Raw genomic sequence first — 72,089 nt, 5'->3', positions numbered from 1 at the left:
GGCCAAAAAGGGCCCATATCATGAGAATAGCTCATGAATATTTCTCAGTGGGTCGTTTCCGATGAACCTACCAAATTTTGAGTAAATCGGAGTTCGTCAAAAATCAGAATTCCGAAACCATGACCAATTCAGATTAAAAAAACTTTTTTTTCCAGCCAAAATAGAATTTAAAAAACATATACATTTGTTCAGTATTTCTTATCACATATCATTATTAGCGTACTAATATACATGAATCAAGAACAACGAACAAAATTTTAAAATATGTTTACATAATCTCAGTGTTGCTTTCTGGAAATTAGCATGTTTATGTAATCATTGAGTATAAAAGGCAAAAGACATAAATTGACCCTTAAACTTGTACCCAAAAGTCATTTTCACACTTAAACTATCCTGGCGACCCATTACACACCTAATATATTTCAAAGTGATATTTTTTACCCCTGATGCACATATAACCAGGTGCACTAGGGGAGAGTGTACCCACTCTCTCGCCACATCAATGCCACGTCGGAAATACTCTAATTTTTAATTTTTGTTTATCCTTTTAGGTTTTTTTTCTTTTTCTTTTCTCTTTCTTCTTCTGTCTCCCTTTCTCTCTTTTCTCTTTCCTGCTACTTGATGTAACTCCCATGCCGACCATCTCCACTATCTTTTCCCTCTCCAACGCTATTTTTTTTATAAATACGTTTAATTAATGGGTTGTTTATAATACATAACAAACGAAACGTCAAATTGTGTCTTATACAAATTAAATTATACAAACCATCATTGTTTCCTACGAGCTTCGATATTTTCCTGCGAGCTCCAATTTTTTCCGATCTTCTTCATTTTTCGGTCACCAAATTTAGATCCGGCCTCGGATTAGAAAAATATAAATACTGTCTCTTTAAAAAGATGGAATCTATTTGAATTTGTGGGACAAATGAATTTGAACGGAGGGAGTATTAGTAATTTTACTACTACTGCTGCTATCAACGGTAGATGGCAACAGATTTGCTATCAACGTTACATCAATGGAAATTTCACAAGTATACCAATGCAGGGTTGTTGCTTTGGTTGGTTGGAGAAATCATTGAACAAGCAGAGAGGGTTTCGGATGGAATGAGGTGGTGCCGGTGAACGTGGTGGTTTTCGAGCGCTTGGTGGTGGAGGTTGACCGAGGAGGGGGAGGAGAATGGCGGTGGGGTGGAGGGGGGGGGGGAGGGTGGTGTTAGTGAAATGAAAAAGAAAGGTTTGGGGGTGGGGTAGGGTGGCGTGAAGGTGGAGGAGAAGGGAGGGCGGGGTGGCGATTAGCGGTGGTTTAAAGCTGGAAGAGAAGGGGGTGGGGTGGGGTTGTGGGCGGGGGGGGGGGGCAGTGATGGTGGAGGAATTAGTTTTTCTATTATTTAAAAATTATTTTTTATTTTAATTTTGACTTCACTTGCCTATTTTTGTTTTTGCCACATTAGCTTCTAGGGGTAAAAAACATCACTTTGAAATATATTAGGTGTGTAATGGTTCGCCAGGATAGTTTAAGTGTGAAAATAACTTTTGAGGACAAGTTTAAGGGTCAATTTATGTCTTTTGCCAATATAAAATGCAAAACATACCACATAGATATCCATGCATCTTGAACAACAAATTTCAATATAAAAGAACAATTCATGGAACATATATATGTGATGCCAGATATTCACTCTATAAATTTGTCACGACCCAACCCGCCATGACTGGCACCTAACTAAATCCTAGTGGGCGAACCAACACACAAGATCTCTATTAATTCAAGTCTGATTTTATATTAAACAAGTCAAACGATTATACTCATTCACACATCAAATAAACTGAGTAAGTCATGCCATAAAATACTGAAACAAGTGCGGAAGTCTAACTATTACAAATTCCCCAAAATTCGAAAGTCATCGTACAGGACTCTAAGCCAAAAACACGTCTAAGAACTGAAATCTGTCTAATAAATATCCATTATGTCCAAAATAAGAAAATACATCATAAGTAGAAAATCTTTGGGCGGCCTGGCATGAGAAGGAGCTCACCCTAATATCTGTCAGCAATTATCCTCCAAGCTAGATGTGAGGACGAGTAGCGGTCTCTATATCAAAATCTGCACTCAAAGAATGCAACAAGGTAGTATCAGTACAAACACTATGTACCGGTAAGCATCATAGGCCGTCTAAGATTAGTATGATGCATATCTTATGAAATCACTAAAATAAACAAGCCAGTCAATCATACACGAATATCAATGCATCACAACAAGTCAACCACAGACAAACACAACAATCACCGAATTGCCAAGAATCACAAACACGTTAACTACAACGGAGATAAAAGTACATTATACCCCCACTCGCTGTACACACATGCTATCTAATGTCATAGCTCAGTAGTTATGACCTGCAGGGGACCCATGGTGTCCATGTACCACTCGTTCCGGAATACTTCTCAGACCCGAGCACAACCTCCGCTCAGGAACGAACCTCGGACGCGGGATATAACAATAAACCTCTCATTTTCGGAACTATCCTTGGACTACGAGCCGATCATCTAGGCCACATATGTGCTTTGTCATACCTTTTACAGAACATTGTTTCTTACCTTCTCAATATCCATATTCACCTCATCATTTCATGTCACAATTACCCTCGAGAAGACTATATTAACTTCTCATCACAATACAACCACTGCAGATTAAATGACACAGGAATAATGGCATGAAGCCTACACAACATTCAATCACAAACACATAGGAGCTTAACCACACAATATCATGTAATGAATACTAGACATGATTTCTCTTAATGAAATCACAAACATACATTCAACTAACCAAAGTCTAACTCAAGTAAACTGTAACCTACCTCAAAGTAGAGCTAGAACAATGTCTGTCACTCCGCTATAGCCTTTCCTTTCCTCAAGGCCTCAATACGTCCGTGGTCTAAAAATAGAAGGCTTAATGAGACACATTGCTTAAATTGCAAATACCAAGGCAAAAATTACCTTTCCATCTCCCCATTCTAAGGGGGGATGATTTTCTAGGTGATAAACAACCTATCAAAGCTCCTAACATTCATACATCATCAATTCATACCACATTCTATCAAACATTCCCATTACAACCAGTTTTCCATGGAAAAGACACCATTTTTATAGAACCCTAGGTCTCCAATCACTTAGTTTATGTCTCTAAATGTTCAATTTATGACAATAGCAACTAACCAACACATTTAGATGATAACTAAATGATAATAACCATAACCCATCAAGTTTAGAAGGTTCATTAATATTCTACGGTTTCTATTTCAATTTCACCATTAAAGACCCATGCGGATGATTACAATAATGAAGGGGAAAGGAATGATAGAATGAAAAGCAATAGAACTTACCTCACAAGATTGTCTTGCCATAGCTGGAAAATTCTCTCTAAGTGTTTGTTGGGAAGTGTGATGGGGTGTTATAAATGAGAAAATAAAACTAAGGCATTTAAAACCTAGCTACTGCCTCCCGTTGACCGCTGCGGTGGTCGTTCCGCCGCTGCAGCAGTCCGACTATAGCAGTCCCCAACTTTCCCACCTGACCGCTATGGCGGTCGGTTCACCGCTATAGCGGTACCGCCATAGCAGTCCACCTTCCGCCACAGCGGCCACCAAAGAAATGGTTGGCCGCTTGCAGCGGTCGAGGCATCGCTATAGCGGTACCGCCGCAGCGGTAATCCCTCTGCTGCAGCGGTCCATTTTAGGCAGTGAAGTCGGTTTTCTGTCCAGTTTTTCCCCCTATTACCCCACATTTAATGTAAGGCCTTAAAACACAATACGAAACATGCACACATACAAAAAGACGCCCTACGAATCCACCCGCGGCCTCAGAATTCCCTATGGAGTCCTAAATTCCCATAACGACCGGAAGGGTCGTTACAAAATTTAAAACCAGAGCTAACTCAGATGAAAAGTATGCTGCTAATTTAAGCCAAGTGAAAATCATTATCATTATTTCTAGTTTCATAGACCCAACATGTAACTCAGATGGAGAGTTAATACAAGTTATCAATAACTAGTGATTATACCTATTGACAACCCATAATAAATCTATCCAATGGGGAGGAAGACCTAAAGTCAACACATAAATTTATTATTTCACTAGTATTTAGTCATGAAAACCATAGAAAATAATTTCTATCACTACCGAGTCATTTTCCCTTAAAATAAAATTTTCTGAAAACGAAAATTGCCCAAAACATCATCTAAACAACCCCCAATTACCGAAAAACAACATGATTCTCTGCATTGAGTATTGCTTACTGGTTCATTTTCGATGAACCTATAAAATTTTGAGTCAATCGGAGTTCATAAAATTCTTGATCTCCAAAACTATGACCAAATCGGAAAAATAACCGATTCAGGCGATTTAAGGAAAACATAATCTGATCTATATCCTTATCATATATCAATTTCATGTTGAATCATCATGTGTAATCATGTTCCAGATTTAACATAAATAAAACTGATTTAAAGAGTATCCTCTTCTTACTTAAAACAAATTTTTAATCCGACAAAGTACCTAAAACTCATCTAGACGATCTCAGAATGCCGAAAAACGACATCAATCATTGCAAATGCATCTTCACAAGGAAAAACATATAAGTCTAGAACTAAATTAACATATAATTCATCTCCAAAGGTATGACCAAATTCTGAAGAAAGCCGTTTTAGGTATATTTAGAATTAAACAACCTGATTCAGATTTCCATTCTCCTTTTATAATTATCCATGAGCACAAGGCATACATTGTGTCCCTTCTTCTGGGTAAGACACACAACACCTACTTTCAACAAATTATCCTCTCGATTAATACACCTGAGAATCCAAGATATTAGCTTCTCCCTTTCAGGTGAAAACGTCGATATCTTTTCTCATGAATTAATTAAGTGTCACTAGTAACTAAAGATATTCTATTAGTAGATAAAACACCACCACTAATATATATTATTCAAGGACAATTTTCCCAACAAAATTGAGAATATTCAATGACTCAAATAAATAAATCATATTAACGGATCGTATTTATTAAGCATTACTCTCAATCCATGTATTGTAATCTCACGTGTATAAAGTATTAAGAATTTCTAATAATTCCAAATAAACAAACCACTTTAATGATAACCATTTATTAATTAGAAAATTCTTAATTTATACAAATTAGTATACTGTGAGAAGGAAAGGAAGGTAGCGCCCATATAATCAAACTATACCACTGGTTTCATTAATCGAAACCAAGAAGATCCTCTTTATAATAAAATATTCCAATTAGGGTTTAATTAGTACAAAATAAAGGAATTTTCTTTCATAGAAAAAGATTCCAAGGCTCACTGCCGCCTCCCATCCTCATGCGAACCTATAGTATTCCACAACTTTTTCTTTTCTTTTTAATAATAATAAAATATGCATGAAATTTGCTGAAACCATTCATATATAAAATTATCAAACCACAGTTGAATACTTAAAGGATCAACATGCTAACACGGTACCGGCGGCAGCGGAAGACCTAATCTCTCTATTGTCCCAGACGTATCTTTATGATATTTTCATGTTCCTATCGGATAACAGTTCATCAAGAACAAAAAATCATATTTAATGATGTTTTCCATTTTTAAACGGATTCAAAGAAACAAATCATATACACAACTTACACATCATATGTTTTTTAGGCTATCTAATTAGATGCAAGTAGGCTCTTAATGTCAATTGATGGAATACAGGCATAAATAACGGAAGCAAATAGCCAGCATCGAACTTGCATGTAATATATACAACACATAATTAAGATATTAAGCGAACACAAAATTGATACTTATCTCTTGAAGCGCGAATGCAACCTTGAATCTAGCCTTCAAGCATGAGCAAAAGCCATCCACACGTTCTTCCTCCAGATCCACGTCTTCTACTGTATAACCCGAATAATACCAGAATCTGCGAAATTCGTGTGGGCAAATTTCTATGGAAAAAGTGTAGAAACTTGTAAAACCCTTGTCCTCCTTATGGAATAATACCCCTATTTTATAACTACAGGTTTTAGGGTTTTCACCCTTATTTCAAAACCTGCTGGGTGGTTATTTTCTACTAAGAAATAATATTTCATTTAATTCTTTATTATTCGGGCACAACAGGAACCACATAATTTAATTAACGAGGCTTCCTATTAAAGAATTAATTCGAAATATCTGAATTAATCCTACCATAATAAATTACGAATTATTCCACTAAAAAAACGTAACTACACTCCTCAGTTCAATTTCGAAATCTTTGATTAAATCTTATTTAAATCCCCATGTTAAGATTACAGATACCAATCAATTAAATTAAATTACTGACAATTTAATTCATTGACTAATTGAAACCTTTATATTTCAGTTTAACTTATATCATTAATTCATTGACTAATTGAATCCTTTATATTTCCGTTTAACTTATATCATGTGACGGATACAAAATCCACCTACAGGGTTTTCACATGAGGCTTATAAGCATCCATAAAGGGGTATCATCAATCTTAAAGTCGAGCCATGGATTCTATCAACTAATTATTATTTCACAAATATATTTTTCCATTATCCAATTTATCAGGAATACATAGACTCGCAATTGAGTCGTATCTTTTAATAAATCAAAATAATGAACAAATCACATTGAACATAATAATTATATCAAGATTAAGAGTATAAGTACATTTAATGAACTAGAGAATTTATTTTATATATTCAGTACAAAACGCTTATCTTTACTTGGTCCGTTCAATACATACAAAATGTACTAGCACAAGAAGACAGAACTATACCGTTCCCATAATAAAGATACATTATATTAATCTTGTGCTACAACCATACCGATGGCTTTGTCCAAATTCCATCTTAGATTGTGAACATAAACTTTATACTTATAAGAACCGGTGATTTAGTCTTCTGTGTATAAGCTAAACTCTATACACTAAATCATCTACTATATAAGTAAATGACACACATACTAGTACATGATCTATTTAACTCTTTATTAAAAATTGAACAAATAATTTTTCTATAATAAATATTATATCCAAACACATCGTTAATAGTATATATCCCAACAATCTCCCACTTAGACTTTTAACCATGACAATTGTTAGAATATACCATGTCTAAACGCATGGTTAATGGTATATACCCCAACACTTTTGGAGTACTATAAATGGGGTGTTGTTCATTGAAAACAAAATTAAAAAGAAGAAATAAAACAAAAAACTATTTCACCAGGGGCGGACTTGCGGAGGGAGAGTATTAATTACGTGTTCGAAGAACCCAGTAACTTTCTAGACCCTCTATTTGTATTATAAATATGTAGTTCGAGACTCAGTAACTCTGATAACTATGAATTCGGTGGAAATTTCTGCACCCATAACCTCTAAATTCTCGCTCCGCCACTGCATTTCACAGTCAAACGCATAACAATCAATTAAAAGTCAGTTTTGATAAGCATTATTATCACTTAACAATCATCTTGAATGTTATATATACAAAGGGAATGGTATGTTCCAGGTCTACCTTGTGCTCATAACTGTCACGTAAAACGTAGCATGACATAGATGTCGTTGGTCTCGATCTTACAATATTATCCGCACCTGCTACTTCCATTGGACGAGTCTCGCAGCCACCTCCGCATTCCGCCGCTCCCACTGGCATCTCAATGACAGAGATTTCGCCGATATTTTTGGGTCACTTTCTTAAGAATTTTGTGCCAACAAATACATTGATTAAGAACAAATACATTGATTAAGAATTTTGTGCCAACAAATACATTGATTAAGAATAGGTTTTATTTGACAGAAAAGAATTTGTAAGAAATATTCTAGGTTGAATATCAAAACACCAATTTAATTCGTATAAGTAAATTTCTCAGAGTGTCTCATGAGCAATAACGTTGCTTTTCAACCTCCTCTGATCCATGGTAGGTGCCTTCTGAATCACGAAAAGAAACATCATAATGTTGGTATTGTTGCGATATCTATGTAAGGGATAAAAAACAAATACTCCCTCTCTTTTAATTTATGTGAACCTATTATTATTTGAGAGTCTACAAGGTGGTTCTTTGACCACGTCTTTCTTATATTTTTTTCGAAATTATTTGTATTGCAAATTATCATGACTTATAATACTTTTTATATAGTTTCTGAATATACAAATTTTATTTTTACAAACTTCAAAAATTTATGTCAAAATTTACGATCAAAGTTATAATGGTTGACCCTCATACTCCGAAAAGATTCACATAAATTGAAACGGAGGGAGTACTACTTAAGAGTCGTGAACATAAAACGCACTACAAGAAAGTATAGAAATGACAACAAAAAATTTAATATTTGGCAGCAACTTAGTTTTATTATTGGCAAATGAACTTTTTTGTTGCCAAACAATTTAATTTTGTTTCCATAGTATTGATTATTGTTGCAAAAAATACTTTTGGCAAAAAAAAAAAAGTTGTTGCACGCCGTTGGGAAAAGTTTATGCAACAATTTTTTTTGTTGCTAAAAGTATTTTTTGCAACAATAATCAATCTATGGCAACAAAAAAATTTTTGTTGCCAAATATCGTTTTTCTTGTAGTGACGGTATCATGGTTACCCATTAATTAAGTTGCTAAAAAGCCACCTTAAAGCTCGATTTCAACCTTATGCAATGATTCTTTTGTCACTTTCTCTGCAAGCCCCGTTAGAATATATGATAGCCCCTTTGCATCTAGCATAGAAATGAAGAGTTCCTTTTGACAGTCATATTTGCCTAATGAAGGCCGATGCTTTAATAGCGTTAACAGAGCAACAACTTATGAACATTCTTTTTGATAGAATACAGTCATACATAGCGGAAGCAAATAACCAGGATCGAACTTACATGTAATAGAGACAACACATAATCAAGATATTAATCAAACATAAAATTCATATTGATGTCTTGAAGCGTGAATGCAACCTCGAATCTAGCTTTCAAGCGCAAGCAAAAGCCATCCACACGTTCTTCCTCCAGCTCCATGGTCTTCTATTGTGTAGTCCGAATAATACTAGAATTTGCGAATTTCCAAAACCCGTTGGGTCTTTATTTTCCACCTAGAAATAATATTCCATTTAATTCTTTATTATTCGGGCACAACAGGGACCACATAATTTAATTAACGAGGCTTCCTATTATGGAATTAATTCGAAATATCTGAATTCATCCTACCATAATAAATAACGAATTATTTCACTAAAATAACGTAACTGTACTCCTCAGTTCAATTTCGAAATCTTTCATTAAATCTTATTTAACTCCCCATGTTAAGATTACAGCTACCAATCAATTAAATTAAATTACTGACAATTTAATTCATTGACTAATTGAATCCTTTATATTTCCGCTTAACTTATATCATGTGACAGATACAAAATCCACCTGCAGGGTTTTCACATGAGACTTATAAGCATCCATAAAGGGGTATCATCAATCTCAAAGTCTAGACATGGATTCTATCAACTGATTATTATTTCACAAATGTATTTTGTCATTATCCAATTTACCAGGAATACATAGACGCGCAATTGAGTCGCACCTTTTAATAAATCAAAATAATGAACAAATTCCATTGATCATAATAATTATATCACGATTAAGAGTACAAGTACACTTAATGAACTAGAGAATTTGTTTTATATATTCAGTGCAAAAACATGTATCTCTACTTGGTCCGTTCAATACATACAAAATGTACTAGCACAAGAAGATGAAACTATACCATTCGCATAATGAAGATACATTATATTAATCTTGTGCTACAATCATACCAATGGCTTTGTCCAAATTTCATCTTAGATTGTGAACATAAATTTTAAACTTATAAGAACCAATGATTTAATCTTCCGTGTATAAGCTAAACTCTATACACTAAATCATCTACTATATAAGTAAAGGACACACATACTAGAACATGATCTATTTAACTCTTTATTAAAATTTGAACAAATAATTATTCTATAATAAATACTATATCCAAACACATGGTTAATAGTATATATCCCAACAATCTCCCACTTAGACTTTTAACCATGACAATTGTTAAAAATACCATGTCTAAACGCATGGTTAATGGTATATACCCCAACAATCTCCACTTAGACTTTTAACCATGCATTTACAACTTTCACATGTATTCCTTTTGCACAACTACCAAAAGTCTTAGCCAATAAGCTCTTTGGAAAAAATACTTGCGAAGTTGTTTCGTGATGCAACTTCGTCTAGTAGTGCTTCGTCATAACTGACCGGTTCTGTACTAAGATCTTCAGGGATCCTATTATGAAACTCTCCCAAAAGTGTATTTCTTTTGAGGATCCTATCATGAAACTATCCCAAGAGTATACACGGAACTGATCTTGATTGTTGCTCTCCTACTACGACTAAGTACTACTACTATTATTATAGTCACACTATCATATTCCTGAGTCTTAATATTATTTTCATTGTCTTTCGGTATTGAAATATTAATGACTTCATATAGTGTTATTTGCCTAACATCACTCCCACTACTTAAAAGTAGTGAAGTTCCTTACACCTATTAACGTTTTTCCCACTACTTAAATGCAATGGAACGACAACCCTGACTTGTTGGTTAGATGTTCTTGAACTTCTGAATTTTTAGATGACTCATTTGCTATTTCTTTGCCCAATTCCTATAAAACTAGTTTACTTCTAGGAACTTGGTTTATTAAATAGTCCTTTTCTAAAAATCTGGCATTTGTATTAACAATTACCTTACTTTCTTTTAGGACTGTAAATAAACCTCCTTTCGTTCCATTTGAATATATAATGAACATGCGTACATCCATTCTTGATTCCCACTTATCTGTTTTCCCTTTGAACACATGTGCTAGACAACCTCATATCCAAACATGTTGCAGATTTGGATTACATCCAATCTACTGTTCTATGGGTATCAAAGGTACTAACTTAGAAGGAATTAAATTAAGAATGTAGCTCACAGTTTCTAAGACATTTCCCAAAACGAAAAAGCAACTATAAATAAGTCAATCATTAATCTTATCACCTTCATAAGAGTCATATTTCTTTTCTCTTCCACACCAATCTATTGTAGAATACTTGGTGTAGACAATTGAAATGCAATCCCTCTATCTGATAAGAAACTAATGAACTCTACAAAGAGGTACTCGCCACTACGATCATGTCGCAGTGACTTAATATATTTTTCCTGACGCTTTTCATTTTCGCCTTAAATACCTTGAAATATTCAAAGCTTTCGGACCTACAGAGCATCAAATAAATATATTCATATCATGAGTAATCTTTTGTGAATGTCACAAAATGCTCAAAATCACCTCTTGCCTTGAAGTTCATTATACCAAATAATCAGAATGGATTGGCTTAACTTATCATTAACATTATTTCCTTTTGAGAGAAAAGGTCTCTTAGTCATTTTTCCTTCTAAATAGGACTCACAAGTTGGTAGTGCCTCCACTTTCAATGAACACTAAAAGTTCATTCTTTGACCAACTTCAGAATCCTATCCAGATTAAAATGACCTAGACACAAGTGCCACAGATAAGCTCATTCATTTTCCCGAAAACAAAAATCTCTTATGGGACAGATTAATGTTATTCAGTTCCGAAAACAATATTATCCGCACCTGCTACTTCCATTGGACGAGTCTCGCAGCCACCTCCGCATTCCGCCGCTCCCACTGGCATCTCAATGACAGAGATTTCGCCGATATTTTTGTGTCACTTTCTTAAGAATTTTGTGCCAACAAATACATTGATTAAGAATAGGTTCTTTCATTTGGGGATAGAAGAGGCTATCAGTTCACTATATTTGCAGAAGATCAAACATAACTTTTAACTACATTTATGGGTTCGTGTAAATAAAAGGAAGATGGGAAAAACGTTTTGAAGAGTTTCTTTCCAACTTTTATTTTATCGGGTAACTGCTGTAATTATGATAGTTAATATTGAGTAATTGCAAAATGTGAGTAAAGTCGGTTAAGAGTTGTTTTCAGAGATGACTTTGCATTTATTTTAATAGCATGAAAAATAGGAGAAATGTCAAAAAAAAAAAAAAGAGAAAAAAGATAAATGGGAATGATGGTCATAGAGAGGTGCCACATCACCTTATCTATGCTTAGCTTTATATTATATATAGATATAGATTTTCTCCCAAAAATTTCATTTTCAAGACTCATTTATAGGATTTGTTCGAACATGTTACCCATATACTCCAATATATATATATATATATATATATATATATATATATATATATTGGGATTACTTCTTGGTGGACGAATCTCACTTTTTCACTTTTGATCGATTCTTGGGAGATTTGAATAATCTAGACAAATCACATGTTTTGAGTTAGGGTTAGTCTCCTTGGAATATAATTACTCCATAACATCACAATTATACTTAGTTGGGTGATTGGAGTTGATGTTGAGGTGAAAATGCTCCCAAAATCAACCCCTAGCCTTCTTGTTCTTGTTTGGGGCTAAGAATGTCTAGATTGTTGTATAGAGGCTGAATTCACCCAAATCGAGTTATTTTGCTAGTGCAGGTCAATTTCACACTTTCAGATTCTGTGTTCCCGATTGCATTTCTCTTTTAGCAATCCGTTTCGCTTTTAGCGATTCTATTTCATGTTTCACGATTTAGGTTATGTGGTTCCAGGTTCTCATGATGTCAGACACTCTTCAATAAAACACCCATAACTTTTTTCAGGAATGTTCAAATGTCAAACGTTTTGCGAATTTGAAAACTAGACTGAAAGAGATTTAATATAATATATTATTCATATCCTAACTCAATCCATATTGCGACTAGTGATCGTTTGAAGTTTGCTTTTGCGGGCAGATGCGGATCTAGGATTTGAAGGTGGTGGGTGTCACAATTTTTTTCAATGTACATCTTGTTAAAAACGTGTATTTGGGTCGGGTCCATCTCTTTTTAGTTTATTTGGTTCAACTTAATAGGTTTTTTTTTTTTAATTTGCAAATATGAAAATTACATCTCAAAAATCAAGAAACAAAAATAATTTGCATCTTAAACAAGGAATCATCCCTTAAGTAAATGTAGAATTAGATAAACTACAAGTTCTCAAAAATAAATCATAAATTTCATGTTTTTTCTAAGCAGTGCTTACGAAATTTCCATCACAATTTAAGTAGTAAAGTGATTTAAATCAAATTTAACAATTATAGAATAGCATAATTTTTTGTAATACACTCCCTCCGTCCATTTTTATTTGTCCATTATACTAAAAATATCTGTCCACTTTTACTTGTAACTTATATAGTTTGAAAAACCAAGACATAATTTACCATTTTATACCTATTTTACCCTTATTATTAAGTACTCCAATTCATTTCTCATTTTATTTATTGCTTATTAAGAGCGTCTCAAGTCAAATATAGACAAGTAAATATAGATGGAGGGAGTAATAAACAAAAGAAATTATAAAAAGAAAAAAATTGAATTTTAATCTCAATCCAAAATTCCCATTGAGACCCAAGTTTTTTTTATTTAAATACTCACAGATTTGAGATTAAGAGAAATGCTTAATTTAAGGAATTTTGAAGTTTCTATTTGTGTGTTCTCGTTAGAGATCACAAATAAAATAATAGAAAAGAGGACAGACAATATAAATAATAAAAAGATAAATAGAAAATTGGGAGGGTCGAAAAGGGAATTAATGGTACAAAGGAAGTAAAAAGTGCAAGGAAAAACGGGAGTCGGAAAATATTCAGGATAGATTCAAACTTGTGTCTACCAGCCATGTCAGCTTTGTCTAATTTACGACTCGGGGTGATAGGATCAAATATTTAACCTAATTTAAGAAAATTACAACATAAATATATAAAAAAATTATTAATCGAGAGACTGTCATGCCACCCCCACGTGGATCCGCCCCTGTTTGCCTGTTCTCGTTTGAAACTTTAGACCGAGTGTAGTGAGTTGGCTTTGCCATAAGGCCCTCTTTAGACCCTAATTTTTTTTTTTTTTAATTTAAAACCACCTAGCTGATTGCTAGTGGTGTTTTATTCCCTAATTTACTTCAGACACACCTCGTATACTTTTCATCTCCTCCAACCGGTATTGCACTGGTCCATAGCTATTATTGGCACCCAAACGCAATATTTTAAATATTGCTAGCGCGCTTTAAAGTATTCAAACTTAGCGAATTTTTCAGGAGTGCTACAGAATATTTCAGCCATGTATGTGATTGATCAGATTAATTAAATAATGATTCTATTTATGAACAATGTTTTTCGTACACTTTCATTTTGTGGGAAATGGGTGGATGTATGTGTAATTGTTGAGAAGGTAAGACAAAATCTGGTGATAAAAAGATCGGATTGAATCAAAATTAGTTTGATTCGCTTTTGGTTATCAAATCAACAAACTGAAAATTGAGTTTATTCACTCAAAGTTTTTGTCATAAAAAAAAGACTAAATCCCACTTAACCCCTTTAACCTTTTTCGTTCAAGAACAATACCCCTTCACCATTTGAATGGGACAATATACCCCTTTGATCTTAGATCTAACGGTCCAGATGAATTGACAAATTTTATATATTTTTAAAATGTGATATATTATTGTACATATTTCTAAAATATGAAAAAATTACCAAAGATACTCAATAATAATGCATAAAAATTAGTAAATTCGTCTAACTGCTCTAACATTTTTTTATGCGAACATATTACCTCCTGCTCCTTCGACGTAAAATAAAACTTCCTTTGCTTTAACAATTTACTGAATTTTAAAATTATAAAATATCTGATTTTTAAGATTCAAAACGTAGATTTTTAGTTATTATGCTTACGAGTGAAATATTTTAAAAACTATAAACCATTTAATACGTTAGAATGACATAAAATATTATGATATACCTAGCTAGTTATAATACCAGCGATAATACAAGTAATGAAGTAACATAATGGATTAAGACATATTTAGAATTTCAAATTAAACTACATAAAAATATTCTAAATAAATTTGGATACTGAAAATCAAAAGAAGAAAAGTAAATAGATTAAAGAGATAGTTAATATATTAATTTTTTTAGCTCTGGACCTTTAATTTATAAGTACAACTATAGATTCATTTTCTTAAATAAATTGTAAAAATGCATGTTAGAATCCTACTAATTAAGGGTCATTTGTGACCTTTTAAAAATACATAAAATTTGTCAATTCACCTTGACCGTTAGATTTAAGATCAAGAGGGTTTACTGTCTCATTCAAAAGGTAAAAGGGGTATTGTTTCTCAAACCAAAAAGTTTAAGGGGGTTTAGTGAGATTTATCCTATTTTTTTATGACAAATGTGGTCGAGTGACTTTATAAGAGAAAAGTTCAAAATTGAATAATTTTTTATTGATACATAAATCCTCATAGTTGAGTGACCTTTTTATTATTTAGTTTAAGTTACTAGGTTAATTTAATTTCTAAATTCTTTTTCCAAATAAGTAATAAACGCATACAGATTTTGTTTTTCTCAAAACGTAAAACCAAAAAAATAATTTTAAAGGTGAGCAGCCTATTCTGTCTAGGAAAAGGTTTCGTCTAGTTCTCTCCTTGTTGGATTGTGATTTGTTACAAGTTTCGTATTCTATAAATTCATTCCTCTACACAGGATTTGTATCATAACAATTCCCAAGCCACGATCATGGACACATTGCCTGATTGCCTCATTCACAAAAGATGGTCGTACCTTAGTGTTGAAGAAGCAGCCAAGACGAGAATTCTGTCCAAAACTATTGCGGTATAATATCTTTATATTATTTGGTAGCATATTTGTAGGGAGATAATTACCATATATTAGTTAGTTTCCTTGTTTCACTAGGATCTTAGTTTTCTTGTTTCACTAGGGTTCAAGATTGTATCCTATATATATTCTCTCTTGGTGAATGAATGGAACAAGTCAAGATTGTATAGTTTCTACATGGTATCAGGCCACACGTTTTTTTTCTTCTCTTCATCGTAAATTTCCATGGCCGGTGACGCCGTACCTCCTCCACCACCACCCAAAATTGAGTCTAATTCTCCCTATTTTCTCGGTCCTCAAGACTGACCCGGGGACTATATCACGCCTACTCGTTTCAAGGGCGCATCAAATAACGCTGCCGTCGGTCAGCACTTTACTTCCGATCAATGGAAGGCTATTACGGGATTTTTTGGTAATGCTACAATTCCCGAAAATCGCTTGAATGGTAAGTTTGATGTTTTTTCTTGGATTATTAGCACTGGTGCTACTCATCATGTTACCGGTGAGAAATCTTGGTTGTTTGATGTCCATACTATTGATTGTCCTATTGGTTTGCCTAATGGTGAAAAGGTGCTTGCTTCTTTGGAAGGTTCTGTTCAACTGTCAGATAAAATCACCTTACATCATGTCCTTTATGTGCCTTATTTACGTTGCAACTTACTCTCCGTCCCCCAACTTACTGATAATTTACATACTATTGTCTCTTTTAATTCTTATATGTGTGCTATTCATGACCCACTGAAGGAGCTGATTGGAACGGGAGTTAGGAGGGACGGACTATACTATTTTAGCAAACTGGACGGACTATACTATTTTAGCAAACCGGACGTGGTGCAACATGTGTCTACTGTCGTGGCAACGTCCGCATTGGAATTGTGGCATCGACGATTGGGGCATCCTTCCGAGAGAGTAGTTAAGTTGCTTCCTCATGTCAGTAGTGATAAGAGTAGTTTAGCAAAGGATTGTGAAGTGTGTTTATGTGCTAAGCATCCTAGAGACAAATTTCCTTTAAGTGATAATAATGCATCTAGAATATTTGAGAAAATACATTGTGATTTGTGGGGCCCATATCGCCATGTTTCGTCGTGTGGAGCTCGTTATTTTTTAACAATTGTTGATGATTTTTCCCGAGTTGTTTGGATTTACTTGTTGGTTGATAAAACATAAGTGTTTCCGATGTTTATGGCTTTTGTTGCTATGGTTGATCGACAATTTAATCAAACAATTAAAGTTGTACAAAGTGATAATGGTACAAAATTTAATTGTTTGATCGATTATTTTTCCGCCACTGGTATTTTGTTTCAAACCTCTTGTGTGGGTACTCCGCAACAGAATGGGAGGGTAGAGAGGAAGCATAAACATGTGTTGAATGTTGCGAGGGCTCTCAGATTTCAGGCCAATTTGCCTATTTTTTTCTGGGGTGAATGTGTTCTTGCTGCATCTCATCTCATAAATCGTACCCCCACACCCAAATTGGAAAATAAAACACCTTTTGAAATTTTATTAAATAAACCTCCTTCTTTTGATGTTATTCGTACTTTTGGGTGTTTGTGCTTTGCTCATAATAAAAAAACTCAGGGTGACAAATTTGCTAGTCGGAGCAGAAAGTGTTTGTTTGTGGGATATCCATATGGTAAGAAGGGGTGGCGGTTGTTTGATCTTGATACGAAGGAATTTTTTGTCTCTCGTGATGTAAAGTTTGTGGAGGATGTGTTTCCTTTTGCTTGTCCGGAAGATGTTAATATTTCGTCTAGTTTTTTTGATGAGGGTGCTGAAATTGATCGTGATTTTATGGTGTACGAGGATGAATTAGGAGGCGAAGTTAATAGTTCGGAGGCTGCCGAGCAGCAGCCGCAAACCATTGCCCAACCAGCGCCTGCTGGCAGCCAGGCCGAGCTGCAGCCAGCGGCCACTGTCCAGCCTGCTGGGAACCCAGCGCCAGCTGGCAGCGAGGCTGAGCGGCTGCCAACAGCCACTGCATAGCCCGCTGGGAACCCAGCGCCCGCTGGCAGCGAGGGGGGGGGGCAGCAATATCATACCCCAGTCACGAATGTGGAAGGTGGCTTGGGGCGTGGTTTTCGGGAGAAATTTCCCTCTGTTGTGCTTCGTGATTATGTGACACACTCAGTTTTTGCTAATAGTCCGTCCCCTACAACTCCTGTTAACAATCAATCCTCAGGTACTCCCTATCCTTTGGCACACTATATTAATTGTGACAATTTTTCTGTAAATTATCGTAAGTTTCTTGCAGCTATTATTTCGGGTAAGGATCCTAAGACCTTCAAAGAAGCCATGAAACACGAAGGTTTGAGACATTCAATGAAAGAAGAGATACGTGCATTGGAAGACAATGGTACATGGACTTTGGAACATCTTCCTCCGGGTAAGAAAGCACTTGGTAATCAGTGGGTGTACAAGACCAAGTTTTTGTCAAATGGAGATGTGGAATGGCTCAAATCGCGCTTGGTTGTGTTGGGAAATCATTAACAAGCGAGGATTGACTCCAATGAAACTTTTTCTCCGGTCGCCAAGATGACTACTGTTCGAGCCTTCCTAGCCATTGCAGCATCCAAAAATTGGGAACTTCACCAAATGGATGTTCATAATGCCTTTTTACATGGTGACCTTGATGAGGAGGTGTATATGAAGCTCCCTCCTGGGTTTGAAAGTCCAGATCCTACGTTGGTGTGTCGTTTGCGCAAATCGCTGTATGGGTTGAAACAGGCCCCTAGATGTTGGTTTGCAAAATTGGTGACTGCTTTGAAAGGGTACGGTTTCCTTCAATCTTATTCTGATTATTCTCTTTTTACATTTACTAGAGGGAATATTCAGATTAATATCTTGGTTTATGTTGATGATCTTATTATTTCTGGGAATGATTCTGCTGCACTTGCAACTTTCAAAGCGTATTTGAGTGATTGTTTCAAAATGAAAGACCTTGGGTCTCTCAAATATTTTTTGGGTATTGAAGTAGCTTGTAGTTCATCAGGGTTGTTTTTGTGTCAACGCAAGTATACTCTTGATATTATCTCTGAAACAGGATTGTTAGGTGCAAAGCCAAGTGGGTTCCCTATTGAGCAAAATCATAAACTTGGCCATGCAAATGGAGATTTGTTGTCGGATCCAGAGGTCTACCGTAGATTAGTCGGGCGTTTGATTTATTTGGGGGTCACTCGACCGGACTTGGCATATTCTGTTCATATTTTGTCTCAATTCATGCAAGAATACCGGATTGAACATTGGGAAGCAGCCTTACGAGTGGTCCGTTATTTGAAAGGCACACCAGGACAGGGTATTTTGTTACGTGCCGACAGTGAGTTGACTTTGCAGGGATGGTGTGATTCTGATTGGGCGGCTTGTCCGCTTACTCGTCGTTCGTTGACAGGTTGGCTAGTATTTCTAGGTCAATCTCCCATCTCTTGGAAGACAAAGAAGCAGCACACAGTTTCTAGATCTTCTGCAGAGGCTGAATATAGGTCCATGGCTGCGGTCACTTGTGAGTTGAAGTGACTGAGAGGTTTGTTGTTGAGTTTAGGTATACAACATCCCAAGGCGATCAAATTGTTTTGTGATAGTCAGTCCGCTTTGCACATCGCAAAAAATCCGATTTTCCATGAACGAACAAAGCACATTGAGGTAGATTGTCACTTTGTTCGTGATGCAATTAATGAAGGTTTGATTTCTCCGTCACACGATTCAACATCTTCACAATTGGCAGACATTTTTACCAAAGCTCTCGGCAAAACTCAGTTTGACTTCTTGCTTTCCAAGTTGGACATTTTTTATTCCCATGCTCCAACTTGAGGGGGGGTATTGCGGTATAATATCTTTATATTATTTGATATTATTTGGTAGCATATTTGTAGGGAGATAATTACCATATATTAGTTAGTTTCCTTGTTTCATTAGGATCTTAGTTTCCTTGTTTCATTAGGATCTTAGTTTCCTTGTTTCACTAGGGTTCAAGATTGTATCCTATATATATTCTCTCTTGGTGAATGAATGGAACAAGTCAAGATTGTATAGTTTCTACAATGGCTACAAGCATGGTAACTTGAAGTTCAAAGTATGGCAAAGGCAATAATAATAGCAAAATAGTGGATAAAGTCATGGAGAGGTATAGGGACAGAAATATCCCTATAGAAAGGTTTGCGCTTTCAATTTCAACTTCTGCTTATCATCATCATCTTGCTTTCCCTAGGATTGCTAAGCGGCTTGGCATTGCTCTTCAGAATGGTGTAAAAGATGTGGTATGTGAGGTTTCTATCCCCTTATACCCCTTCCCTATTTCCACATTCTTGGCATCAAAATCTTTAAGAGAATTGTATCTGACGGGTTGTGATCTGATGGGTCTTTCATTATCTACTATTCAAGCGGCGAACTGTCATTCTTTGAGAAAGCTTTCTCTAACTAATGTTCGTTTAGACGACAACTTGCGTCAGACTCTGCTTAATTATTGTCCCTTGATTATCGATCTCATCATTGTGGGCTGTCGTTTATTGACAAAGATCGAGCTGCGGAATCTTCAAAATATCAAGTCAATTTCTATTTCAATAGGTTATAATGATCAGAACCAGAGTGTTAAAATCCAAGCACCAACTCTTGAACACTTTTTTTATTCTATGCGTTGTTGTGGAGAGCCCCCTGTATTAGATATAACTGAATGTCATAATCTGAAATCCTTAAAGTTATCCGATATGAAGATATCTCAAGGATTTCTCCGGCACCTTATTTCAACATACCAATTCCTTGAGAGTTTGATATTAGATGGCATTTGTGGAGATTTGGAATGGCTTAACATTTGCGGGAGTCAATCCCTAAAGTTCTTGAGGATTCATCATTATGAGGGCATATGGGAGGTTGATGCTTCAAATTTGGTATCACTTGAGTATGAGGGAGATAAAATTCCTGAGTTTAAAATTGCAAAAGAGTCGGGTCAAATGCAGAACTCAAAGGCAGGTCTTTATTGCTCCAATGATATAAATGCGGCATGGTTTTGTGAGTTAAGGAAATTCCTATCAAACTTGACTTCTTGGTATAAGGTTTTCCTTCGTTTTAACGAATGCAATGAGATCAACATGAAAGATTTGCAAGTGCATCATAGTGTTGCTACCCCCCAAGTTGATAAGAAACTAATGAACTATGCAAAGAGGTACTCGCCACTACGATCATGTCGCAGTTACTTAATATATTTTTCCTGACGCTTTTCATTTTCGCCTTAAATACCTTGAAATATTCAAAGCTTTCGGACCTACAGAGCATCAAATAAATATATTCATATCATGAGTAATCTTTTGTGAATGTCACAAAATGCTCAAAATCACCTCTTGCCTTGAAGTTCATTATACCACATAATCAGAATGAATTGGCTTAACTTATCATTAACATTATTTCCTTTTAAGAGAAAAGGTATCTTAGTCATTTTTCCTTCTAAATAGGACTCACAAGTTGGTAGTGCCTCCACTTTCAATGAACACTAAAAGTTCATTCTTTGACCAACTTCAGAATCCTATCCAGATTAAAATGACCTAGACACAAGTGCCACAGATAAGCTCATTCAATTTCCCGAAAACAAAAATCTCTTATGGGATAGATTAACGTTATTCAGTTCAGAAGAGATATTAATTTAAAGTTTCCACACATCAATGTACCACAAGAGATAAAAGGTTCGTCAAACCCAATAAAACAAGAGTTATAAGAAAAATAAACTAACTGTCCATCTCTTGTTTGGTTAGAAACTGAAAATAAATTCTTTCTAACATCAGTTACATATAATGCATTCTTTAATTAATGTCTTATCTTTATCAGAAGAAATTCCTGACTAGTAGTAAGTGGGCTAGATAAATTCTATTGAGAATTTGAGATATAATAATTAAATAGAGGCATTAGTTAGTAAGAATAATAAAATTCAAAACACACATCACACATACAACCATGCATACTGAATAGCTAGATTCGATAGGGAAACTTAACTATTCATGCAAATTATATGATTCATGTCAGATAATTCACCCCATAAATTAAAAAGAGACCAACTCAGATGGAGAGAAAACTGTTAATTTAAGTTAGGTAAATATCACTTTTAATACCCCTAGCTCCATTGAACCAACGTGTAACTCAGATGGAGAGTCAAGACAAGCTATCAATTAACTAGGGATTGAAGCACAGTAATTTACCATAATGAATCTATCCGATGAAGAAGAAGACTTATGTCAACATAGAAACTCATTATATAACTGTTATATACAATGGAGACCATAGAGAATGAACCCTACCATCACTATTTGAAGAAATAAAATTTTATTGAACAAAGAATTTCCAGAAAACAGAAAAACTATTAGAAAACCCATCTAAACGACCCCGGGTGGCCAAAAAGGGCCCATATCATGAGAATAGCTCATGAATATTTCTCAGTGGGTCGTTTCCGATGAACCTACCAAATTTTGAGTAAATCGGGGTTCGTCAAAAATCAGAATTCCGAAACCATGACCAATTCAGATTAAAAAACTTTTTTTTCCAGCCAAAATAGAATTTAAAAAACATATACATTTGTTCAGTATTTCTTATCACATATCATTATTAGCGTACTAATATACATGAATCAAGAACAACGAACAAAATTTTAAAATATGTTTACATAATCTCAGTGTTGCTTTCTGGAAATTAGCATGTTTATGTAATCATTGAGTATAAAAGGCAAAAGACATAAATTGACCCTTAAACTTGTACCCAAAAGTCATTTTCACACTTAAACTATCCTGGCTACCCATTACACACCTAATATATTTCAAAGTGATATTTTTTACCCCTGATGCACATATAACCAGGTGCACTAGGGGAGAGTTTACCCACTCTCTCGCCACATCAATGCCACGTCGGAAATACTCTAATTTTTAATTTTTTTTTATCCTTTTAGGTTTTTTTTCTTTTTCTTTTCTCTTTCTTCTTCTGTCTCCCTTTCTCTCTTTTCTCTTTCCTGCTACTTGATGTAACTCCCATGCCGACCATCTCCGCTATCTTTTCCCTCTCCAACGCTATTTTTTTTATAAATACGTTTAATTAATGGGTTGTTTATAATACATAACAAACGAAAGGTCAAATTGTGTCTTACACAAATTAAATTATACAAACTATCATTGTTTCCTACGAGCTTCGATATTTTCCGGCGAGCTCCAATTTTTTCCGATCTTCTTCATTTTTCGGTCACCAAATTTAGATCCGGCCTCGGATTAGAAAAATATAAATACTGTCTCTTTAAAAAGATGGAATCTATTTGCATTTGTGGGACAAATGAATTTGAACGGAGGGAGTATTAGTAATTTTACTACTACTGCTGCTATCTACGGTAGATGGCAACAGATTTGCTATCAACGTTACATCAATGGAAATTTCACAAGTATACCAATGCAGGGTTGTTGCTTTGGTTGGTTGGAGAAATCATTGAACAAGCAGAGAGGGTTTCGGATGGAATGAGGTGGTGCCGGTGAACTTCTTGGTATAAGGTTTTCCTTCATTTTAACGAATGCAATGAGATCAACATGAAAGATTTGCAAGTGCATCATAGTGTTGCTACCCCCCAAGTTGACGTTTTAGATGTATTTATAGAAGATATGTCATCTGAGTGTTGGGTGTGCGAACAAAGTACCACATTGGTAGCTGGAAAGAAAAATGAGCTGCTTATAAGGAGTTGGATACTCTTAATGATGTGAGGCCTTTTGGAGAAAACCGTGCGGGCTTGGCCCAAAGCGGACAATATCACATCATGCTAAGAGTATCTTTGGGTCGTTTTAGCCCAACAACTGGTATCAGAGCCAATGGTTTGGCGGGACGGGTATGAAGATGGCGGAGTGTGGCGTGGGGCCCGGCTTAGTGCCTTTGGCCCTCTATGGGCCGGTTTACGACCTTTACCCATAACTCTGAAGACGCATTCACAGCCTTTGGGCTTTGGTGACCGTAAATACTCTGACAGTTTGGGTGGCACACAGACATGTTGAATCTCTGACTCGTGGTATGATAATGAGCCACGTGGAACTTAGTTCGAGAGGGAGATTGTTAGGTGTGCGAACAAAGTACCACATTGGTAGCTGGAAAGAAAAATGAGCTACTTATAAGGAGTTGGATACTCTTAATGATGTGAGGCCTTTTGGAGAAAACCGTGCGGGCTTGGCCCAAAGCGGACAATATCACATCATGCTAAGAGTATCTTTGGGCCGTTTTAGCCCAACACTGAGGAGTGCCCAAGTTTTGTGGATGCTTTGCTATGGAGTTGTCATCCTAGGAGACTCAATCTATGCTCAAGTAGTAAAATGGTTACATGCTTCATGAATCGTTTAATGTATATGAAGAATTCGAGTCATTCTACTTCTCATGGAAGTAAGCCTTGGCATACTCAATTAAAAGAAGTAAAAGCCTACAAATTTGACTCGGAATATCAGCCTGTGGAACTCAGTAGTGGAGAACTTGCAGTGAGGACCCTAATGGAGGTGGAGGAAGTTTATTTTCTATTAGATTGGTGATATAGTTCATTCTAATTTAAATTGAATGAACTTATTCATTTATAAAGTTTATTATAATTTTAAAAACAGATTCCTGATAATTCAGAGTTAAAGTTCTCCCCTAATCCTATTGAATTTTTCTTAAGAATAGTTTGATACTCAACTTGCTTTTTCATACTGGTACAGTGGTACTGCTCACGTAAGCATTTCTTTTCTGTTTTTCCCTGCATTGGCGCTAAATATTTGTTGAGTACTTTGTTTAGGGATGGCATCCTCTTGGTGCTAATTAAATTGTTATGATAAGGGATCATTTATTTGATATGAAACCTTTCTTCCGCATATTTACTGAAGAAGGGGGAAATGAAAAAAGTTTTACAATGGACAACTTTACTGGATTTAAAGTTACAATCTGTGTGAAATTTTGGCTGCTTTGTGTTAAAAAATCTTCACAAGACTTAGATTAAGATTAGTTGCAGGTCGTCCTAAAAACAATTTTTTATTGACGACCTTACTTGAACAGGATCGATCTGTCTCTAGGCTCATACCACTGTATTGCTCTAAGAACACTGATTCCTAGCAATGAACCAATTGTAAAGGGAAAATTCCAAGGAAGGTTGTTGTTCCGAAATGAAGGTGTTCTAAGCCATTAACTTAGCAAACCAACTGGGGACTTTAATTTTACAGATAAGAAGCAAAGTATGTCAAGACATCTATATAATAATTGCACAAGGAAATTAACCTGCAGTAAAAACATTCAGATTCAATGTTGAAACCTAACCGCAAGTTCCTGGCATGATGTCCTCAATGTGAGTGATTCTAATAAAACAGATGTATAGGATTCTAATACATATGATCTGAAATGTATATAGGTCATATCTATTAATTGTAAAGGGTACGTCCTCGATGTATTTAGCTTCCTTTGAACAGAGAATAGGCTGAATCCCTCTCTGATTTTTTGTAATTTTTTGGTAATCTAATAGAAGGATCGTGCCTCTTTATGGCGTAAACTATAAAGCATCGTGCCTCTTTATGGCGTAAACTATAAAAAAGAAAAACTCATTAATTAGTTTACTAGAGATATATTGTCTAATATTGCAATCCTCTTCCAATCCCTCTTCTTTTACGTCCCCTCCTATTTAACTTACCAAATAATATGTGAATCCGCAACACTTTTTTTTAATGCCTTCCAGAACCAAAATCGAATTGGGAAAGAGAGAGTATATACTTTTATTTAAAAGTCGAATCTAATCAAAATCGTACATGAGAAAAATCGAATCTAATCAAAATTAGTTTGATTCGATTTTGGTTATAAAAATCAACAAACCGAAAATTGAACCTGTTCATTTTTTCTCCACTTGTTCTAGACAATACACGTCCAAGATAGGTGGTGCCTAATGATCAGAAGTAAGCAAATCCAAAACAAAAGATAGAGTTGCATCAAAAAGTGTGACAGATCTGGAGGTAGGCCTGCATGGTACATCCGTGCTTTGCAAGTCTGCCACCATATTTTGCTTCCTGTATATATGTAGAGTCTTGGTATCACCAAGCTAGGGTTTTTTTCACCACAAGTTTTCAAATTTTTATAAACAAATAAATATTAAGTCAAATTAAGACAAGTAAAATTCTTCTTTTTCTTTCTTAACCCGTGACTACTCAAACTACATAACATAAATCAAAACTGAGGAATATTAAGCTACGAACAGAGACCAGCTACACACAATTCAGTGCAGGCCCAAGGCACAAAAATATCAACCAGGTATCAGATTATTGCGTCAAGCTAAGTACTTGTACAGGTCAGGATTCTCTTTGTCTCGTTCCAAGTGCTTCAACCCGTCGTTTGATTGCTTCAGTATAAATCTTGAACATTCCTCTCAACTGCTCAACGCACTGCAAAATTAGTTGTTGATGAGGAAGAACTTTCTGCCTCTTCATAACACGCACGATACAGGCATCAATTGCATAACGTCCATCTTTGTCAACATCTTGAACCACCTTTTTTCCTTTCATCCACGGGAAGCAAACAGATCCTTATCCTCCCCATATTGTCAGTGAACTTGGAGTTGTACTCAAAATGATCAGTTGACGAAACATTTGTATTGCTGGGGTGCTTAATCAGAATATGATACTGATGTATATATATAACAAGAATCACGACTACAATAATCACATAGACCAAAAACACCTATAGAATAATAAAACACTCGAAAGTAAGGTGCGTACCTTTTTCCGCCATAGCAACGCGAAATTGAAGACGAACTAAGCTGAGTCTTCCTCTCCTTAAGCTTACAACGGCTGGCACTTTTAATGGGAATACATTTTTGGGTAAGCTAGGAGAGGGGACCTAGCCTCATATTTATAGGCTTAAAAGCCTTAACCTAGTGGGCCTCCCCATTACAGGCTCACCAGTCTACAATAGGCCTACACTATTGCCAGACCACACCTATTGCATGAAACGGCAAGGGCCCGTCATGGAATTCACATAAATAAACGACCTCTGTCTTATCCACCAACTATTAACATTCAGCCCGTTTTGCCAAAACGTAATAATAAGTTAATGTTAAGTCCACATATACTAAATAATTCTAACATTCTCCCACTTGGACAACATTAACTTAATTAAAAAAAAAATTGGATTTTTTTTTTAATAAAAAATGACTCTTAGGCTAAATAGACAGTGGCCATAAACATATAGTGGTGGAACGTCGTTTCCATCATGGTCTAGTCAAACAAAACTATCAATGCCGAAATGCAGCAGTACTTGCATCACTTAATGACACAAGACCAGTCCACAATCACTAACAATGAAGTTCTGCAGACACAAACCCAAAGGTGTGGTAGTGTAGCAAGAAATAGCCAACATGGACTCCAAATCAAGGTTATTTCATTGTCAGTCCTTCAAACGATTTTTCATATCATGTACGCTTTAAATGAACATGAGCACCATAAAAAAAAATCGTCACCGCGATTTTCTGTTACAACATGTGAGCACTAAAACAACATGTGCTCCACCAGAAAATCTTATTTTCAAGGCTCAAAATGTGCAACATATTATATCGTGCAACAACCAAGAAAACTCACAAAGCATGAATGATATACTATGTATGTCTCCAAAAAGATCCAGCAAAACAACAACATGATCTTATCAACATGAGACATAACCAATACATAAGACAAATTAAGATAATAAATCAACATTAAAATGAGCATAATAATCAATAACATGAATGATAACAAAATTCACCATAGCATAAATGTCTCAAAGAGATAATATCATCATAAGCCCCGGAAAAATAGGATAAAGAGTCTAATAAGGAATAAAAAATAACAATATTGAATACTCCCACTAACCTAACAAATCAAATGACTCAACAACGCCCATGTTATCCACATGCTGCTTAAAAACTACAGGTCTCAATCCCTTGGTTAGTGGATCAGCAAGCATTAAATCAGTAGATATATGTTCAATCACAATATCCTCCCCTTTAACCAGCCAGATATTTTATTTCTATGTGCTTAGAAGCTGAAGATGATTTGTTATTCTTCGAGTAAAACACAGCTGCCCTGTTGTCACAATAAATCTTTAAGGGTCTAGAGATGGAATCAACTATCACAAGTCCTCAAATAACAATTTTAAGCCAAATGGCTTGCGTAGCTGCTCCATAACAAGCTACAAACTCTGCTTGCATAGTCGAAGATGATGTAAGGGTCTGCTTCACACTCTTCCAAGATATTGCACCCCCTACTAACAACAACAACAACAATAACCCAGTGAAATCCCACATCGTGGGGTCTGGGGAGGGTAGAGTGTACGCAGACCTTACTCCTACCAAGGTAGGGCGGCTGTTTCCGAAAGACCCTCGGCTTAATAAAAGCATAAAAAGAAGTCAGATAAGGTTAAGAGAATCAAAGCGATATGAAATGAAATAATGCAAGCGACACAGATAACACAGGATAATCAAAGCACAGGAAATAACAGATAATAGCAGAAATCTGAGCAGAAGAAATTATATTGCGATAATGCGACTACTAATAAGAACGGAAAACGAGACTATCTACTAGCCTTCTACCCTAATTTGGGTCCTCCAAACCCTCCTATCTAAGGTCATGTCCTCGGTAAGCTGTAGTTGCGCCATGTCGTGTCTAATTACCTCTCCCCAATACTTCTTCGGTCTACCCCTACCTCGTCTGAAACCATCCATGGACAACCTCTCACACCTCCGCACTGGGGCATCTGTGTCTCTCCTCTTCACATGCCCAAACCATCTCAATCTCGCTTCTCGCATCTTATCTTCCACCGAGGCCACCCCCACCTTATCCCGAATATGCTCATTCCTAATCCTGTCACTCCTGGTGTGTGGCCACACATCCATCTTAACATTCTCATCTCGGCAACTTTCATCTTTTGAACGTATGAGATCTTAACCGGCCAACACTCCGCCCCATACAATATAGTCGGTCTAACCACCACTTTGTAGAACTTGCCCTTAAGTTTTGGTGGCGCCTTCTTGTCACATAGCACTCCGGAAGCAAGCCTCCATTTCATCCACCCTGCCCCAATACGATGTGTGACATCATCGTCAATCTCCCCGCAGCTTTGCAGAATAGACCCAAGGTACTTGAAACTACTTTTCTTCTGGATGGCCTGGGTACCAAGTCTCACTTCCAAGCCAGCCTCCTGAGGAGTTTCACTGAACTTACACTCCAAGTACTCTGTCTTGATCCTACTCAGCTTAAACCCTTTAGACTCCAGAGTATGTCTCCAACTCTCCAGCTTAGCGTTAACTCCGCTACGAGTCTCGTCGATCAGGACTATGTCGTCCGCGAACAACATACACCATGGCACCTCACCTTGAATTTGCCGTGTCAATTCATCCATCACCAAGGCAAATAAAAACGGACTAAGAGCTGATCCTTGATGCAACCCCATCACAACTGGAAAGTGCTCTGAGTCTCCTCCTACTGTCCTTACCCTGGTTTTGGCTCCCTCATACATGTCCTTGATCACCCTAATGTACGCCACAGGTACACTTTTAGCCTATAAGCATTTCCATAGGATCTGTCTTGGAACTTTGTCATAAGCCTTTTCTAGGTCGATGAATACCATGTGTAAGTCCTTCTTCCTCTCCCTAAACTGATCCACCAACCTTCTCACAAGATGAATGACTTCTGTAGTTGCACCCCCTGCTAACATGAAGATAAAACCAGAAGTAGACCTTAAATCGTCAGGGCATCCACCAAAGTCTGAGTCTGAGTAACCAATCACCTCAAGATCATCAACTTTTCTGTACACTAACATATAATCTCTTGCCTTCTTCAAATACCTCATTACTTTCTTAGCAGCAACCCAATGGCTTCTCCCTGGATTAGACTGATAACGCCCAAGAGCATTGACAATGAAGGCAATGTCAGGATGAATGCAAACCTGTGCATACATAAGGCTCCCTACAACACTTGAATAAGACACATCTTTCATATACTCTTTCTCTAGATCATTTTTGGGGCATAAGTCTAGACTTAATTTGTCACCTTTTACAACAGGGACATCTCCAGCCTTACAGTTTTCCATATGAAATTTGCCCAAAATACGATCAATATAGGCCTTTTGTGAAAGTCCCAATAACTTACGTGACCTGTCTCGCCGAATTTCAATACCCAGAACAAAATATGCCTCTCCCAGGTCTTTCATATCAAATACTTTATTCAATGACTGCTTAGTTTCATGAAGCAGTCCTAAATTATTACTTGCAAGTAAAATATCATCAACATAAAGAGTGAGAATGATGAACTTACTCCCACTGATCTTGAGGTAGATGCAATGATCAATCTTGTTTTCCACAAAGCCCATAGAAGTGACAATTTCCTCGAACTTCAAATACCACTGCCGAGAAGCTTGCTTCAGTCCATAAATAAACTTCTTCAACTTACACACTAGATGCTCATCACTTATACCAACAAAACCTTGAGGTTGTTCCATGTAAACCTCTTCATTAAGATCACCATTCAGAAAAGTTATTTTTATATCCATCTGATGCAATTCTAGATCGAAATGGGCAACCAGTGCCATAATGATCCTAAAAGAATCCTTAGATGACACAGGTGAAAAGGTTTCATTGTAATTAACCCCTTCTCACTGTGTAAACCCCTTAGCAACCAATCTTGCCTTGAAGCGTTCAATATTTCCTTTTGAATCCTTCTTGGTCTTAAAGACCCATTTGCAACCGACAACCTTATGACCTTTAGGGAGTTCAACAAGCTCCTACACTTCATTCTTACTCATGGAGTTCATCTCTTCAGTCATAGCATCAAACCACATCTTTGATTGAGCACATGATACTGCATCAGAATACGTCACGGGATCCACAACATCACCTTCAGCAAGGTATGCCAAATAGTCATCAGGTAGTGCTGATCTTCTAGGTCTACTTGATCTCCTCAAATTTTGAACTTCTTGTTCAACAATAGCAGGTGCCTGAACAACTTGTTCAATAACAGCAGGTGCCTGAACTTCTGCGGGTATAGGATCCTCAGCTTGCACAGGCATAGATTCATTATACTCAATGTGTGCAGGTGCAGACACAAGTTTCCGTGGCAATGGGGAGAGCGATTCTTATAGCTTCAACATTCTCAGCAGGCTCACTAGCAACATTCTGCGAACAATCCTTATCTGCAACATCAAATTCAAGAAATTTTGCATTTTGTGATTCAACTATTCTTGTTCCCTTTGTAGGATAATAGAACCTGTATCCCTTAGAATGAGCTGGATAACCAATGAAAAAACAACGCGAGGTTCTAGGTTCAGTTTTCTTCTCAGAAGGGTTATAAATTCTCACCTCAGCAGGGCAACCCCAAACTCGAAAATGGTTTAGGCTAGGTTTTCTATTTGTCCACAACTCAAAAGGTGTTTTAGGAACTGACTTGGAAGGAACACGGTTAAGAATGTACACGGCTGTTTTAATGGCCTATAGGAAACCAGGTAAGTTATATCTACTCATCATACTTCTCATCATGTCATTTAAAGTACGGTTTCACCTTTCAGCTACACCATTTTGTTCAGGACTACGAGGCATGGTATACTGAGCAACTGTGTCACAATCTTGCAGATATTTGGCAAAGGGTCCCATATTTTGCCCAGCCTCGGTGTGTCTACCATAGTACTCACCCCCACGATCAGACCTCACTATCTTAATGACCTTTCCCAGTTGTTTCTCTACTTCAGTTTTAAACACTTTGAATTTTTCAAGAGAATCAGATTTTTCTTTAATAAGAAAGACATAACCATACCGAGAAAAGTCATCAATGAAGGTGATGAAATAACTAGAACCACAGATTGTTGTAGAATATAGACCACTTATGTCTGTGTGAATAATTTCCAGCAAATCAGAACTACGAGTAACACCTTTTTTTCTTGTTTTAGTCAACTTTCCTATAATACAATCAATACATGTTCCTATGTCCCCGAAATCAAGAGAAGGTAAAATATTGGACTTGACTAATCTATCATATGACCCAAACGCCTATGCCACAACATACCTGACTTTTCATTTAAAAAGGGACGTTTAGATCCAACAATCTCAGAATTAAAAGAGTTGTATTCAACATCAGAAGCCAAGGAAATTTTAAATAAACCATCAGATAGCATTCCATGACCAACAACTTCAGAGATCAGAAGCAAATTAACTTTTCCATTGAGAGAACTAAAACCAAAACCAACTCTATCTAAAAGAGGAAGAGAAATCAAATTCCGTCTGAAAGACGATACATAAAAAGTGTTTTCCAGAACAAGTTTAAAACCAGTTTCTAAGTCTAAAACTACTGTTCCTATGAACTCTACTTCAACTTGGACATCTGTGGTGACTCTAATTTTTGACTCCGTTTCCTTTGGCTTCCTTTTGTTTGTGAACCCGTGCAAGGAAATGGCAACATGGGCAGTAGCCGTACTGTCAAAGCACCAAGAATTAATGGGGACATCTACTAAGTGTGACTCAAAACAAACAAGAGCAAGATGATTACCTTCTTTTGACTCCTTCTTTTTTATCCAGGCATGGAATTTGACACAATCTCTTTGCTTGTGACCAGGTTTCTTACAAAAAAAAGCAATTATTATTTTTCTTAAAAACCGCGTTATTAACCCCAGGATATTCGGTCTGATCTTTACCATGTCTTTTGGTGTCCTGACCCTTCTTAAAAGTATGATTATTAGATCTTTGAAACTTCCTAGGCCCCTTACTAGAGCTAGCTTTGGAATTATGGGAAACAAACAAGGCTATCTGACCCTTCTCTCTTCTAATTTTCTCCTCTTCAACAACACATTTAGAGATAAGGTCATTGATTGACCAAGCTTCATTTTGAGTATTATAGGCAGTTTTTGTTATGTCCCGTATTTTTATACTTTGAGACAACCCGGATTAACTATAATAAGTTAGGGCTAAGACCATTCCGGGACATAAATTCGGGACTTTTGACTTTTGATTTTGTCTTAAGATATAATTTGTTCATGAAATTGATGGCATGGAACACCTAGGAAAATTTGGGACCAAATGAAATATTGTTGAAATAAAATTCATGCAAAATGAGGCCCTTGGCCGTGTGGTCCTTAAATTGGTCCCACACATTTTGTGGCCAATTTTAATTGGTCCACTCCATGTGGGGGCCAAGGACACTTGGACAACAACTATATGAGCCTAAAAGATGACCAAGTAGTCATCTTTTCCCCATTTGAAGACTTAGAAAAATCAAGAAAGTTGAAGGCCACACCAAGCACCTCTCTCGGCCAAGAACATGGGAAAACCAAATCCAAAACTAGCCAACCCAAAATTATTTCCTTAGTATAAACCCTCTATTTTGAGGTCCCTAAGTAGCGTGGAAGTGTTGTTCGGGTCATCCGCCCTTTCGTTGTGTCATTTGCAAACCCTAGCCCATTTGTGGAGTTGAAGGAAAGAGGTAAGATTTGATCTTGTTTTATGTGTTATAAGTGTTGTATGCATGTTGTAGTATGCTAAAATGGAGGAAATTTGTGAAATATTGTAAGTTGGAGGTGGTCGTGTAAATGGGTGTTGTGATTGAGTTGATGAATAAATTCTATGTAGCATGTTTGATTGTTGTAGGGTGAAGAAATAAATGAAAACCATCTAAATGTGTATGTGGGTGTGTGGCCGTATATATCCTATAATGTGTGGAAAAGGATGAATTAATATCGCTTAGTGTTTTAGTAGTTGTCGTCATGAATTCTAGTTTGGAAATGAGCGTTTAATGACTCAAGATGGATGTTGCAATTGTAGGGGCTGGTTTGAGGGTTATTGTGCGTTTGATGTAAATTGTATGTTTATGAGAATGCTATCGTTATAGTGTGGATTGTTGACACAAATCATGATTTGAAAATGAGGAGTGTGTTATAGTGAGGTTCTCGGGTTTGGGGGCTGTTTTCGGGTAATTTGGAGAAATTGTTGGATTGTTGGAAATATTATGTAAATTGTTTAAATTGTCCTTGAATATTGTTGGTAAAGATTCGGGTTGGTAAGTGAATGTATGAGCGATAATATGGCTTGAATGTAAGCCGTCCATTGAATATTATAAATGTTGTTGAATGTTGTGAAAGGGAGTTATTAATGTTATATTGCGTTTCGGATTGGTCATTGGAGTTGCTAGGTTGGTTATTGTTGTTGTTGTTGTTGATTTTGGCCGAGTTAAATTCTCAGGGTGGCCTATTTACAGGGGAAATGCTGCCCAAATTTCTGTAGAATTTAGTGTTAGTTTGGAATAAATTGCTTAAGTGCCCATGGCTAATGATTGATATTCGTTGGCGTACTTGTAGACCTTGGGGAGCCCGAGGCGTAGATTGGGATTAACTTTAGTTGGGCTAGCTTGGAGTGCGTATGAGGTGTGTAAAGCTCAAACCTTCCTTTTTTTTTTGGCATGTCTTAGTTATAAATAGGCTTTGTCATTATCTTCGAGGAAAATCTAAATCCGAAATCCGAGTATGCGATGACTCTTATATAAGTATATATATATTTCTTGGCATTCGTGAGTTTGATGTGATGAAATAGGAACCCTTATGTTTACGGAATAATTGATTCTCAAATGTTGCATAAAAGTTTGGTTTTAAAGAATTTGGTATGCCTACTATGTCAACTTTCAAGTATGGTCATTTTGCTCATAATAGAGTCCATGGTATTAATTTTTATGCATATGGTTACTCACGACTCTGCTCGTGCATTTTGTTATATCTTTCGCCGAGTCCTGGGCCGGTTCTGTTGTCGTGCGCACTTTGATATACTCCGGTGTTATGCTGTGTTTCCGCTTATATTTGGTGTTATACTGGGTATGGCGTTATGCTGTGTTGTGATATGTGACGGGGATACGGAGATTTGAAACCTTCTGGTGTTATGCTGTGTTATGGCGCCATCGACGGGCGGGCGACCATATTCTTCTGTACCCTATGCATGACTTATATTTTGAAAGTAAACATTTTGATATTTTGGGCTTGCACTTATTTTCTGTACTTCTATTTCGTTTATGTCTCAGATTTGTTTTCTGTATCTTCTGCTTTGCATACTCAGTACATATTTCGTACTGACCCCCTTCCTTCGGGGGCTGCGTTTCATGCCCGCAGGTACAGACGCACAGTTTGGTGATCCACCAGTTTAGGACACCCTCTTCTGCTGTTTGGAGTGCTCCTCTTATTCCGGAGCCTATATTTTGGTATATATTCGTTCTTTGCATATGTATATATTTGTTCAGGGGTACGGCGGGGCCCTGTCCCGCCATATGATTCGGTTGGTCTGTTTAGAGGTCTGTAGACATATATGTGGGTCGTGCCTACTTCTGTACAGGTGTGTTTGTATGATCCCATTTGCCATGGCAGCCTTGTCGGCATGCATTTGTATATGTTTTGGGCCGTTGCGCCATTTGATAGCCTTGTCGGCTTTTTGATATAAACGTACATATTTGGTTGCGTTTGAAATGTGTCTGAGACAATTTGATATAATGTGAGGCAGCGTGTGATATTTGTGCCCGTATACATTATCTGTATGTGATTCAGATTGGATGAGTGTGTTCGGGTGCCCAGCTCGGGCACTAGTCACGGCCTACGGGGTTGGGCCGTGACAGTTTTCATTTGGCTAAACTCAGCAGGTAAGGAGTTAAGTGCAGAGTGAACAATATAAGGATCAGGAAGAGTTATGTCAAGAGTTTTTAGTTTCGACTAGATGTGGACCATCTTAAGTATATGATCTCTAACCCCCCCAGAATTATCATACTTTATCCCCGCGAGTTTACTCATTAGATCTCCGGTCTCAGCCTTATTGGATACAAGGTACCTTTCTTCAACTTGGGCAAGAAATTTCTTAGCATTGGTAGTTTCAGGCAAGCCACTCTTAAGGTGCTCAACAATTGACCTCTTAAAGGCAAGGATGCATAGCCCATTAGATCTCTCCCACCTGGCATAATGTTCTTTTTGAGCAGCAGTGCTAGAGTCAGTAAGAGCTGGTGGTTCATTTTCACGCAAAGCTTGATCTATGTCAGCCATGCCTAAAGCAAATTCAAGATCATCCTTCCATCTCTTAAAGTTAGAGCCCAACAAGACCACAACTTCAGCATTATTATTGTTCAAAGAAATGGTAACTGTACACAACACAACATGAATGGGTTTATTAGAATAGCAAGGCATAATATCAATAATTTATCACAACGATGAGTCCCGCAGCATCAACAAGAAGCCCCCCTTTGGGCAGGGCAAGAAAATATTTCAATATTAGAAACCTATCCCCTTTGGGCAGACAAATTCACTAAATTAAAATATTTTCACATAATGGGCCTCATCACAACACCAAATTAAAACACACAATAAACCCCCTTTGGGCAGGCCATTGTATGTTCTAACTCAGTGATATCCCTCAAAATAGATTAAACAAGTCTCATAAACTGATGCAAATAGGTCACTTTGGTGTACACTACCTATCTCAATTCACAAAACAAATTCAATCTCAGGGATTACACATGCCATTGCTTAGCACATATGACACAACAGGTATGCACACAATTAAATAATATGAGGTGTTTCAACATGTACCCATCCTGATCAGATTTATGAATTGATCCGACCCTAGTGGAACGAAACAATATGACTAATTTATTAATCACTGTTGATAAGCGGCCTTTCCTATTCTATTACAGCGACTCTTTTACCAAAGATTTAAGTAGCAAATAAAGAATCAATAGTTGGACGAAATAAGGATAAGAATTCTAATCAGTTGTAAAAATAAAATACTACTCAACATGTGATCAATAATAAACCAACTGATTGACAAATCAAATTCATGTTAGAAAATAGTGGAAACTCTAATCAGTTTTATAATGGAGGGATATTACAATAAGACAAAACTGATCACAGAATGCTAAGCGTGATTTTAACTGAGACACCAATAATATTAAAATATATACTAAATTAATTGAACTCCATATAAGGAACGGTGGTATGTCTACTGTCTACTCAATTACCATTAGAAAGTTGTTCTTATCCTTCTGTTTATAGATCTCGTTCTCGACATCAATTAAGGATCCACCAAAGCACAGTTCTTACGGAAACTTTGTATCATACTATAACTGTCAAGAACTAAAGAATTCCAAAACCAAAATAAACTTTGACTTTTATTCATTGAAGATTGTTATATATATAACGACATGCTCATACGTAGCGGAAATAAAACAGAATAACAGGTGCAATACGGTCTCTGTCTAGGGTTTAGGATGTAAACTCAGAGGTGATCCAATTTACAGTAAAATTAATATTTTAATCAGTTCGTCTCATAAAATACTAATAGGGTTCTAAATCTATGTGATAAGGCTCTGATGCCAAGTGATATATATATATATATATATATATATATATATATAACAAGAATCACGACTACAATAATCACATAGACCAAGAATACCTATAGAATAATAAAACACTCGAAAGTAAGGTGCGTACCTTTTTCCGCCATAGCAACGCGAAATTGAAGACGAACTAAGCTCAGTCTTCCTCTCCTTAAGCTTACAACGGCTAACACTTTTAATGTGAATACGTTTTTGGGTAAGCTAGGAGAGGGGACCTAGCCTCATATTTATAGGCTTAAAATCCTTAACCTAGTGGGTCTCCCCATTACAGGCTCACCAGTCTACAACAGGCTTACACTATTGCCAGACCACACCTATTGCATGAAACGACAAGGGCCCGTCATGGAATTCACATAAATAAACGACCTCTGTCTTATCCACCAACTATTAACATTCAGCCCGTTTTGCCAAAACGTAATAATAAGTTAATGTTAAGTCCACATATACTAAATAATTCTAACAGATACTTGTCACATGTGAGGGATTGAAGCAATCTGATCAGTTTATCGTCATCAGCCAAATTTAACTTTTGCTTGATTTCTGAGTAGCACAATCGATCTGAAGCATTAAACTGTAACATAACAGCAGCCTGAGAAGTTCCATAATCAGTTCAATAGTTTTATGGTCAAAATTCACATTGATGTAACATGTACTCAATGAATAATCCATGTCAATGTCCTGTGTGTTTCTTTTTCTGATAGAATTCGTTAAAGACCTCCACACACTTGATCAGTTCCACAGGTAGACTCATACCGGGACAACTATAACTGGACCACAACCTAGTTTTAAGAACTGTGACACTTAAATCAATTCGGTGACACACTGCAGGGTTGTTGCGGAGATATTTCTGAAAGTGGTTTTGGTTTTCCATTGCCAACTTCAAGTTCACCACCATTCCCTCTATCTCTAGTGTAAAATATCCACCGCAGTGATGCTTTAGCTTACTCACTGGCACTTCCATAGAACACCAATCGATCAAAAAGCTACAGGACTGACATATGCGATAACCTTGACGCCTTATCGAATAACGACATACGCAATGAATCCCACAAAGTGGGGGTCTAAGAGGGTAGAGTATACGCAGACCTTGCCCCTACCTTGGGAGGTAGAGAGATTGTTTCTGGTAGACCCTCGGCACAAGAACAAGTAATGCAAAGCAGTATGAAAAAAGATGGCAATATACATCAAATGACACTTAAACTATACCCGAAAAGTCATTTTCACACTTAAACTTCAGTGGTGACCTATTACACACCTAACATATAAAAAAATAATATTATTTACCCCCTACGCACATATAACCAGTCTCAGATGTGGAAGTGCTCCACACGCGCGCGACACGTCATTTATTCTTTCACGATTTTTTATTTTATTTTATTTATTCTTTCACAATTTTGCTTTTTTTTATTTTATTCACAAAATTAAAGTACACAATGATTTTTAAATTTTAACCAAAAAATTAAATTTCAACCTTCTTCTTCATTTCACCCGCCCCTACCCCCACGCCCCTCCCCGGTTTCTTCTCCACCTTCACGCCACCCGCACTCCCCAACTCCTTCACGCCACCAGTCACCACCGTCACGCCGCCCCCACCCCCTAAATGCTTCAGGCTACCCCCACCCCCCAAATCTTTCACGCCACCCGCAACCCCCAAATCCTTCACGCCACCAGCACCACCATCACGCCGCCCCCACCACTGCAATTTCAGACCACAACCAACACCAGAAAAAGTCACGACATCATTACCATTAATTTCATCTACCATCACCTTCAATGATTTCAATAGCCACCACTAAAATCGAAATACCACTATCAATTCCTCTTCATCATTCCCCACCAACCCATCACCATAAATCACAATAGAAAGTCACCATTGATTTTAGAGCAAAGACATTCATTTTTCATTTGCACTTTTATTTTCATTTGCTCATTCATACTAATTTTGATTTTCTTAATCCTCTGAAAAATTACAGTGAAGGAGATAATGAATATGATAAGAAAAATGTAGGAAAAGAGGGGGAGGAGAGAAGATAAGAAAGAAAAAGGGAGTGCAGAAGAAAGGGAGGGGTGGGGAAATGAAGAAGAAAGGGAGAGGTGGGGGGAGGGGTGGGGAAATGAAGAAGAAAGGGACGGGTGGGGGTGGGATTAAAAAAAATATAAATTTGGTATTAAAAAAAAGGAAAATGAATTAATTATAATTAAAACGCGCCTATTTTTTAATTATTTTTACATTTTATGCCACATCAGCTCTCAGGGAGCAAATAATATCACTTTTTTATATATGAGGTGTGTAATAGGTCACTACTAAAGTTTAAGTGTGAACTCGACATTTTGGGTATAGTTTAAGTGTCATTTGATGTATAAGAAATAACATAAGTGAATAAGCCATGTAGAATACTATAAAAAGCATGATAAAGCAGTTTGAAAAAAGAGTAGTAACTACCACAAATTATACGATAAACCAAGCACAAGCAACAATAGATAGTAGCAGAAATCGAAGTAATACTATTACTAGTATGAAAGGAAAGCGGGACAATGCTCAACTACATACTAACCTTCTACCCTACCCTATGAAAGCACCACCTTATCCAAACTCTCCTCAATTTCGTCATCACTGATCGGTTTTTGCTCCCGTGCCTAAGGATGTCATCACAATAAGAAGCAAGGAGCTCTGCACTTGAACAATCAGCGCTAATTAATCTTGTCATAGAGAACCTCAAATTCCCCTTCGAGGGCCTTGTGAGAAACAGAGTTATTGGCGAACCAGTCAATACATGAAAGTGCATATTTAATGAAAATATTGAAATATGGTTCTAACAAACCATCAGAACTTTAGGGCACATCTTCAGCCTGTTCCACCAAGACCATCCCTTGAGCAATGACAAGCTGCTTATACATATTTTCGACTGGTTCCAATTGCATGGGAGTACCTTAAAATAACCTATACACTCGAGATAAATCTTCTACCTTGTAATCTCTTAACAAAGCTAGGCCTCCAGAAAGCTGCTTCTCTAGAAATTGATTAGTATATACAGCCAACAACTCATTTTGCACTTACTCAAGAAGTTTTTGTTGGGTGTGCGAACAAAGTCCCACATCAGTAGCTGAAAAGATTGGGAGCCAACATATAAAATGTAGGAATATCTTCGTGGTGTGAGGACTTTGCACTACTAAAAAATCCTGATTTACCTAGGGAATTTACCGAGGGACGTCCATCGATAAACAGGATTTACCGAGGGACACCATCGGTACTAAGCTCGTAGGGAATTTGACCCTTGGTAAATAATACCGAGGGACACTCTCGGAAAATACCGATGGAGACCCTCACACATCCCTCGGTACTTCCCTTCCATCATATTCAAGCAAAATTAAATATACCGAGGGACGACTCTCGATACTTAAAAAATATATATAATATTGATATATCATTTACTGAGGGACAACAATCGGTATATTAATTTTAATCAAATTAAATTTTTAAATACACCGAGGGACAACCCTCGATAAATATAAATATTTAACAATTAGATTTTTCATTTTACTGAGGAATGTCCATCGGTAAGCTAAATGAAAAGCACTTTGATATTTGAAAAATAACGAGGGACGTCCCTCAGTCACCTGAAAATCTGAGATTTACAATTACACATGTTACCGAGGGACTGTATCGGTAAGTCCCTCAATATTTCTGGTAATATTTTGGCAAGCATTGCCTATTTTTCACTGTAGCAGCTGTTGTAAAAAATATTTCAGTAGCTGATTCAATAAGAATCAGAAACACATCCAACAACAGCCATCAAAACAATAATAAAAACACATCAAAATAATTCAAACATTAAAATTAAGCCAACAAAAAACGTACGAATCCAACCAACGTCAACGTTATCCAAACATATACCATCCCACTAGACTTCAAACAATCCAAAATAACATAAGTTAGAACAAAAATAACAACGGACACTTAATACTCCATTTCAGCCTCTCCATGCTCCTGATCGTCCTCATCTTCTACATCCTCACCATCATCATGATCGGGGCTCGGGGGCGGAGAGCGAGGCAACTTGATGACGTTACACACCTGATTCTTGAGTTCTTTGACATCTGACTCAAGATTTATCCTACGTCGCTCCTCCTCATAATTCCTAGCAAGTTCCCAAAGTTCGTGTCACATCTCCTCAAGCTGCTCATTTGACACAGTGGCAGAACTTCCTATACCTTGCAATCCACACTGGAGGCGGTGAAAGTTCTTCTCGGAGCAAAGGCCGTATTCTCTTCCCTTATTCAGGCCGCTGACCACGTCCAACCAACAGGAGATAATTTGTTCCTCCGATGGCATGATTGTATTGCCTTGATCATCGGTCGACTGACTCCTAGTGAGCTCCTCCATCACTTGATTATACCGATTCTACATAAAAAGTAAACTTTAGTATATAAATAAACAATATGCCAAAATGGATCTTTATACTTTACATTGCAATACAGGGAAAAATATACACAAGAGATAGGCTTCATATTTGGGGTATGATTGATCATATGACCTGCCCATTATGTGAAGTAACTGATGAGATCATGGACCATTTATTTTTCTAATGTCTGTACTCAAAAGTCATTTGGAGTAAGCTACTGGAATGGCAAGGCTATCATAGGAATGTCTTACCATGGACTGAGGAAAAGTTGTGGATAACATGCTATGCTAATGGCTGGGACCATATATTTCATCTGGCAAGAGAGAAATCATCATGCATTCCAACAGAAACAAAGGAGAGCAGAAGTGCTGATTAGATTAATAGCACAGGAGATTGTGTAGAGGATGGCCAAAATCGAAACTAGCTGCTAGACTTAGTCAGTTAAATTTCTATCCGTAAGATAGTGTCGAGAGAGGAAATGTTGTTTGTTGTTGTTGTCACTGATAACTTGGGACTCAGTCCAAGCATTAGTTTTTTCTGCGCCTCATTGCTCTTGGTAATAAAATGGTTCCATCGTTTACCAAAAAAAATAAACAATATAAAATAAATTCTGAAAAGGGAAAAACAAAAAATACAAGATAAGATTCATACCAATACCTTAGGATATGCTCACTCTAAATTCTCTTTGACTTACTTGGTTAGTCCATTCTACACTAGGAAGAAAAACTGGTCTTATTTGGTGATATCTAAAATAGATGTTAGAATATAAAACTGGCAAGGCAAAATGCTCTCATATGGAGGTAGAGAAGTTATGATCAAATCAATCCTTTACTCTATTCCTATCCATTTATTGCCAGTGGCTGAACTTCCTAAAACTATCATTTTCCTCATTGTAAAATTTAGTGCTAATTTTTTCTGGGGTAAAGATCAAGTAAGGAAAAAATATCATTGGAAAGCTTGATATGGTCTTTGCTTCCTACAAAGGAAGGAGGGGCTGATTTTAGATCCATACAGGATATCAGCATAGATGTTAAAGCTAAGGTTTGGTGGAATTTCAGAATCAAATCTTCTCTGCTTAATCAATTTCTTAAAGCTAAGTACTGTATTAGTGTTCATTCAGTTGAGAAAAATTGGAGGCCAGGACAATCTCATATTTAAAAAAGGAAGATGGATACTAAAAATCTTCCTCGTTAATCAAATGGAAAATGCTTTTGCATATTACATGTTAAGCTACCGAAGATAACGTTTTACAACTCTCCTTGGCCAATACATAAATAATAATGTGATAGGTAAGATTAACCTCTACTTTTCTCTGTTACAGGTCTAGCAACAACAAAAAACTACTGTGTAATATTATAGTAGTAGACAAATATCAGTAAAAATACTCAAATTGCCTTGTGTCTAACTGCTAATATATCAGACTTCTAAGGAAGTTCTGATTTTATAAGCCTGAATGCAGTGATCTCCATTTTGTGTCCATAGAATAAACCAAAGTGGAAAACAAAAACTGCTGCTACTAACAAATGAGACATAAAATGCTTACGACTATCTTTCTAAACTAAACTATACTTCCAACAAACACAACTAATAGAAAGCTCTACCATATTTTACATTACTTGAATATTTTAGTGTATTTGACAAAAGACTAAGCTTTGTCGATGATATCAGGCATTAAGTGCTTTTCTTAACTTACATACTGACATTGACATTGACAATCCATAATAATTCATAATGAAACACATTTTATAGTTCATGAATAAGCATTAAATGTTTTATTTGCAGTATTTAAGTGATCAGGTGTCTTATGTTTTACCAATAACCATAAAAACAATATTACTAGTCAAATATATTTCACATAAGTTTAGAGCTTACATAGGTATCCTCTGCCCCTGGCTCGACCCAAACTTCTTTTCCGTCTTCAATTTTCGTATGTGTCTTCTTCCATACCTCATGATGATTGGGTGGTCTACCAAGAGTAACTTGCTGCAAATGAAATAAACAAAGTTAATGTTTTTTGTCATTATTTGTAATTGTATTTGCTATCATCCAAATGGTTAAACAATTACCAATTTCCTCCTAGCAGTCCCCATGGACACTGAACCACAAGTGTGCAATGAGCCACCCTTCTCAGACTTTCGAGCTGCCTTTGTCTGGGCGCTCTTCTTTTGAAACTCCGGCGTAGCCCAGTATTGATTAAGCTCCTCCCAGTAATCTGTCCCAAGCCAGCCAGGTTTTTGACCTTTTTTCCGAGCTTCGGAAAAAATGTTTGACAACCGAGAACTCGCCTTCTTTGTAAAATTACTTCTAATAACATTATCCTCGACAGGGTTCCATGTACACTTTTTCTGCAAACAAATATGTAACAAACATCAGAGAAACAGATGTCCGGAAGTGCCTACACTAAGAACACAAAATTAGACGATGAAATCTGTATGATCTCTGTAATTAAGTATTAAAGATCATCCTGTCAGGTTGATCTGATTTTGATGAGTAGATAACACTATGAAAATCACAGTAACCTGATACGTTCATTTTCTATTTTCCCAAGTTCAGTGTAATTCTCATTCAGACACGAATCCGATAGTCTTTGTCGATAGCACAACACATTAGAATCTACAGCAAACTCTTAATACTTGTTGCTAAGTTCATCAGCAACTTGCTGGGTTCAGATTTTCTAATAAGCAATCTGTTTACATAGAAGTAGTGTCTAGTTTGGAAAACTCGGTCACAGTTTAAACATGAAAGATTTCCCTTTTGCTGTGATTTTTCTTTATCAACTCTACCAAATACATACCATAAAATCATTAAGGATCGTCTGCTGCGTATGACACGGCACTTCACCCTACGTCGCGAAGGCACCACTATAAAGTTTTTGTATTGCTGTTGAGATTGCATTTGCAGCTGGCCTAGAAGGATAAAACCTGCAAAACAACAATTTTAAAACATTTAAAATTGTTAACTCAATAATTAGAAAATAATAGAGGAATTAGAATGTAATAAAGAATAAACTTACCCTTCTCCATCAGCGATGATGCGCACCCTCCGTAGATGATCTAACTTTCCAGGTGATGGAAGATTTGGACCATCAACTGAAGAGGAGTAGAAGAACGGCTAGGAGATGCCTCAGAATTTCTCGATCCAACATTTAGCCTAGAAAGGCGTGGACTGGCTGATCGAGTGGCCTCTGACGAAGGAGTCTCTGGAGATGGACATCGTTTCACGGCAGCGAGGTAAGCGGAATGCATTCCAGGTGGATTCATATAAGAGGGAGGCATCGAGGAACAACCTGGGGGAGGCATATTGTAGAAAGGTGCTGTAGGTGAAATCACGGAATAGCCCTGTGGAGGCATCGGACTATATCCCGGGGGAGGGATCAAGCTATAGCCTAGGGGAGGCAGAGTACCATAAAAAGAATGTGAAAATGATGACGTCCCCTGTGAAGGAGGATGCACTTGTGGAATGAAAGAAAGTGATGGACTCGGTGTAGATACAGTTGATTTCTCTTTACTCTTTGATGACGGGCCATGTGAAGGAGGATGCGCTGGTGGAATGGAAGAAAGTGATGGACTCGGTGTAGATACAGCTGATTTGTCTTTACTCTTTGATGACGGGCCATGTGAAGGAGGATGCAATGGTGGAATAGAAGAATGAGATGCCCTCGATGTAGAGACGGTCGATTTTCCTTGACTCTTGGTAGTATTCTTCCCACGCTTACTCTTAATAGTACTCTTCCCAGGCAAACTATTACTCCGATGTCGGTCATTTTTATCACTTGATGCCATCTGCAAACTGAGATTGTTAGAACATAATAAATTAGCTAATTACTGGATAATGAGATTGTTAAAACTAATATGTTGAGGATTAAGTTTTTTTTATTGAAGTGGACATTTCATCTTCTCCCATAATGCACAAAAAGAGTAGAGAAAATTAATATTCACATGCATCACTGTAATTAGATAATTACTGCATAATGAGATTGAAGTTTATTCCACTGAAAAAAAAACTAAGAGAATCCAACACCAATACTAGTCTGCATATCTTGATTAGGCATCTTGCATATTTTTGGAGCAACTGGAATGTAGAGTAGCAGCTGGAATGTAGAGTTGCAGGTCAGCACAGATGGTATGGTGCAATGTTGGTTTTCAGGAAATATGGCATGAGAACAAAAGAGAACCTGGTGTAACTCTTGGTCAATACTAAAGACTGATAAGTTGCTAATTGTAGATCTCAATAGTCTTTGAAAATTACCAGTGCTGGGATTTCAGATGTGCTGCAGTGACTAAAGACAAGAAGACTGCAAGGAACAGATGCAATAAGAGAAGAAGGCAATATGCTGCAGTTCATATGCAGATGATTTTGCTGTTTTTTGTTCTGCAGGCTCACAAAAGATGCAGTTGATGATTACTACTGTTCCATTGATTCAATTCCTCTGAACATGATGTGAGACTTTGCTTGTTTATGTAGTAACTGCTAATGGATACAACTGCTACTAGAGTACACATGATCTATTTGTTGGTCTTGCTTACTAGGTGGTATCAGTACTATGTACTCATTCCTACTGAGAAAGCATCAGTATATAGAAAGTGTGTGACTTTGGTATTATTAGCAAGAAGCAAGATTCAGAAACATGCAGCAGTTCAATCAAGCTTGCAGAGAATGATAATCAAGTACAAATTTGGCTATATATGCATCTTAATACCAATAATCAACAAGAAGCAACTTAAAAAAAGAAGCAACAAGAATAATAATCAGAATCAGAAGTAACAAGAACAATAATCAGAAAACCAAAACAAATAACTGGCATTGAAAAAGAAGTTGAAGCTACTGCTACTGCTACTGGTGCTACTAGAAAAACATCCATTTTATCATAAGCACAAACAAAAACAAGAACTTGAACCCGAACCCGCAAACGAAAAACAAGCTTTCATCGATGTCCTAAGAACATTCAGGGTTGAGAGTTTAGGGCACGAGACTAAGAAGAAGAGTACTCATCATCAACAGATAGTTCTTCGCTTATTTCTTCCTCCTCGCTTATTTCATTTTCAACAGGTAATACTTCCTCTTCACTTGTGTCGCTACTGTTTGCTGGATCTTCCTCATAAGAAGAGTACTCATCATCAACAGATAGTTCTTCCTCTTCATTTGCCATGGAAGTTCCTTCCCCGAGATCAATTTCTTCATATATGCTATCAGGATGCTCCAATTCATTTTCTAATTCTCCGTCCACTGTTTCTTGAACACTTGATATGTCATTTTGGTATGCAACATTCAAAGCATTCTCGACATCCACACGACCCACATGCTTTGTTTTAATAACAACCCTCCAATCCGATTTATCCCTACGCAATGGATAAGGAGCATAATACACTTGCTTGACATTTTGTGCAATGACAAAAGGATCATAGCTTCCATACTTCCTTGTATGCTTAACTTCAATAATTTTGTAATGTGGATCTATCCTTGTACCAGTTTTTGGTGTTGGGCCAAACCACTTACAACGAAAAAGTATCAACTTTTTGTATGGCCAACCAGGATACTCTAGTTCTAAAATCTCTTGGAGCACACCATAATAGGAACTAAACCAATGTGTTGGAACATAACTCTTTGAAGAACAAACTAATCTCTGTAATTGGTTTCCATATTCTTTCGGGTAAGCCACGAAATGCAATAGGAACTAAAGTTTCCATGAAAACATGGCAATCATGACTTTTCATACCCATCAACTTTCCTTCTACCACATCTACACGCTTACCCAAGTTGGACGCATACCCCTCGGGCATCCTCAAACTCTTTATCCACTCACAAATCTTTCGTTTATCCTCCAAAGTGAATGTATAACTGGCCTTTGGCTTGGCGATCTTATTTTTGTTTTTTGATTGTTGTAGGTGCAATTCTGGTCGCCTACAATATTCCATTAAGTCCTTCCTAGCCTTTATGTTATCTTTTGTCTTGTCCCTAACATCCATCACTGTATTAAACAGATTATCAAAATAATTCTTTTCAATATGCATGACATCAAGATTATGTCGGAGAAGATTATGCTTCCAATAAGGTAACTCCCAGAATATGCTTTGTTTCGTCCAATTATGCTCAACCCCATATCCATTTAATCTAGAAGGTGGAGTTTCTGTCACCTTAAGCAAGTCCCTAACCCTCTCCCAAATTTGCTCCCCTGACAATGTTGGCGGTGGTAAGTCATGTTCAGTTTTATTCTTCCTGAATGCATTTCTCATACTCCTAAACTCATGATCCATTGGTAAGAACTGACGGTGACAATCAAACCATGAATTCTTGCCCCCGTGTTTTAAAGTGAACGATTTAGTGTTTTCCATACAACAAGGACAAGCTAATTTTCCAGCAGTCATCCACCCTGACAACATTCCATAGGCAGGGAAATCATTAATAGTCCACATAAGAGCAACACGCATGTTGAAGTTTTGTTTGGTTGATATGTCGTATGTTAAAACACCTTCGTGCCACAAAGTCTGTAACTCGTGAATCAAAGGCTGCAAATATACATCAATCAAACTTTTTGGATTACGTGGACCCGGGACAATGCAAGTTAGGAACAGATATGGACTTGTCATACACATCTCAGGTGGAAGATTATACGGTGTGACAAAGACTGGCTAACATGAATATGGTGCTGCTGAGACAGAAAATGGTGTGAATCCATCAGCACACAAACCCAATCGAATATTCCTTGGTTCATTAGCAAAATCCGGAAACGTTCTATCGAAATGCTTCCATGCTTCTCCATCTGATGGATGACACAATACACCGGGTGACCTTCTATTTTTATAGTGCCATCTCATATGAGGAGCAGAACTCAGTGATGCATACAACCTCTTTAACCTTGGTATAAGAGGTAAATAATGCATTGCCTTAACTGCAACCCTCTTACCGCTGGCAAGCTGTTTAAAACGAGATATTCCACAAACTTTGCAATTCTCTAAATCTGCATTATCCCTATAATACAACATGCAACCTTTTTCACAACAATAAATTTTCATAGACGAGAGACCTAATTTGGAAACCAAATTTTTTGCTTTATAGTAATCATCGGGTATGTCTAAGTTCGGATTAAGTTCTTTCATAAGCTCAATCATAGCGTTCATGCCCGCTATAGAAATATTCGCATCCGATTTAATACTTAGCAATCTAACGGCAACAGACAATGCAGAATGTGACATGCCTTCGCAAAATGGACGACTAGCAGACTCTAATTGTGCATAAAAACGTTGTGCCTCTTCATTGGGAGGTTGATCAACAGGTTGTTGGTTGTTACCCTCATTGTACATCCCAAGAGCATCCATAACCATTTCATGCAATCTAGGATCTTCACTACTTTCACCAGCAACAAAATTATGATTGCAAATATTACTGGCACTACCCTCAATTTCTCCATGACTAGTCCAAACATAATAGTCGTCCATAAAACCCTTACTACAAAGATCAGCCCTAACATCCTCAGGTTTTAACCACTTTATACAATTGCAATCTGCACAAGGACACCTAATTGTCCCATCCTTTTGACAAAATAAATTTTTCTGATTAATAAACCCCTCAGCGCCTTGCTTAAATTCATCCCTCAACCCCCGTCGATTAGGTAACACCCTATCATACATCCATCTACGATGTTCATTGTCTATCTATATGTACAAATAACAAATCCATATGAATAGTTTAAGATGCATAGAGTAATTCTACATCTAGTACACAACTTTAGTGATGTAGTAAATAAACCAAATTCGATATACAATTTCATGCATACTTAATATTTAAAAAATTACATGATGAAGTGTTGACATACTGTTTTCAAAATAGATGATCCTTCCATTTCAAAATAAATAGTGTTTTAGGCTTTTCATTTTGTTTAAAAATAAGTTGTTCTTTAGAATTTCAAAGAGGAAATTGATCTTATTCTTCCAAATTAAAAACAAGGGGCTTGGGGGAAGATCTCATAGAAAAGCTTCTAAATACCACAGTACACAAACAACAAATGCTTCAATCAAAAACTAGTCCGATAAATAATATGAATCCTCACTATCCTTTTCCCTCTATTTGGACCTTCTAGAAAGAAAACTAAACCCTATGGCAATTCAAAAAAAAAAAAAAAAAAAAACCAGCAAATCTGAAAATACTCTCACAAAAAAACCCCAAATCAGAATTCATTTAGCATAAGCCTAAAATGTTTGAAAATTATATCTTTGCACATAAAAAAGAGGAAATTTAAGCAACATATGCAATCAAGATATTTCCTATTAAAATGTAGAAAGATGACAAATTTTAAGCTGAGAATACTTCAAATTCCTTCAAAATAATTGCAGTAATTAATGACTTCAAATAATAAACCGTACCTCTTCAAGAATATAGAAAAAACCGTAACTTTGTCTCCACTTTGAAATTGCAAAGTCAATTTTTTTGCTTTGTGTTCACTGTTGCTTCCAATTCCACAAATTGGGTATCTTCCAATTCCAATTCGTGATTGAAGTGGCGCCGTTGAGAAGAGAGCTGCACATAAAATAAGAATTTTGCCTGTGATTCTACGTAGTCCTCATTCTCTGTTAGTCCTCCGAATGAATTTTGCCTCCGAATGTTATTTGGGGAAATGGAATGGTTAGGTTAAAAGTGCTCTATTTTTCTTTTGGCTAAAATAAATGGCGCCTAAGTTTCCCGCTGTTGTTTTTTCCCCCAACTTTTTTCAGCTCCACTTATGTTCTAGCGCCTAAGTTTCTTTTATTCTAGCCTTAGTTTTTTATTTTATTTTTGAACACAAATGGGGATGGGTAATGGAATGTATATACTCTCTCCGTTTCAATTTATGTGAACCCATTTGACTTTACACGAAATTTTAAAAAATAGAGAAAGCTTTTAAACTTGTGATGTTAAATGAGTCACATATATTTTGTGTGGCTATAAATCATTGCATAAAGGTAAATTGTTTCCAATAATACAAAGAGATCATTCTTTTTGGCACGGACTAATAAAAAAATAAGTTCACATAAATTGAAACAGAGGGGGTATTAAACTATTTATAATCTTTGAGATAATAAGTAAATAAAAATATTAAATTTAGATAATAACCATCAAATTTTGTCGAAAACTTGCAAAACAATTTACTTTAAAAAAATTGATAACTCAAATTAGCCTATTTTAGATCGAATCACCAGTTGAATAAAATTTCAACTTAACAAAAGATATATTATATATTTGTGAAGACAAAATTGAGATTGTTTTAATAAAAGATGAATTTATTATAAAAGAGTGAAAATAAAATTTTGTTTGGGAATGTCAAACCAAATTATCTCCAAACAAATCAAGAATGACTAAACTTATACAATTTTTTTCATAATATTGTTTTCTCAAAATAACTTAAGGCCTCATTTGTTTATATGAAAATAAAGACGTCAAAATCTAAACGCATATCTTAATATTTAAGATATGCATTAAGAATTATATGTCTGAATCTAAATACACATATGAATACTAAGATATTGTGTTAAGGTCTGAATACTACATTATTAAGAGTTAAGACAGTTTGCTTTACAATATCTGAATGTGTAAAATATGTCTTTATTTTTTAAAAAAAATAGTATGAAATTTAATACAATACAAAATGAATCCAATATTTTATCAATAAAATATTTTTTAAAATATTATATGAAGGCTGGTGTGGTGGCAATACTAGAGGTGGTCTTGTAGGTGTCAACTGAAGATGGTGTCGGCTAATGGTGGTGTTGTAGGTAGTAGCTAGTGGTAATGAATGCTGGTAGTACGTAGTTGGTGGTGGTGATTGATAGTGATAGTTAATAATGTTGGTAAATGACGACGGTGATTGACGATACATAGTGGTGAAGGATGACGGTGATAGACGATATATAGTGGTGACTGATTGTGGTGATTGCAGGTAGTCATGAACGATGGTGTGTTGTAAAAATGGTGGTTGGTGGTGATGATTGTAAGTAGTGACTAGTGGCATTGTACGTTGATTATAGTAATTGATAATGGCAGTGGTTGTGAGTAGTGACAGTTAATAATGGTAGGCAGTGACAATAATTGATAATGATGGGACATGTCGTAATGGTAGCGATAATTAAATGGAAGAAACGATGAGCTGCCATCTTTGTAGAATTTGTTTAATCGACATTTTAATGATATTAAGACTTTGTTACAGATCTTTAATAATCATTCGGACTCATTAAGTAGTTGTAACATAATAGATTAATATCACAAATACAATTTCACGTACTATAATTATTGACGTATACGCTAATCAATCAATAATATTTCTTAAAGATACCACTCATGCACTATATACTACTTAGTGTAATTATCGATTTATAAGTTAATCAATCAGTATTACTTAAGAATACCACTAATATACTTCTACTTACTAGAATTATTATATAATAGACTTATCAATCACTAACATTACTAAACAATACTTCTAATACAACGCACTTTAACCATTGTCAATTTATAAGCTAAACAATCATTAACTTTTATTAAGGATGCCACTAAGAACACTTCTATTTATACTATCACTTTTTAAACTTATCACTTATAACATTCTTTAGAGTGCTATCACTATACACTTTTACTCGGTACAATAAATAAGTGGTACTAGTTAATTTTCTTATGATAAGTCTAGAAATGTAATATAACTGAAAAAAGAAAAAAAAACTTTAAACAATTACCGAGGGACTTACCAATTGACACCATCGCTATTTTTTATTTAAAAAATATAAAATAATTATTTATTAAATACTCAATTTTACATATTTAATTTACCAAGAGACGTCCCTCGGTAATTTCAAAAAGAAAACTCAAAATAATTATATCTACTCTATCGAGAGACTCCCTCGGTACATTTTATTTAATTTTCATTTATTTTTTATTAACATACTGATGGTGTCCCTCGGTACAGGAAAAAAGAAATTCAAAATATTTATATTTATATTACCGAGGGTCTCTCTCGGAAATTTTAATTTGTTTTTTATTATGTACCGATAGAGTCCCTCGGTATAGTCAATTAAATGTTGACTTTAAAAAAGTCAAATAATTTACCGAGGGATGTCCCTCGGTATCTTTAAAAAATAATTAAAAATTAAAATATTTGACTTTTCCAAGGGACGCCGTGGCAAAGTACCTCGGAATAGTGACATCAAATTTGTCCCTCGGTAACCCGCGTAGGTAAATAGCTTGTTTTTAGTAGTGTTGGGGGAAAACCGTGCGGGCTTGACCCAAAACGGACAGTATCACACCATGTTAAGAGTTGAGCCCAACAGTTTTGTCTCACTAGTCACTACTAAACAGAAGATAATGAGATGCTTTATCCTTCTCCTTTTGACAGCACTCCTCCACCTTCAACATATAATCCGGACATGGATCTTCAATGATCCAATTCAAAGCTTTTCGAGAATAATACGCTGAAGTATCTTTAAGCAAAGCATCTTCAAAGTCATTTGATAATACCTCATTTCAACTCCAACAAATATATCTAGCACATTGTTCAACAAAGATCTCTCAATCTGCCACCGCCACGTTCTTGATCAATCAGCGTAATAACTGTGTCTCTAGCTTTGGCTCTAAACTCGAAATAAATCAGATCACGGAAGCATGTCAAACCAACTTCATCAAGTGCAGGAAGCCCATTGTGTTAGATAAAGATTTCAAAACAACAAAAGATTTGTGAAAGTAAGCTCACCATATATTTATGGTTTTCCAATCTTTTCAAAAGCTCCATCAACATATATTCATCACTCATCGCTCAGAAGGATGGCAAAATAGTAGAATTGGCGTACTTTTCAAATACTTCCTTGTATTTCATGTACATCCCACTACAGAGATTATACTTGCCCTTTGGGTACACATGTTTACTACAAGTCTGTGGATCAAATTATGGAAAAACTTTCTCGTTCCAAAAGAAACACAAAAAGAAAGGCATAAATCATTCCAAAGGATACATGGTTTACTTAATAAGGTCTTTCAAGCTGAAATACTCTTCATGAGTTCCCATCCCTCCTCCAACTTAACCATCTCGGGAACTAACGACCAGCTCTTTAATCTAGATAGGTTAGACAATTTCCAACATTATAGTTTTTTGAATCAGTTCCAAATCACGTAACAATCATTAATAAGGTTAGATCAAGTTCCATCATTATGCTTGAAAAAAATAGGTCAATTTAATTTTTTAATATATTACATTATGCTTGAAAAAATAATTGTATAAAAATAGTAATTGAAATAACTATAAATAAATGACGTAAAAGCGTGTAAACTAACCAATATAATTTTTTTTGCTTTAGATGAAAATTTCGAGCAATGCCACATCGAGCCCCAAAAGTGCCTTATAAAGCTCTTCCTTTCTTCTCCCATTCTGACGTGGGAATCGCCTAAGATATCATGTGCACCTCAACTTCAAAAGCTTGCCAGCCTAGAAGCCTATCAGTCCTGTTTGATCCGCCCTCATCAGCCCCCGCCCCTCCATCAGGGGCGTCACAGAGAGTTGTGCTTTATATTTGGTATATGCAATTAGTTACTGCTAGTATTGGTGACATAGTCTGCAACTTCTATCCTGGATCTTAGTTTCCAAACCGTTAATTTGATATGCTGTAGTACAGATTATATATTGATTAAACTTCTTGTTTGAACAATCCAATGTAGGAATTAAACAAGAATGTAGATAATATCAGTACACAAGTTTCCACAAGACATTTTTTATTTTTTATTTTGATAAGGACAAGTCTCCACAAGACTAATTAAATGTGTGAATAAAGGGGTGGCATCCTTCTTGATCTGCAATTAATGGACCAGACCAAGTGTGGTGAAACCCACAGCCAAAATCTAACTTCCCTTGCATTTTACCAAAATATAATTCTGATAAGTACATATTTCGTCACACACACGTTCTATATAGCAGATAGATGCTGAAGGAAACCGTACAGATATTTATTCATCCCCACATACTTTTTAAGTAAAAAATTACACTGCTTCGTTGGGACTCTGATGGGTAGTAGCTGATGGAAATATTTTCTTATGGGCCTCTGATAAAGCCACATTTGTGGTACTATAACCACCATCAAGAACTAGATTAATACCACTCACGTATTTGGAATCATCATTTGCTAAGTACAACACTGCTTTTGCCACCTCCTCTTCATCTAGTAAAACTCCTTTTAAATTTCCTCCTTCCGCCAACCATTGTTCCGCCATTTGTCTCTCAGCTATTCCAAACGCATTCAACACAAGTGGTGTGCTAATGTAATGAGGAGAAACACAGTTAACTTTTATTCCATACTTTCCTAATTCTACTCCGATGTTCTTGGAAAGCCCTAAAACTGCACTTTTAGATGCCGCATATGCGTGAGGGGCAATACCATAGACCACTGCGGCAGCACTAGCTGTAAAGATAACTGAACCTCTCTTGGCTGGAATCATCACTCTAGCAGCATGTTTCGCGCAGAAGAACGAGCCAGCAACGTTTACATCGAACACGTTCTTAATAATATCATAATCTACTTCTAAGATACTGGAATTTGGCTTATCCGCTATACCAGCGTTACTGAACATTATGTCGAGCTTACCAAATTTGGCAACTGTTACATCAACAGCATTTTGAACGTCTGATTCAATCGCGACACTGCAATGGACAAATATCATGTGTTCTGTTCCAATTTCTTGTACTAAGGAAGTTCCTAGGTTGTCCTGAATGTCTGCAATAGTAACTTTTGCACCATGTTGAACAAAGAGCCTAGCTGTGGCTGCTCCTATGCCACTAGCTCCACCTGTTATAAGTGCTACTTTACCTTCAAGCCTGTCAAATAGAAACGTACAATTAGGCTATTACTTCCATATGTTTGTGTGACCTTTCTAGAAATATGTAAAATAATCCAATGGAGTAGTTAGGACGCTTCCTGGAAACTACTTTTACGATAGTAATTTTTCCTACTCGGTCGGGGTAAATGATTAAGATGAAAGTCTAACTTCAGGCAATACGAAAAAAAAGAGGTTTTTCTTACTGACATTTAAAGGGAAATTTATGCTATAAAGCATGGTTTTCTCATCCCATTCTCACTGAATAATCTCACTAGAAAATTGTATGGTGAGAAACATGTTCCCATTAAAACGCTGAGAAACTTCATAAATTTTCCGCGTGAAAACTCTACTATTTATGTCTTTCCCACCGATATTTAGTGGAAAATAGCCACTGAAAATTTTTCGCTGAAAAATCAACGGGAACACAGTAATTTTTTAGTAGTGAGGATATAAGGCCTACTCTGAAACTTAAAGTTGTACTCTTTAATTTCTCCTATCGATTTTTTTTATCACAAGAATTCAACTCAATAAATTGATAGAGTGAATGGAATTTTGCAGAAAGCAACGAATGACTAGAGCCTTATATACCTCACATGAAGATCCTGTTATATTACTACTATATATAAGTGAGAACATCAAGTTTTTGTAGTCCTCACATCATTCTTTAAGCACTGAGGTTGCTACATGTGTTTGTTGCTTTTTGCTTACCTATTTTCATTTTTCTCGTTCATTTTCTTATGATCATTCCCACTTGAAACTTTGCAATTGAATTAAATTGACACCATATATAGCAATTTTTTGTGGATATCTTCTTGTGCCTTATTAGATTACTCCTTTCATTTCTTGTTGCTTGTTCCTTATACTAAAACTCATTATTTTTATTTGTCTATTTTAACAAATCAGAAAATATTTATTAATTTGTCCGATACTACTCTTATCATTAAGTAACTATATTACTACTATCTATAAGTGAGGATATCAAGTTTTTGTAGTCCTCACATTATTCTTTGAGCAATGAGGTTGCTACATGTGTTTGTTGCTTTTTGCTTACCTATTTTCATTTTTCTCATTCATTTTCTTATGATCATTCCCACTTGAGACTTTGTAATTGAATTAAATTGACACCATATATAGTAATTTTTTGTGGATATCTTCTTGTACCTTATGAGATTACTCCTTCCATTTCTTGTTGCTTGTTTCTTATACTAAAACTAATTATTTTTATTTGTCTATTTTAACAAATCAGGAAAGATTTATTAATTTGTCCTATACTACTCTTATCATTAAGTAACTATATAAGAATTATTTTCTCGATCTAAAATTATCTGTTGTGATTACTAAAAATAGTTATCTCAAATTATTTGTCGTTTTAGAAGTTCAAGGTACAATTAATTATTTTTCCTCATTTTACCCTTAGTAGAATTTTGTCATTAATTAAGACGGCACATAAAAATAGATAAACATTTAATGGAAAGAGATTATAACTTAGACATAAATAAGGGTAAAGTAGTCAAATACCCTACCTAATTATAATTTCTTAAGGGGCTTGTAAAACAAAAAAGCGGCAGATGATTTAAGGAGGAGGGAGTATATAACTTAGACATAACTAAGGGTAAAGTAGTCAAATACCTCTCCTAATTATAATTTCTTAAAGAGCTTGTAAAACGAAAAAGCGACAAATAATTTGAGACGTAGGAAGTAGTAGTCAAACTTACCTCATAACTTATCTGAATAGTTGAGGCAGAAAAATGAAATAACTGATAGTTGACGTGTGTTTTATTAAATAGTTGGTGATAGTTCTTGTAGGAAACTTGCACACCTGATAGTTCATGTAGGAAACTCACGAAAAAGTGATAGTTCAGGTGTATTCTTTGCCATTATGTCTTATTATTATTATCATACATTTTGATAAAATTCATGTAAATTTGGAATCACAATTTCATTTCCCCAATTAAAACATTTGTTAGGTCTTACTAATTAGTACTCCATATGCTTTTAGATGTGTTCGGTATGAAGAAAATATTTTTCACAAAAATTATTCTTTTACAAATAATTTCTAGGAAAAAAAAGTGTGTTGCTTACTTAATTTCTCATCTCTGGTGTAAGCAAAAATATTATGCCAAAATCATTTGTCTATAACCTAGACAAGTACTATGAGAGGTGGGGGTAGGGATGTGTGGTGGTGGTTGGTGGGGATGGGAGCTACAACGGTGGGAGTGAAGATGAGATGCATTGGAATGTGGAGAGGACACAATGAATGTGAAAGCCACTTTGTCGAACTTGATTTCCCTACTTCTATTATGGAAGTTATTTTCCTCATTTTAAGGAATTTGTTTTTCTAAAGAAAATATTTTTCAAAATTTTTAACCAACCAAACATGAAAAATTGAAAAACATTTTGAAAAATATTTCCCTTCATACCGAACACACCCTTTATTTGTTTTAAATCACCAAAATTCTGCTTCTTTAGTGAATATCGAATCTTGTGTCCCTTTATATTTGTTAATTGTCCTTCCAAACTTTCTTCCTCATATATAATTTATTCTTTAAAAATTATGCAATTATGTGACTAAATATTTTTAATAATTACAAAGACTTACCAACAAGACATGATTAACATGTTGCTAGATTAAATTAACTATGCAATCGAAAAATGACATAAATTATAGTATTTTTAAATTAAATTTACTATGTTTGTATCATGAATTAAGCCTAATATAAGCACGGGCCACATGCAACTAGTATATTATATATAAAAAAAAAACAGGAGGAAGAAGATATTAATGAGCATTATCGAGAAGAACAAAATTAATACCTTTTGGCTACTGGTGATGGAAGAGAATTATTGTTGGCCATGTTCCCCAATCTTGAGAGCTCTGTCTTCTTCATATACAGAACAACTTCAGGGACTCTATTTATAAAAGAGTTTAGACATTGAACTGAATAATGTTTAAAAGAAGTCTGAAAGTGAAAAGAATAATTGACTTAATTTCAATTCTTAAATTGAAAATTTAAAAAAAAAATAAAAAAAAATTGGACCATCCAGGTTGTTGAAATGTTTAAGCTGCTGAAGCTGAAGCCATCCTGCAAGCTCTAAAGTATATGGAAAGAATGAATATCCCTCAAATGATGCTGGAAACTGATTCTATGTTAATGAAAAATGTCATTGACGGGAAATGGGGTTGCCCTTGGAGTATTATTAACATAGTCGACGAGATTCGGAGGATAATAGGGAGAAGGACAGTACTGATTACTCATATATTTAGAGAGGGTAATAAGCTTGCAGATTTCCTAGCAAATATAGCATTGGACAAGGGAGATGTCATAGTTACTAATTTCATGGAAATGGAGACATGGGGAAGGAAAGTGATTAACAGTGACAAAAGTAATATCCCTTATCTGAGGATTAGAAATTGCAAAAGGTGAAAGATTTTCTTGAAAATGGAGGACAGAAAAAGGAAATGGCAAAGCTAAGGAGAAAGTGGATCATTTGGGTTCCAATTTCTCAAATTCCTAGGAAGAAGAGAAAGAGGAACCCGGTTTACACTAACATGTTTAATTTTTGTGCAGGATACATACACATGGTGTTTTCACTATGGAATTTTCAACGTGTGGTATTAGCATCTGTGGATGCTCATTCCGTTGGTCAGGAAACCAGTGGAGATTACATCATGCAATGGAGGCAAGGCTTGAAGCAGAGGAAATTCGCACTGAGTACAGGAGAACTATAACAGGACAATCGAGACAACCAAGACAACTACTAAGGGTAAATGCACAGATACACACATACAGAGGAACAAATTCGATAAAGTGCTTAAAGAGTAAAGTGGGTGAAAACCCCAAATTCGAGCAAGCAAACCAAGATCAACAAAGCTATGTAAAGTATGGTATACCAAGAGCAAAATCGAGCATATCAGCACTACAACGACTGTACACACCAGGTGAATTTCAACAACCCAAGAAGAGCAAGATGGAATCTAACACAGCAAAAGCAAGAGAAAAATCAAAAGCTTACCTCGGATTTGTGAGCAGAGGACATGGAATCAGTGGAAGGATCAAAGGCAGCTGCTCCAGAGGTGGCGACGACGGCGGATCCGATCAGATTTACACCCGCGAAGGCCTTCAATTTTAACTTGTTTTCTGACTTTCCTATTTTGATCAGTTGAACAGACATGGCACCATTTGTTTTTTTGTTGTTTTATCCGTTGATTAATAAAATAAGCCACTAGGGGGTGAAAAGCCTAGTGGTCTTTACTTTAAAAAAAAAAAAAAATGTTTAAGCAAAAATTTTCAGGAAGAGAAACCAACCTTCTTTGATTATTTTAATCAATTGATTATTTCTTGGTAATAAACTATATTAAGGTGAAACTAATTGTTTTAAAATTGTCAAAAATAGTAACTCTAACTTAGTTAAATGACTTGTATCTCCTCTTGTTCAATTATTGAACTCTCCAACAATTGGCAGTGACGCTTTTTGTTGTTTTCCTTTCACAAAATATCTCATACTAAATGACAAGACATGGAAGAGATTATGTTGGGCAAATTTATGGTCAAAGTTGTAAGTTGGTGACTTTGGTAGTGGTAAAAAATAAAAATTTCTTATACTTCATTTTCAGATTCTTATCCATAAAAATAAGGATTTCTTATATAAAAAAACACTAAAAACTAAAAATAAATTTATAAAGAATTATAAAACCAAGTTGCTCTGTATTCACTTTTAGACACTTGTGCTCCCAGTATACTGTTCTCTTTTTGTATTATATTTTACTAAGGAGGAACAACTTTTCCTTTTTTTCTCTTTCTCTTCAGAATCACTAATTAACAAAAAGAATAGTATAATATCTTGTCAAACTAACAAAGCTTGCCCAAAGATAAACAGAAAATGGTGTATTGCTCAATTTTAAAGGAGATTCTAAATTAAGAAATTTATGTGAAAGATCCAATGTGGATTAAGTGGAAAACGTATTTTATTATTTCTTTTCTGTTTTCATTTCTACATTTTAGGCCGAACAAGACCAATATTATTAGGGAAAAGTACATGAACTCCCCACTCAAGGCAAAATATTTACCCGAATTGTTACCCGTACGGAAGTAGATATGGCTGCCAGCTTTTTAGATAAGGTGCTGCCTCTTTGCTTAGGAAAGCAATGCACCCACCATTTTTCAACCACTCTTGATTAATGTTTTTGTCATTTTGTGTTTTTGTCTTTTTCCTTTTTTTTTTTTTTTTGGCCTTTTTCTCTTTTAAGGATAAATATATATAATATAAGGAAAAAATTGGGTAATTATTTTTAGATTAATAAAGATACAACAAAATTAAACAATTACTAAAATAGAAAGAAATTAAGAAAAACATTAAAATTGTATCTGAATTCTTACTCTTTTCTTTTGTATCCTTTTACAAGTAAAATTTAGTAAAAATAATATCAAAATTATGCTTAAACCTTTTTTTTTGGTATTTCCTTATAAATTTTTTTATTGAATGAATTTATTATGTATGATACTCTATGTTATATATATATATATATATATATATATATATATATATATATATATATATATATATATATATATATATATATATATCATGTGTGTATACGTCAGAATTGAGAAGTTTTTTTTAGAAATGAATCAGTCTGCATGATATCTTGTCAATATATACATATGTGTGTGTGTGAGAGAGAGAGGAGGGAGAGAGAGAGAGACTCATAGATGACTGATTTTTTTTGGAAAAAAACGAATCAGACCTATATGATACCCTGTCAGTATATGATATATACCATGGGGATATCATAGAGGATTGAGGAGTGTCTTTCTTGAATAAGCAAACCATTCATCTATGATACTCTGTCAGTATATGAATATACCATATGGACGTCATAGAGGACTGAGTAGTGTTGGAATGAATCTGTCATCTATGATACCCTATCGGTATATAATACATATCAGGTTAGTATCATAGAGGATTAAGGGTTTTTCCTGAATGAAACTTTATCAATATATGATATATACCATGTAGGTATCCTGGAGGATTGAGTTATGTTTTTCTTTGAGGGATGAATCAATCCTCTATGATACTCTATCAGTATAAATATATATCAGGTTGGTATCATAGAAGACTACATGTTTTTCTTGAATAAAACTTTATCAGTATATGATATATACCATGTAGGTATCATAGAGGATTGAGTTGTGGTTTTCTTTGAGGGATGAATCAATCCTTTATGAAACTTTGTCAGTATAAATATATAGAGGACTAAGTAGTGTCGAAATGACTCTGTCATCTATGATACCTTATCGATATATGATATATATCAGGTTGGTATCATGGAAGACTGAGTGTTTTTCCTGAATAAAACTTTGTATGTATATGATATATACTATGGAGGTATAACAGAGGATTGAGTTGTGTTTTTCTTCGAGGGATGATTCAATCCTCTATGATACTCTGTCAGTATAAATATATATCAGGTTGGTATAATAGATGACTGAGTAGTGTTGGAATGAATCTGTCATCTATGATACCCTATCGGTATATGATAGATATTATGTTGGTATCATAGAGGACTGAGTGTTTTTTCTGAATGAAACTTTGTCAGTATATGATTTATACCATGTAGGTACCATAGATGATTGAGTTGTGTTTTTCTTTAAGGGATGAATCAATCCTGTATGATACTATGTTAGTATAAATATATACCAGGTTGGTATCATAGAGGACTGCTGGTTTTTCCTGAATGAAACTTTGTCAGTATATGATATATACCATGTGAGTATCATAGAATACGGCGACATTGTACTTCAACTTCTACTGATTTGATATACTATATGCTAGAATAAAATCAAATAAATAAAAAAGACAATATATCAGGTATCCTTAATATGTATATATATATATATATATATATATATATATATATATATATATATATATATATATAAAATTATGAAAAAGTGTAGAGTTAAATTATGAAACAGAAAATAATTATGAAATGAGTAAAAAATGTGTAGAATTAAATTATGAAAAAGAAACAGAAAATAAAGAAGAAGTGAAAAAAAGAAATTAGAAAAGAAAATAAATAAATGAAAGTCACCAGAAATTAAAAAATAAGAATAAATAAAAACAACAAAAAAAGGTGAGTGAAGTTAGATTATAGAGATAAAAAAGAAGAAAAAAGTATAAAGGAACAAAAAAAAAAGTAAAAAAAGAACAAGAAATACAGAAATTAAATAGATAAAAAAATGAAAATAAAGGAGCTAATTTTAAATACGAAATCTGATTATGGTGAAATATTTGAGAAATCAATGAACCAAAACGCAGAAAAAAAGAAAAAAGGAGAAAAAAGAAGAAGAAGATCAGAAGCAGAGAAATAAAAAAGAAAACAATAAAAAAGAGACAATTACCTATAAAAATTACGATGGATAGAAAGGATAAATAATTTTAGGAGTATGAAAGTAAAGAGTAATGGAAGAGTAATTATTTTGTATTTGATGGGCATCGGTGTTCTATTCCCATATTGATGACAAAGGAGTGACAAAGACTAACAGAAAGGGAAGTAATTGCACTGTTTGTCCCTCCAATGGGCTGGTCTTTAATTTTTGTCTTTCAAATGGGCTAGTCTTTAATTTTGTCCTTCAAAATCGAATTTATGCCTAGCTAGGGAAATAATTTCTTTAATGGCGCGGGCATAATTTGTGAAGGTTATGATGCATAAAGCATGCCCCTCTAGGCATAAGTTCGATTTTGAAGGGCAAAAGTTAAAGGCCAACCCATTTGAAGGGCTAAAATTAAAGACCAGCACAAAATAAGGACAAAAGTGCAAATGACCCATCACATTATTTTAGACAAATGAAGAACTATAATACTAATCGAATTTACAACCAATTTTTTGCGCGGAATGTCCTCCAAAGGCATTGGTCTATAATTTTTTTCCCATCAAATTGCTGGTCTTTAATTTTTGTCGTTCGCTTAAAAAGGTGACCGAAAATATCCCGAGGTTCATGGTTCGAACCCCAAGCTCAGTCAACAAAAAAATAATTTCACAAGGCAAGACTGTTGACACCTAATTTTTGACCTCCTATAATTTATTTTAATTACCCACATTCCTTGGATATTAAACAGAGTGTAATATGTATTTTTAGAAGTCAAAATTATTTTTATAAAATTACTCAGATAATATTTTACCATTTCATTTGGTAAAATAATTTCTATAATAGTGTAAATCATTTGGGAAATTAATTTACATATTATTACTACAATTATAATATTTGCTAAATCTAACCAAAAGAAAAACAACTTACAACAATTATTTATTTTAATTGTTCAAGTTATCGAAAATTGATTGGCAAGTATTGTACTCTGTTTAGTTCAAGAAATTTGATTAATTAAATGAATTAATCATTTTTTACCCCTCAATATTTAATCTTTGCATATTCAATTAATTGACTGTTTAATTGTGATTAATTCCATATATTTGTTTTTTTTATGTGATTAATAGTGGCTACAATTGAAATGATCAATTGTTGTAAATTATGGCCTTAATTGAAAGCCAATTCTATGGTCTGAGTTGATTAAGGTCATTATTGAAAAATTAGCCCTTAATCGTTTAATTGCTTTAATTTTGACCATAATTGAAATAACCAAATTCATGGTTTAAATTCAATTAAGGCCATTGTCGCAAATTAACTTTAATTGTTTTAATTAGACTAAATGTGGCCATAATTGAAACGACCAAGTTCATGGTAGAAAATCAATAAGGTCATTGATGCATAATTAGTTCTTAATTGATTGGTTGAATTAAGTATGGCCATAATTGCAATAATCTATTTCGTGGTTTAAGTAAATTTTACAAATTTGAGCCTTTACTCGGCCAATTAGTTATACTATGGTCATGATTGAAATAATTAATTGATGGACATTGTTTCAATTTTTGACCACTTGCTAAATGTTGCATGTGTGCCCCTCCTCGTAGACATGTATACATGTATATATCGAACCAGACCCCATTCCCCTTTATTTTTTATTGGCCAGGCCAGTCCAATTCGGACCAGACCCGGCCTAATATAAGCTTTTTTTTTGTGGGGGGGTGGGGGGGGGGGGGGTTAATACCCTTTCATTCATACCAAACAACCATTGAGAGAGGAAAAAGGGTTTCCTTTGAAGGAAACCTTAGCTGCCATGGTCGTCTTGCCTCTCTCTCTCTCCCGTTGTCGTCGACGTTTATGGAAAAATCGCAGTACACTTTTGCTCTTTACAGTGCGTACTCAACCATTTAGGGCAAAGCAATTAATGCTTGACCCTCTTTCTACCACAACTCAACCAAACGAGGTATAATCCCGCCTCTCTCTCTATTTTTTCTTACTTTTCTATGTAGCAACGTTCAAAAGCTCTGCGAATCCTTAATGGGATTTGTTTTGTTTGATTTTGAATACTCGATTATTATTGGTTCATGAAGAACCCCACAGATTGACTTCGATTCGAGACAAATCTGACCGTTAATTTGCTGATTTACTCGATTCCTAGCCGTTGATGTTGGTATTGAGAGATGCAATGGTAAATTTGCAAGACTCCCACATCGTTTGAAAACTAGGGTTTTATAAATAGAACCCTCAATTTTCATTTTTACAGAGGGGACAACGAATATCACTCTGCATATTCAAAAATCGAATACGTAGGGTTTCTAGCAATTTATGCTTAAGACCTTTAATTTTCGATTAAGCTTAAAATTTTAATTCTTTTCTTCTGTGTGTTGGTTGAGTTGGGATTTGAGGAGCAAAGGAATCTCCAAGTTCATTCTCAACACTAGGCTGCGCATCAAAGAGGTAATTCCCTCTCGCTTTCATTTTTTGCACTTTTTGTTTTAAGCTATATGTGTTTATGTCTTGATGTTATTTTAGCTCAGTTAAGCATGTTCATGTGTTTATGTGTTAATTAGTTTGTTAGTAGAAGCATGTTTATGTAATTTAGTCTATGTAGTCAAGCATGTTTTTGTGTTTAGCTGGTCTAAATATGTTTAGTTAAGATATTTATGTATTAAGTTAGCTTAGTTTGTTTAAATAAACATGTTTATAGGATAGTATTGACTTAAGTTGTTTCAATTAAGCATACTTTATTTATGGTTTGGTTGGCTTAATGGATCAATACAGATGACTTGATTTAATGCATTGTTTGTTCTAAGTTTGACTATCAGCATGTGTTAGCTTAGTTTCTGTCTACTATTCCTTATGGCACGCAATATAATCATGTTTATAGCCTATTAATGCATTTATGTAGTCTTATGTTTTGATTAAGTAGGACACTAGTACTATAACTGTTTAATTATGCTAAGTGTTGAGTGTCCAGCCCATTTTTTCTTCCTGCTTGCCTAGTTGAGCTTAACCATGTTATGAACTGTTTAAACCTTGCTTAGTATCCTTGCTCTTTGACTCACATCTCATTTGGTCGGCCAGAAACAATGCCATGTAAATGTGTTTTGGTTTAGTTCACTGTCTAGTCTTCGTATGTCATTTTAAAGCTTGAGTCTTTGTGGTTCACTGTTACAACACCTGCTAGATAGTATGTTTCGACTTAAAATTTGTTAAGCATGCTAACTGAGTCTAAACTACCTATACTTGATCATGTTATTGACTGTTTGTGCCAAATTTCCACTTATGTGTGTTTGATTGGTTCAATATAACCTACGCGAATGTTAAAGCAGTGCATAAATATTTTGTCGGGACAGCATGACTAGTACATTTAACTCTCTATTTGATTCATGATCAGCCTAGAAAACTGATGTGGTACTTGAAGCATGCCTGTATCCTGTTCAAATGTTTAAAGTCATTTAGGATCCCTATTTTGATATAACAGGGTTGTTCTCTCTGTAGTCGTTTCTTAAGTTTAATGCTGTATTCCTAACATTTTGCTGATGATAAAAAGGAACCTCTATGTTATTAGATTTGAAAAATTGCCTCTTTAAGTCTAAAAGGGCATTTAACTGATTTTGAAAAGTGACTAAAACCTTATGTATGTTCTTTTATGACCTTGTTTGCAAAATATAAGATCTGTGCTTGAGTTTGTGACATACCACTTGGCTTGATAAGTGACCATGACCCTTGTATGTCCCTCTAATCACTTTGTTGTGAAGTCTATGCTATGTCCTTTGATTGAATGGTTTAGTATACTAAGTCTCTGAGTGTGTCCAAAAGGGTTAAAGAGGTTCTAAAACTTAGCTTGCAGTATCTGTGATCCATGTGGGCATTCTATGAAGTCTGTATTGAATGATTGGTAAAAATATACCAAATGCATGTTATGTGAACCCTTTCTGAACCTGATCACTCTCTTGTTTGAAAGTATCTCGTGAATCAGTTGGGAGCATGTCCCATACTATACCTTAGCTGCTATAGTTCTATGCTGGACCTGGGATATGTATATCATGAAATATTGCACCTGTACATTGCTTATTGTTGCTTTCATCCTGCTTGCTGATACCCACTAAGTCTTGAATATCTTAATCATGATTCCCTTTTCCTGTTTTCTTCATTTGTGCGATTGGTTTTCTGAGGTACACAAAGGGATATACTCAAATATGCAGAGTATATTCAACTTTGTATACATTCAGTGTATATGAGCTAGTATACTATGTATATGTAACTTGTTTCACTTTATTTTATATACTGCTGTTAAGATCTCTTTCTTGGGCTTGCTTCATTTATATATTTTTTGGGCCTTTGCAATATGTTAAACTTGATATATATTGAGCTCGGTCTATTTAGTTCTGCTTCAATAGTTTTGTTTGGGCCTTGAACTCTGATCCGTATATTATCTAGTCGAGGTCTGTTTGCTTTATTTCTAGATTTATGTGTTTGCTCACTTTGTTTATTGCAATTTTGTCTAATCACATATTGTTCAAGTACTTAGGCTAGTTACTAATCTTTATCCATATGTGTTGCATGTGAAACTCCTTCTGGGGCCATTCGGGCCATCCTTGCATAAACCTGTTAGGCCAAGAGCCCAACCACCTTTCTTCATCGAGTTCGTATGAGAAAAAGGGAAGCTAATATTTGCATGATGGCCCAACTATGGATAAAAATGGTGAAGGTCAAGCTATGGGTGAAAATAGCTAATTGGTGGGTTTAGGTAGGCCCACCAACCTAAACTTTCCTTTTATATTCATTATTTGTGTAAATGTATTTGTAAAACACTTGATAATTATTGAAACCCATGTGGATGTAGAGCTTAGGAAAACACTTAGAATTTTTTTAGGAAAGTTGACCCCAAAAAATCATTTTTGAACACGGTCAACTATTAACTTGGCATAAAAATGAGAAACTTTATTTGATTTCAAGTTCTAAAATTGGTTTAATGGTATAATTAGCTGTCAAATGATAAAAAATGGAATTTTTGCTAAGTATAAAACTGGATCAATACGAAATGGAGCTTTGAACTAATAAATGACAAGTTTTGGGCCTTAAGCCCATGGTTTAGACAATGAAAATGTCGGGTAATTTAGCTTCAAAACATAGAGAACTAAATTGAGAAATAAATTGATTTCAAAATTTGTAACATTTTGTATGCCAAGGAATAAATTGTGGATTTTGGACTTGAGCCAGTTCGATAAATTGTAAAACTAGATTTGGACTTGAATGAGATTTTGAGGGAAATAATGTGCCTAGAAGCCCAGAACTTATTTTGGACAGAAAAAAAACAAACCTGTTGGACCGAATTAATAAAAATTGTAAAAAAAATAAAAAATCGGAGGTATACTCCATATTTTCTATATACGTATAATAAAATCCGTAAGAACTAAACCCATTTTATTATGACTAAAACAGTAGTGACTCTACTCGGGAGAAATTTCGGGTGTGTCTTATTCTGGCAATAAAGTAAGTTGAACACTTACATGAATTGTTTTAACCCAAAACCCCTTTTTCTAAGGGGAATTTTTGCTAAAATTTTCCTTGAAAGTAATGATATGATTAAATGACATTTTGCAGAAACCTAAACATTTTTAAGCAACAATACAATAATCACACATTGAAGCTAGTAGGTCAACTGTATTCTACAGATCCTTAATACTAGGGTGCTTAAAACCTTCTCTAGGGGATCATCAGAACTCTTACCTCGAACTCTGGTCCAAAAGGATTTTCCTCTTGTTTGAATAAACCCTTTTAACCCGATTTTTCTAGTTTTCCTTAATAAATTAGGTGGCGACTCTAAAATACTAAAATTCAATTAGAGCACCAACAACCTCTTAGTAGCTTTTATGCGCCCGCGTAAAAGTGAACCGTAACATATGGAGACTCCGTTGGGGATTCCTAGGTTCTAACCATAAGGGTTTCAACATAATGTGATTTGAACTGTATTATTTGCTTATGTGTTTAAATTTCCGCAGTTTTGAACTGTCATTCATATAATATAATAAACTCCGCCACTCTTGGCAAAAAGAATGATTTCAAAGGGGACACGCGGGATTCCGGTCTAGCCTTCACTAAAAACTCCGGAACACCCTTTCTTTGAAACACGTTGAACGTTAAGGTGGTGTGCGGTCACCCAACTGCCGATACGGTTTACCCCGAGTAGTTCGTTTGGTTCCAAGGTCAATTTGAAAAAATCACTCTTGCATAAGCCTGGGATTGGAACTAAGCCAAATCCAAAGATGAAGAAGACCGGGGATATTTTAGACGTATCTAAACCTAATAGGAATATTACCCCGTGTCAAGTACGCTCTATGACCCGAAAAACACTACATCTCATATTATGTGCTATTTGAAAACGTATAATGTGCCTATGAGTTGAACCATTGCCTATTTAGGGGGGGGGGGGGGGGGAGGGAATTAACCTTAGATTTTGTTTGGTAGATATTAGTCGATTTGGAATTCGATATGGTTCTTACTACATATTTGGTGGGCCCAAATGTCTCAAGAGGAAAAGAAGGGTATTTCATGTCATTCAGGAAATTTGACATCTATTATGACAATGATGGGTTATAAAGAGTTGATAGAGGTGATTATCGGGTTTTGGGATCGAGATAGATTAGTCTTCCACTTCGGGAGTGATGTAGAGATGGCCCCCACTTTGGAAGAGTTTAAGGATGTTTTGACTAGTGTAGGTTCAGGACTAAAAAGGAGAATGAAATCCAACAAAAATGCCTTAATCTCAGAAATCCCACCTACTCCCAAATTTGCAAAATGCTTTCCTTATCCTACGCCAATTAAGCCCATCATCCGACTATACCCTTTAGAGAGTTGTACAAAGGGTTTGGAAACCAAGTGGATTTGTGGAGCATCGGGGGGAGTCCAAAACCTATGCCGAATGATTAGCTACCGGACCCTTAGCCTTTGACATTAGCTTTTTAGTAATCATAGTCTTTCCTAAGGATTGGTCATTAGCCATAGACACCCGAGTCATTTCAGTTACCCATGCCATCTTCTACAACATATCCCAAACAAAGAAACCAAATACTTCGACCTAACCCCAATTATCCTAGCCGATCTATGCCGAGGCTTGAGCCTTTTCCGAAACCATTACAAATACTTCCAAGGATGTAACTTACTCCTACAATAGTGGATCCTTAAACATATGATCAAGATCAGGGGTAACCAATACCTAAGTAAGCCAACTGAAAGGACGGTCTCCATAACTTTTGTCTGAACTTTGGAGACCAAACCAAGCGGAGTTGGGCATTCACCTTTTCTTGGTTGAAAGAAGAAAGTGTTCAATGGATGTTTCATGACTTCGTATCCAATAAAGCTATGGTAGGAAGTATCCATTTTTACCGCTTATAGGGATTGGAGGGATTCGCCCTTATGTGCATGCTAGATTTTTAAGACAGTTTGGGAGGATCCAAATCATACTCCAAGTCGGACGCATGGGAGATTTCATCATTGACTATGATAGGGATTGGCCACCGAAAGTTTTAGATTGCTTGCACAAGTGGAAAGGTCATATGGTTTGGGGTCTCGATACTTTGGCTCCCAATAGGTTTCGTCCCGGTTGTGTAGTGGAGTATAAGGATTGGTTAAGGGCAGACTTACAAGGTTCTCTCCCTTCCAGACCCTTTCTCTACAGTTGTGTACAAGACAAGGATTCACAGGCTAAGATTCGAGCCTGTTTGGTTTAGAGGAGAGCTGACGACAGAGAGGCCAAGTATTTGGAAAAGATTGAGCACGACCAAGCTACCATAGCTAGTTTGAGACATGAGTTGGTGTTTACTAATGATTGTTTGGTTGAGCTTGATGATCGGATGAAGCAAACTTTGGATGACATTGCTCCATTGACTTTTACATATAAGGGTTTTCTAGTTGAGGCCACATTGACATCGGCTCATCTTCATATCTAGACTACCCTCCGAAAGGTAAAAAAGGCAAGGATTGACCGAGCTTCCTCATCAGCCACCAGAGGACACTTTTGCTGATTCATTTTAAGCATTGTCTTTACTTTATCCCTTTTATACTCCTTCGGGGAAGAATATTATTATTAATGAAATTTTATGGTTATGGGGCAATGGTTTGACTCAAATGGAACATTCATGTTTCAAACGATTAGTATAAAAAGGCTTAGGAACGCGATTAGTACACCTATACTTGTATAAATTGCTTTACATGATTTATTTGCTTCATATGTTCCGTTTAAATGCTTAATTGATCTGTCACGACCCATTTAGCCTAGACCTTGCAGGCACTTACCTTCCCACCTCGATAAGCAAACCCTCATCAAAACAACGAACTAATACATAAATTGAAGAAAATTAAGTCGCGGAAATAACAGATACGTAAGTCTCACGACATAAATAGATAGATAGTAGTAAAAAGTGCGGAAAACAGTAAATACCCCCAGGGTCTAGTCTAAATAATACAACAACATCTAGGGAGAATAATACAATCTGGAAGTACTACTACATAATATCTATGTCTTTGGAATAAAAGTAAGACATATAATAGGAAAGTCTTCAAGGTCAGCGAACGCCATGCTCACCCTGAAAACTCGAGTGGAAGCTGAAGAGTCGATCAACCATGGGTCAGAGAAGTAGATCCGACCTGGTACTCTGCATTCATAAAAGAATGCAGCAAGTGCAGGTCAGTACAAACAACAGTACTGGTAAGCATCATCGGCCGACTAAGCATAGTTAACACAATTCAGATAAATAAGCAGATAAGCAAATAAAACAACTAAGCATTAGATGATATAATCACAACCGAGTATCCGTGATCACCTATGTAAAGTATTTAATCCCAAATATGCCAAGTCTGAGTATATCCGATCCAATCTAATCATCAGAATCCAATCATCACAATTCAATCATCAGAATCCAATCATCACAATTCAATCATCAGAATCCAATTATCAAGATCTCAGTCAAGTCATGATGCAATGCAGTGCAATAATGATATGAATGTGATGCCATGCCATGCAAATAAGGTGTGCACATATACTCCGGACGGAAATATTGACGTCTCAGTAGCACAACCCAGCGTGACTCGTGAAGTCTAAGTACCACCCGTCCCGGATCTTTGCCTAAAAGACAGACGGGACCCTAGCTAATTGCTCACAGGGGGAGTCTCATCGGCACCACCCTGGGGGACCCGCGGAGTCCATACACTAACAACGATTCTGGGATAACATCAGAATCGGCCATGCAACAAAGATGCCGGAATAGATTTTCGGACATCGACCTTTTCACAATCACTCAAG

At 35.7% G+C, this 72,089-nt stretch overlaps 3 protein-coding genes and 1 pseudogene across 8 annotated transcripts; 1 reads left to right on the top strand and 3 right to left on the bottom strand.

The window, feature by feature from the left end:
- The first annotated feature begins 15,709 nt into the window (after window positions 1-15,709).
- On the top strand, window positions 15,710-24,629 carry LOC132601784 (uncharacterized). Its single transcript, XM_060314849.1, has 4 exons — window positions 15,710-15,820; window positions 19,891-20,865; window positions 23,326-23,451; window positions 24,058-24,629. The coding sequence occupies exons 1-4, from the start codon at window positions 15,725-15,727 to the stop codon at window positions 24,337-24,339; spliced, it is 1,479 nt and encodes a 492-aa protein (XP_060170832.1). The 5' UTR covers window positions 15,710-15,724; the 3' UTR covers window positions 24,340-24,629.
- Window positions 24,630-25,887: 1,258 nt separating this feature from the next.
- On the bottom strand, window positions 25,888-53,632 carry LOC132603885 (cullin-1-like; annotated as a pseudogene).
- Window positions 41,019-45,418, bottom strand: LOC132603886 (extensin-2-like). 2 transcript variants are annotated; one of them, XM_060317185.1, is made up of 4 exons: window positions 44,611-45,397; window positions 43,664-44,518; window positions 43,470-43,580; window positions 41,019-41,596 (listed from the first exon to the last, which is right to left on the bottom strand). In XM_060317185.1, the coding sequence occupies exons 2-4, from the start codon at window positions 43,685-43,687 to the stop codon at window positions 41,357-41,359; spliced, it is 375 nt and encodes a 124-aa protein (XP_060173168.1). In that variant the 5' UTR covers window positions 43,688-44,518; window positions 44,611-45,397; the 3' UTR covers window positions 41,019-41,356. The 2 variants fall into 2 exon arrangements, with proteins under 2 accessions (XP_060173168.1, XP_060173167.1); XM_060317184.1 differs by lacking the exons at window positions 41,019-41,596; window positions 43,470-43,580 and having other exon boundaries at window positions 44,392-44,518; window positions 44,611-45,418.
- Window positions 53,633-54,442: 810 nt separating the features above from the next.
- On the bottom strand, window positions 54,443-59,719 carry LOC132603884 (short chain aldehyde dehydrogenase 1-like). 5 transcript variants are annotated; one of them, XM_060317179.1, is made up of 4 exons: window positions 59,433-59,719; window positions 58,457-58,510; window positions 58,233-58,378; window positions 54,443-55,416 (listed from the first exon to the last, which is right to left on the bottom strand). In XM_060317179.1, the coding sequence occupies exons 1-4, from the start codon at window positions 59,589-59,591 to the stop codon at window positions 54,585-54,587; spliced, it is 1,191 nt and encodes a 396-aa protein (XP_060173162.1). In that variant the 5' UTR covers window positions 59,592-59,719; the 3' UTR covers window positions 54,443-54,584. The 5 variants fall into 5 exon arrangements, with proteins under 5 accessions (XP_060173162.1, XP_060173163.1, XP_060173164.1 ...); XM_060317180.1 differs by having other exon boundaries at window positions 58,457-58,501; XM_060317181.1 differs by lacking the exon at window positions 58,457-58,510 and having other exon boundaries at window positions 59,433-59,717.
- Between the last annotated feature and the right edge of the window lie 12,370 nt (window positions 59,720-72,089).

This window comes from Lycium barbarum, chromosome 7 (genome assembly GCF_019175385.1).
Source record: "Lycium barbarum isolate Lr01 chromosome 7, ASM1917538v2, whole genome shotgun sequence".
Taxonomy (NCBI): domain Eukaryota; kingdom Viridiplantae; phylum Streptophyta; class Magnoliopsida; order Solanales; family Solanaceae; genus Lycium; species Lycium barbarum.
The sequence above is the reverse complement of the archived record's forward strand: the minus strand, read 5'-3'. Positions and strand labels throughout refer to the sequence as shown.

Bases quoted from the DNA above. Each gene is read 5' to 3' on its own strand.
- LOC132601784 (XM_060314849.1), top strand. From the start codon at position 15,725: ATGGACACATTGCCTGATTGCCTCATTCACAAAAGATGGTCGTACCTT. The intron at 20,866-23,325 runs GTTTTCCTTCGT...TCTTGGTATAAG, and splicing joins ACTTGACTTCTTGGTATAAG to GTTTTCCTTCATTTTAACGA. The intron at 23,452-24,057 runs GTGTGCGAACAA...AACACTGAGGAG, and splicing joins ATATGTCATCTGAGTGTTGG to TGCCCAAGTTTTGTGGATGC.
- LOC132603886 (XM_060317184.1), bottom strand. From the start codon at position 45,379: ATGGCATCAAGTGATAAAAATGACCGACATCGGAGTAATAGTTTGCCT.
- LOC132603884 (XM_060317179.1), bottom strand. From the start codon at position 59,591: ATGTCTGTTCAACTGATCAAAATAGGAAAGTCAGAAAACAAGTTAAAA. The intron at 58,379-58,456 runs GTCCAATTTTTT...TTTCACTTTCAG, and splicing joins ACATTTCAACAACCTGGATG to ACTTCTTTTAAACATTATTC. The intron at 55,417-58,232 runs GTATTAATTTTG...TCTATTTGACAG, and splicing joins CCATCACCAGTAGCCAAAAG to GCTTGAAGGTAAAGTAGCAC.